We start from the raw sequence: 72,089 nt of genomic DNA, 5'->3' as shown, positions 1-72,089 counted from the left end.
TATAACAATTCCTCTTATATATATACGCATTATTATATGTTCATATATATTTATATATATATATATTTTTTATATTTTTTACATTTTTAATACACTTTTTATTTTTATTTTTACATATAGAGGTGTATATATATATATATATATATATATATATATATATATATATATATATATATATATATTTTTTTGTACATACTGTCCGTAATCCTTGCCAAAGTTCGTATGTATGTGTACATGCATATATATGTGTGTGTGCATACATACATGTACACTTATCTGTTTCATATAATTTTTTTCAAACATGATCTCTCCCTTTTTTAATATATACAAGTTTTTGTACTTGTTTGTTTTTTCTACATATTTTTCATAATTTAATTTATTTATATGCATATTATATTTGATATTTATTAACATTAAGCAAAAGTAAAAATTAAGTACAGCGCTGCGTTTAAGCCAAAGAAAGGTAAAATAGCAGCCAACACACCTATAGACTAAGGCGAAAAATAACATAAAAAAAAGTAAAAGTGTAGCGCTATATTACACATCCACAAACGTGTGTATCACATTACATAAGTGCATATATAAAGTGAATGCTAACAAAACATATATGACCAAAAATGTGGATAATACCAAATAATTAAACAGTGTTGACCACAAGGAGGATTAGATAAAACGATAAATATACTTTGTGATCAAATATACCAGTGAATAGTAATAAGATCCCTGTGCTGGTTCTATGAACCAAACACCTCAAAAAATAAAAAAACATAAAGCATAACAGTCCATATTATGTAAGTAAAAATTATGTGAAAAAAAATTTTTTTGTAGTGGAGAAAACGTCACAAAAAGTCTATGGGGGTAATAAATGGCCAAAGATGGAAAAAACTCCCAAATTCACAGATGGATGGATGGTTTCACCAAATCTGGCGAGTAGGTAGAAAGTAAGAAGACCACAAGTGTGCAGAGATTTTACATCAGTGCCGGGGCCATCACCAGGAGTAGAGGAGGCTTACCGGAACTACATGACCTGAAATGGCGTACGACAAACAAGTCAGAAAGGCTTAATAACCCACAGTTATGAGGGGTGTGTCTTGTCAGATGTCATCAGCATGTAGTGGAGACAAAGGTAACAGCACGGCTTCCTCACCCATGGACAATCCAGCATGAGCCAAATGTATATTTCATATGTGAGGAGCAAAGAAAACTCACATAGCGTAATAACGTTTTTTAAAAACACTAATTTATTAAAATAATAAAAAACAGACTCACATTTTGTAGATCAAGAAAAAGCTCAAATATCATATAGCGGCGATCGTGAGGGGTCCACCCGACATGTTTCAGCTAAGGAGCCGTCATCTGGGGTATGGACCACCCTCACCTCACCGCTCTATAAACAAGGAATGACCCCACTGGGAGTGTCTCCATACCAAAAGTGCAAAGAATGAGAATCACTTCCGGTTTTAAGGGTCATGAGGTAAATAGTTTACTATCCATTGTGAGAACAAATTGAAAAGCAGGGATCTTTGTACCACATGCTTCAGAGATTAAACTGAGAAGTTAAAAGCAGGGAGTGTTATAAACTGAATAAGCTGTGCTCTGGATCGGTCTGTCTAACCAGAAACGACCAGAGCACAAACCAAGCCTCATTTTCAGTAACCAGGAGGCACTTCCTGTATGGGCACAACGGTAAACGCCATGTCCGGAGACCGTCGTGACGTCATTCCGCACTTCATGGCGGCGTCAATGCTCTCCAGCCTGCTGTCCAAGCCTCACTCCCATATTAACAGCGCTTCCCATCTCATAAAGAGGGGAAGGTGCCGCTGCGCTCCACAGGGTGGAACCAAGCCTCAATCCGAGGCAGGCCACAACCTCCAGAGTGTCAGCAGAGAAGAACTGTGGCTGAATAGACCAAAAAGGGGCGCTTATAATAAAATGTAAAAAATATAAAGAAATATAAAAACGATACAAAAGGCTGGTGCCCAAACTACCATTGCCTTTAAAAAAGATAAAAATACAGGGGCATCTTCTTAGCTTCAATTGGTATTTAATATTAAACTCATACACCGGAATACTGGAATGACACTGCTAATGGGGGGCATCAGTTACATTCATATCCAAAAATGTGTAATACACATTGAGTTAAGAAATGATCACCCTTGACTCCATATCATATATCAAATTGACCAATAATAAACCAAGATAGTAAAAATATAACATACCCTGCGGAAAGTGGGACCCCAACTCATATATCCAATATGTCTCTAAACGCGAGACACCCCTAAGGGTCGACCCACCCCGCCAGGGGGGCACGTACCTATCAATAATGAGAAACTGGGTCCCCGCAGGATTCCGATCGTGAACTTCCCTATAGTGCCTAGGGACAGTGTGTTTAGTACTGCCCGCTTTAATGAGATTGATATGTTCCGAAACACGTATAGTGAAAGATCTGATGGTCCGGCCGACATATTGCTTGCCACAAGGGCAAGTCAAGAGGTAAACTATTCCTGTGGTAGCACACGTACAGAATTGTTTAATCCTATATGTACGGCCGGTTATAGTAGACGAAAAACTATGACTGGCCTTTCTGCTGCAGGTATTAAACTTGCAGACCAAGCACTTTTTTCAAGGATAAAATCCAATTAAGTCATGAAAAAAGGACGGTCTCCCTGGTGGGTTAATGACATTAGGTGCCAGCCTATTACGAAGGGATGGAACACCTTTAAAAACCACCTTAGGGGTCTTGGGCAACAAAGGTCCCAGGATTTTATCAGTTTTTAAAACTGAACTTAATGCCTGCATCGTTGAAATAAGTAAACCAAGAGTTCTACTTCCCCTTGCTGGGGATGAACTTCCCATCTGAGACTCCGTGGGATCATACCTTCTGTTACATATTGCTCCAGGAAGGCTAAATCCCATTGCACTCTACCTTCAGTGGGTTTAAAGACCTTATGTGATAACAAAAATTTGGTCATTCGCCCTGACCGACAAAGGCGGGGGGATTGTTTTATTGAATAAATCTGACTATATGGATGACATGCAACGCATTTTGGGAGATCGAGAAACCTACATAGAATTACCAAAAAATTCTACACATGAGTACAAAAAGGAACTAAAGAATTTAGTAGCTAAAGGTTTTGACTTCTATATTTTGAATAAAAAAGAGAGATCTTTTCTAGTCCCCCTTGCCCCACGTATCCCGGTTATATATTACCTGCCCAAAGTCCACAAGGACCCTCTCCACCCCCCAGGTCGACCCATAATTATTGGTATCGACTCAGTCACCTCTAAAATTGGGAAATACATTGATTTCTTTATACAGCCATCCGTACTCAAGATGCCGTCCTATTTAAAAGATACCAAGGATGTGATTAAATTGTTATCGAATGTTTCCCATTCTGGTGACCTCATCATGGCCACTGCGGACGTTGCGTCCCTTTATACCTGCATTCCACACCGGAAAGGTGTGGATGTGGTTCACTATTTTCTAAATAGGGATGCCTCCCTTGCTTCACCCCAGATAGACTTTATTGTTGATTTAATTGAGTTTGCAACGCAACACAATTATTTCTGGTTCTATGGTAGATTCTATCGCCAACATAAAGGGGTGACTATGGGAGCAAAATTTGCTCCCAGCCTGGCCAACCTGTTCATGGCCAAGTGGGAGGACGATGTCGTCTATGCCATGGAGAACCCACACCTTCTTTTGTGGGCCCGGTACATAGACGACATCCTCCTCCTGTGGACAGGTAGCCATGATGGTTTGGTTGATTTCTTTACAACCTTGAATAACAATGATAGGGGTATTGCCTTATCCTTTGAGACTAGTACCATCTCAATTCATTTTTTAGATCTTGTTATTGAAAGAAGGGAGCATACATTTACATTCAGTACCTATTTTAAATCTACTGACAGGAACGGGTATATATCGACCGATAGTTGCCATCGCAGTTCCTGGATTCGATCTGTTCCTAGGAGTCAGTTTTTACGACTACGTAGGAACTGTACTGACCTTGACACTTTCAGGGTTCAGGCCACAACATTGAAAGATAGGTTCCTGGAGAAGGGCTATAACTCTGTGGACCTGGATAAAGAGATTAAAAATGCTTGTGCAATGGACCGTCAGACACTATTTGAGGATAGACCTCGACAATCAAATGACAAATTCAAATGGTCTTTTCTGACATCTTTCTCCATGCAGCACAAGCATGTTAATAAAATCTTTGAAAGCCACTGGGATGTTTTAAAAACTGATAAAATCCTGGGACCTTTGTTGCCCAAGACACCTAAGGTGGTTTTTAAAGGTGTTCCATCCCTTCGTAATAGGCTGGCACCTAATGTCATTAACCCACCAGGGAGACCATCCTTTTTTCATGACTTAATTGGATTTTATCCTTGTAAAAAGTGCTTGGTCTGCAAGTTTAATACCTGCGGCAGAAAGGCCAGTCATAGTTTTTCGTCTACTATAACCGGCCGTACATATAGGATTAAACAATTCTGTACGTGTGCTACCACAGGAATAGTTTACCTCCTGACTTGCCCTTGTGGCAAGCAATATGTCGGCCGGACCATCAGATCTTTCACTATACGTGTTTCGGAACATATCAATCTCAATAAAGTGGGCAGTACTAAACACACTGTCCCTAGGCACTATAGGTAAGTTCACGATCGGAATCCTGCGGGGACCCAGTTTCTCATTATTGATAGGAACGTGCCCCCCTGGCGGGGTGGGTCGACCCTTAAGGGTGTCTCGCGTTTAGAGACATATTGGATATATGAGTTGGGGTCCTACTTTCCACAGGGTATCAGCATGGAGTGGGACATCAGCTCTTTAATCAATCAAGCTTAAGTAGAATTATGATCTCTTCTTTATAATCTAACTATTAGATGGCATTGTTATATTTTTACTATCTTGGTTTTTTATTGGTCGATTTGGTATATGATATGGAGTCAAGGGTGATCATTTCTTAACTCAATGTGTATTATACATTTTTGGATATGAATGTAATTGATGCCCCCCATTGGCAGTGTCATTCCAGTATTCCGGTGTATGAGTTTAATATTAAATACCAATTGAAGCTAAGAAGATGCCCCTGTATTTTTATCTTTTTTAAAGGCAATGGTAGTTTGGGCACCAGCCTTTTGTATCGTTTTTATATTTCTTTATATGTTTTACATTTTATTATAAGCGCCCCTTTTTGGTCTATTCAGCCACAGTTCTTCTCTGCTGACACTCTGGAGGTTGTGGCCTGCCTCGGATTGAGGCTTGGTTCCACCCTGTGGAGCGCAGCGGCGCCTTCCCCTCTTTATGAGATGGGAAGCGCTGTTAATATGGGAGTGAGGCTTGGACAGCAGGCTGGAGAGCATTGACGCCGCCATGAAGTGACGTCACGACGGTCTCCAGACATGACGTTTACCGTTGTGCCCATACAGGAAGTGCCTCCTGGTTACTGAAAATGAGGCTTGGCTTGTGCTCTGGTCGTTTCCAGTTAGACGGACCGATCCAGAGCACAGCTTATTCAGTTTATAACACTCCCTGCTTTTAACTTCTCAGTTTAATCTCTGAAGCATGTGGTACAAAGATCCCTGCTTTTCAATTTGTTCTCACAATGGATAGTAAACTATTTACCTCATGACCCTTAAAACCGGAAGTGATTCTCATTCTTTGCACTTCCGGTATGGAGACACTCCCAGTGGAGGTCATTTTTTGTTTATAGAGCGGTGAGGTGAGGGTGGTCCATACCCCAGATGACGGCTCCTTAGCTGAAACATGTTGGGTGGACCCCTCACGATCGCCGCTATATGATATTTGAGCTTTTTCTTGATCTACAAAATGTGAGTCTGTTTTTTATTATTTTTATAAATTAGTGTTTTTAAAAAACGTTATTACGCTATGTGAGTTTTCTTTGCTCCTCACATATGAAATATACATTTGGCTCATGCTGGATTGTCCATGGGTGAGGAAGCCATGCTGTTACTTTTATCTCCACTACATGCTGATGACATCTGACAAGACGCACCCCTCATAACCGTGGGTTTTTAAGCCATTCTGACTTGTTTGGCGTATGCCATTTCAGGTCATGTAGTTCCGGTAAGCCTCCTCTACTCCTGGTGATGGCCCCGGCACTGATGTAAAATCTCTGCACACTTGTGGTCTTCTTACTTTCTACCTACTCGCCAGATCTGGTGAAACCATCCATCTGTGAATTTGGGAGTTTTTTCCATCTTTGGCCATTTATTACTCCCATGTTTTCTCCACTACAAAAATGTTTTTTTCACATAATTTTTACTTACATAATATGGACTGTTATGCTTTATGTTTTTTTATTTTTTGAGGTGTTTGGTTCATAGAACCAGCACAGGGATCTTATTACTAGTCACTGGTATATTTGATCACAAAGTATATTTATCGTTTTATCTAATCCTCCTTGTGGTCAACACTGTTTAATTATTTGGTATTATCCACATTTTTGGTCATATATGTTTTGTTAGCATTCACTTTATATATGCACTTATGTAATGTGATACACACGTTTGTGGATGTGTAATATAGCGCTACACTTTTACTTTTTTTGATATTTATTAACATTCCCTCAGCCACTATGTGCCCCCTCCCCAGATGTCATTCTCTTTGTGTTCCCTCTTTTACTCCAGTGCGGTCTCTTGCAAACTTTACTCCATACCCCCTCCCCCGTTGAGTCTACCGCACTGCACCGCTCCTTAACAGTATTGTGCTATAAGCCGGCGCTGAGCCTTGTTGTCCCACAGCGCTGGCTTATAAATAGCACAGCACAGACACACTGCCCCCTCAGGCCTATTGAAGGAGCAGCCGATCCGAGCGCGTAGCCTACCCAGTGCTCTCCCACTGCCTGAATCCTCCCTCGATGTGAGCCCTCCCGCTGGAGTGTACTCGGAAGCCGCTGAACGATCGTGACGTCACGCACACCCTCTGTGCGCTCCACGCCGGCCCCAGCTTTCCCCTGATGGCCACAGGACGAACCACCTGCTGAACAGCTTCCCCTGCAGCCTTACACCGCTGACACACAATCCAGACTGGAGCCCGAGGAACTCAACAAGATTACCTATCTACAGATGAGCCTTTTTAATTATGTCTCTTGTAAGTGTTTTTTTTACAAGTACCTACCAATGCTGGACTCAGGTGGCGCTTCCTTTCTTCACTCTCACTTGTAAGCTCCCTGAGAGCAGGGACTGATGTGCATGTACAATATACAGTATATGTGTAAATTGACATTGCTATATAAGTACCTGTAATAAAAAAATAAAATAAAATAAATGGATCATTCCATGGTCCACATGTGCATGCTGGGTTACTCATAGATAAAGCTTCCTATTGCTGAGGCTTCCTATCTAAGAGAGAAATATCTTTGTAGTTAGCCAGAATGTAGAGGGCTTAATGTGCAGAAAAGTGGGTTGCATTTCTTTCTGAGCCAGTAGTCAGTCCAACGTTTACAGTAATCAGTTAAGGTTTAGTTACACCTCTGCCCCCCTAGCTCTAGCAATATTGAATAACTCTTCATTAATACTTCCATTAATCACCCTGAATGTGCCCTTTTTTTATGGTTGTTTAGCAAGTACAATGTCTGATGTGCATACCTTCCAACTTTCTGAAATCGGAAACAGGGATATCTGCTATCAAAAAGTATGAAGGCAAAGGACACACCTCTGTTACCTTGAGACTTAATACACAAAAAATTAATTATTAATTTTATTATACAGGATATTTATAGAGCCAACAGTTTGCACAACAATTTACAACATTCGGGCAAACAGTACAGTTACAATACCATTAAATACAAGAGGAATCAGATGGCCCTTACTTGATTAAACTCACAAGTGCTGTTTTTAACAACTACCGTATATACTCGAGTATAAGCCGTTCTGAATATAAGCCGAGCTACCTAATTTACCACAAAAAACTGGGAAAACTTATTGACTAGAGTGTAAGCCGAGGGTGAGAAATGCAGCAGCTACTGTAAGTGGAAAAAGAGGGTCAACAACGCCCATCTACAGCTGCATACCTCACTGTGTCCATTGCATACCTCCCTGTGTCCATTACATGCCTTCCCTGTGTCCATTGCAGCCTCCCTATGTCCTTTGCATGCCTCCCTGTGTCCATTGCATACCTCCCTGTGTCCATTTCATGCCTTCCCTGTGTCCATTGCATGCCTTCCCTGTGTCCATTGGAGCCTCCCTGTGTCCATTTCAGCCTCCCTGTGCCGATCTGCCTACCTGATCAGCCCGTCTCATGCAGTCAGATGGCGGCCATCCAGTGTACAAAAGCCGCGCCTCCTCCTCTTCCTCGTCCGTGATAGGTAGAACACTCAGTTTCCCAGCAGTCAGTGTTCCGCCTATCAAGGACATCCTCTCGTCCTTGTCCGTGATAGGCGGAACACTGAATACTGACTCACTGCTGGGAAGCTGAGTGTTCCCCTATCACGGACGAGGATGAGGCACAGCTTTTTCACACTGGTCGGCTGCCGTCTGAGCATGACTCGGGCTGATCAGGTATGCAGAGATGGCAGTGACTTGAGTATAAGCTGAGGGGGGCACTTTCAGCACAAAAAAATGTGCTGAAAAACTCTTGGCTTTTGAAATTTACAAATGTCACAATTTAGAAACTCAATGAAAGGTTTGGCACTGTAAAACACTTTTTATAGTTAGGATAACGTATGGGGTGATTGTATGGTCAGGTATGTAGCTGCTGCCTCCACTCTGACTGTCTACCGAAGTAGGGTCAAAAGTGAATATAGTGTTTGAAAAGTGGATGTGGCGCTGCTTAGAGTAATACGTGCCTTATAACAAAACAATACAAAAAACATAATCAAATAAATATGATTTGTGCATTAAATAAATGGTGACTCCAAAAGGAGCGAAAGGTTCAAATGGCTAATAAAGTGACTGGTGCTCCAATGTTTTGAAATTCTTATGTGATTAAAATACATATAAAGTGACAATGGTTAAAAAGTCCTTAGTACTCCACAAATCAATCAGGAAAAACGTGTCCATGAATTAAATCCTTATTAAAGTGCTGCTGTGAAAACACGGTTCCTGGTGTTGCAACAGGAAGAAATCCCACAAAAACCACGTGACGTGCCCGGTGTCTCCACTCGTGCTCCCCTCTTATTGCTTCACTCACTAGAAATCTCTCTCCTCAAGGGGGTAACTAGCTTTCACAGCACCACCTGGCTGTATGCGGATGTCCTGGATCAGCCCAAACGTGTTTATCCTTATCCTTGCTTCCACTGCCCCAGCAATCTCATGCATACTGTATATGGAAATATCAAAGAACAATCTCCATAGTGTAATTCCGTATTCCAGAGTTTATTAAAAAAGATCGTAATGCACTTACATTTACTTAGAAGTCAAACAGCATATAAAGCAAGATGTCCGGGAAGCGATGCGCTCCACGCACCTGAAGCCGGAAGTGTCGCAATGACGCTGTAGCTCTGCCCTATGAGTTTCATCACAACAATGTCATCAGGAGCGGCCGCTCTTTTATATAAGCTCTGTCCTTCATGTTCTATGATTATTCTAGTACCAACTTGTTCAAGAATGTACTAGTGGTGTCAACTAACATGAAGGGAGTGATGACTTCGGACTCCTTTTACCATCCACTGCTGCACCACCTTTCTACTAAAGATCATTTTATGTTCAGAGTTGGCTGGAAGATTATCATAGTTTGTACATTTTTGTTTTGCCCCCCCCCCCCCCCCTCTTATTTTGCTGCCCCAGGAACCTGTCCTCAAGTGCCATTATGATAAATACAGTCCTACTGAGTTACAGATTGAGATGAATGAGAGTATAGAATAAAAACATGTCAAATGCAAGCCCTATTAAGGATTACAATAATATCTGCACTCATTAAAAATAAACTCTTGTTTGTCTTTTACTGAACAGACTAAAATGCCCAAATGCACCATCATATATATATATATATATATATATATATATAGTGTATATATATATATATATATGTATATAATTTGTTTGTTTTTCCTGACACAGTTTCTTGTTGTTTTTTCATCTAATTTGCCAAAAGATTGTTGTATGTTACAAGTTAGTGACTGTTAAGGACCGATTGACCATTCCCCTGTTAAAATAATTGGAATTACACAATAACATTTTCAAAACGTGCTTTTTGACAATGTTTTCTTTTTTTTTTTTTGCTGTCTGTGGCAGTTTTTCCTGGTGGTAACTGTTATTTTAAATTTGTACCCCGCATCCTAGGAACAGGAAGTGAACAAAAAACACTCCAATCAGGTAACAGAAAAAAAAAGAATGACAGAAATGTTAACTCTTTCTCACTCTTTTCAAAATAAAAAAATATAAACAAGTAAATGGTAAAAAATTACTAAGTAAATCTATCAGGTTTAAAAACACAAACTGGGAATAGTGGTTTAAGGCTTGGTTCACATATGAGCTGCATGCGGCTCACAGCAGAGGTCCAGTGCATGCTGGTTCACCGTTTCAGATCTGATTTCAGCCTGAATTTTGGTCTGAATTCGCACCTGAAACAGACCAAAAGATGCACTGGACCTGCATCTATGAACTGGTTCCAAATCTCCTACTGTTGTGAATTGCTCTGCATCCAATTTGCAATGGTGTGAACCCAGCCTGAGGCTCCATTCACACTAGCGCGTTTTTTGATGCATTTTGCATTTTGCAGAAATGCATGGGAATTTTTTAACATGGGTTCCTATGGAACATGTTCACATCAATGCTTTTTTGTATCTCTGCGTTTTTGGAAAGGGTCGGGGACTTTTTTTCATGCAAAAAGCAGCGTTTTGCATGTAATGGATTTCAATGGACAAGCATCAAAAACGCAAGTGCACCGTTTTTGCAGCGTTTTTGCAGCGTTTTTGGTGCGTTTTTGGTGCGTTTTTGCCGTTTTTTTTTTTTTTTTGTAATTTTTTTTAAAGACTGTAAAAAAAATGAAAAAAAAAAAAAAAAAAAAACGCAAAACGCAAATCGCGGCAAAAACGCGGCAAAAACGCCGCAAAAACGCTACAAAAACGCTGCTCAAAAACGTGGCAAGCATGAAAAAAAAACCTCCAAAAACGCTCAAAAGCAACATGCATAGGTGTGAATTGAGCCTAATGCTGGCCATACACTATACAGAAAATCGGCCGAACCCATTTTCGAAAAACGAACGTTCGACCATGACCGCAAACGATCGTGCCATCATATAATGTCCGATAATCTGTTCAGTGGACATGAATAAATAATTTTGTGTTCGTTTTTTTACATATACCTAGTGCAGGCAGTTCGGACGGGAAACACATTAACCTTGCAATTTATCGTACGTTCGGCAGAAATTTTCCAAACATGCCGTTCGTTTTTTTTCCACAAAAACGTCACAAACGATTATCGATTTGTACCCACTAACTTGCCGAAAAACGAACGAAGTGTCCATACGAACGATTTTTCGGCCGATTTTTCGTATAGTGTATGGCCAGCATAAGGCTCGATTCACACCTATGCATGTTGCTTTTGAGCTTTTTGGAGGTTTTTTTTTCATGCTTGCCACGTTTTTGTGCAGCGTTTTTGCCGCGATTTTGCCGCGATTTTGCCGCGATTTGCGTTTTGCGTTTTTTTTTTTTTACAGTTTTTTTTTACAGTCTTAAAAAAAATTAAAAAAAAAAAATTAAAAAAAAACAAACAAAAAAAAAAAACGGCAAAAACGCATCAAAAACGCATCAAAAACGCTGCAAAAACGGTGCACTTGCGTTTTTGATGCTTGTCCATTGAATTCTATTACATGCAAAACGCTGCATTTTGCATGAAAAAAAGTCCCTGACCCTTTCCAAAAATGCAGAGAAACAAAAAGGCATTGATGTGAACATGTTCCATAGGAACCCATGTTAAAAAATTCCCGTGCATTTCTGCAAAATGCAAAATGCATCAAAAAACGCGCTAGTGTGAATGGAGCCTAAAGCAGGTAACAGTAAGGACTCGTTCACACCATATGCCCATGGGAACTGATGGGAAAACCGACATCAGTTTTACATCAGTTTCCATCAGTTTTACATCAGTTTCCATCAGTTTTTCATGCGCGTCAGTTATGTGCCCTATTCACACCAGTGTGAATAGGGCACATGTCATGCCAGTTTTTTTTCCCATGCAGAAAAAATCTGCATGTGATACCAGTGTTGTGGTGTAAACAGGCCACATAGCGAACAATGTTTTTTTTGTGTCCTTGCAGAACTCGTGCAGAAAAACTGACGTCTCTGCACCATGTTGTGAACAAGGCCTAGAGGACTGTGTCAACGGGCTTTGGGCTTGTCTCAATAACATCAGTTTGATATACTTCTGAGGTCACTGAGAATTCATTAACAGGTGCATTTGACATACAGTTTTCAAAGAAAAAAGGGAATATTTGAGACTTTAAATGAGACGCAACGGGGAATATTGCGCCTCCATCCCTGGTTGCTTTTGCAAAAAAGAAGGGGGGAGGGTGGAACTTTAGATGAGGTGCGTGGGGTAGAGCCAGACAAAACCATATACATATGTAAAAAATGATATTCTTTATTAGACCAAAGATAGGGCATGGATCAACCCATATAAACGCATAATAGCACATTGGCATATAAAATACAAAAGTATCAACCTACATATTGAGAATAGTCACCAACATGGCAAAGAAAGTAAATATTATACATCACAGTCCCCCAAATGGAGTAGGCATAACATTATATCAGTGTGGTAGAGCAATAAAAAACATCTAAAATCATAAATATGAGATGGATTCATCAAAATAAGCTTGATGACATTTTGTGGAGTTCTATCCACTCATCAGGAGCAAGTGCATCCCTTCAGGCAGGCGTGTGCTATTTCAGCTAGGCTGACACATGGTGAGTAGGTCCGGCTGCTGCCGTGCTGTCTCTCCCTTGTTGTCATGCCAGTGTGACACTGGATGGGACCCTGGCCGCTGGGCTCACCCTGCAGTTCCCCTTCAGTGACCTTTTCTCAGCAGTCCCACACTGCACCGCATTTTTGGTTCATATCCCATTAGGAACTACATGGGTAAATACATAGCAAGCTCTTGATTTATTCTTAAATTCCTCTATAACAAGCATTACTAATATTTCTTTACTCTAGTTTTCATTAATTTCTCCTGATTTCAGGAATCTCATCTCCTCTTCCCTATTCTTACTATATGGACACACTATTTTTTCATTCTGTTCACCTTGTTGATATGCTCTACAATATACTTCTATACTGTGTTGATGGGTCTACTCTATATGACATTTCTTTTTATATATACCAATATGGTAACAAACCACTTACTTTATTGTATACAATACAGAAACCCCATCCACAGTTACATCAAGATTTTTCCATACACACTTTTTGGGGGACTGTGTGTGTGTGCTCCTGATCCATGCTTGGGTCCTTTCCTCAGCTCCCGTTCTGGACATATTTATCTGACTGACCTTCGGCAGGTGGTATCGCATGGTCTAGTATCAGCTCTTATGTAAGTACTTTTAGTTATGGTCGTTTATTTGTTCATCATCATCCTTAATCCCTCTACCCCTCCAGTCTGTGGTTATATCAAACTATAATGGTGATTTTTTTTTATCCCCTTTTTAGTATATGGATGCAATTGCTCCTGATGAGTGGAAAGAAGTCCACGAAACGTCGTCAAGCTTATTTTGATGCATCCATCTCATATTTATGATTCTAGATGGTTTTTATTGCTTCACCACCCTGATATAATGTTATGCCTACTCCATTTGGGGGACTGTGATGTATAATATTTACTTTCTGTGCCATGTTGGTGACTATCCTTAATATGTATGTTGATACTTTGTATTTTATATGCCAATGTGCTATTATGCGTTTATATGGTTAATCCATGCCCTATCTTTGGTCTAATAAAGAATATAATTTTTTACATATGTATATGGTTTTGTCTGGCTCTACCCCACGCACCTCATTTAAAGTTCCACCCTCCCCCCTTCTTTTTTGCAAAAGACATACAGTTTTCCTCCTGACCTGCATTAAGCCGGTTTTTCATTAGAATAGCCTTGTATAGGAATGAAAAACCTGATTTGAACAAAAGCTTATTCAAACAGTCGCTAAAGTCCTGATAGAAATGGGGATAGTTCTGGCGCAAACTCAAAAGATGCCAGAAACCTTAGTCTGTGGTATTGATGTGGGTGTTGGGAAGGGAAAGACACAAGCCGGGTGAATAGGAAGATGATATTCAGTAATAGAGATGAAACAGTCCACAACTCATGGCTGGCCTCTTCAGGGTAGCAGAAGCACGCTCCAAAACATATAGATTGAAGTAAAGAGAGAGGTGCCTTCTAAGTATGAACTGTAAAGACTTTATAATACAAAAATTAAAAACACTCACATGGAGGTTACAGGAAATCAGCATGGGGGAAATGTCCTGCAGCGGTGTGTCTCCTGACTGACGTCACCGGAAGTAGCAACGTTGTTTCTGAGCCTGCACACTGTCGATGGTAAGGACAGGTGCGCTCCTTTGTCAAACTTTTTGTCAGCCCTCCTCTTTGCTTTACCAACATCCACAGAGCACACAAATACAGTGGACGGCTCCCAAAGGGCTTATGAGTTACGCAGCTTAATGGACCAGCGAGTCAGGAGACGTACCACTGCAGGACATTTCCCCCATGCTGATTTCCTGTAACCTCCATGTGAGCGTTTTTAATTTTTGAATGATAAAGTCTTTACAGTTCATACTTAGAAGGTGCTTCTCTCTTTACTTCTAACTAAAATCCTGATACCCAACCTGTACCCATTTGGAACACATTGTGGCAGCCCGGCTGTAGACAAGGGTCTGTGTTTTCCTTAAATATTTTCTTCTGAAAAATAGACTGAGACCTAGGAGTTAATGGGCTTGCTTTATTTCTTTCACACAATGTTACTTTTATATGTATTGTGTATTCTTTTCACTTTTTTCTCTGATCTTTTAAATGGATTAAATAGAAAAGTTAAATGTGGCTGTAGGGTGCACAAATGTGGAAGCACTAACTTATAACTTATAAGTCTTGCTTTTTGTTTGCTGGGTTGCATTTTTGGGGCTTTTCCTTTTAGCTTTTCAATCACCTTTTTTCTGTCACTTTTTAAATAGCTTTTTTTTTTCTTTGGTTCCTTCAGACCACCAATTAAGGGGAGTGGTTAATTGCTCACAGGTGCTTAAGGCCTATATAACTTTGTGTAGGACTCATACTGAGCCTGCTCATTGTGAGGCTGTTGGAACTCAGTCCAAGTGGAACTGGTCTAAGTGGTGAATAAAAACCAGAGTTTAAAACAGGAGGTTATAACAGGGGTCATAGTACCTGTGTAGTGCGAGTACCTGAGTGTTGTCTGAGTACTGTGTGTGGATCGTTAGTACTTGTGTATTGTGTACTGTATACTTGTGTATTGCGAGTCTACGTAGGTCTGTGAGTACCTGTGTATTGTCTTGTGTACCTGTGTATTGTCTTGTGTACCTGTGTATTGTCTTGAGTATTTGTGCCAGGAAGCTAGCTGTTAGGTAATTTGGACAGGGTTTAATCCCCAATCCTCACTAAATTTAATAGGTACGATGTCCATCGGGTGTGGAGAGGCGACTCTTTGTACATCTTGCTGCATGTATGCGTTCCTCGATCATCCGATCGAGGGCAAATACTGCTGTGCAAAATGTAAGCACATTGTTTCCCTGAAAGCCCAGGTTCTGAATCGGGGGAAGTAACTGTCAGCACTGAGCATCCCAATAAGTACGCTCCATTGAGTGACATTGGTGAAACCAGTCAGGGACCAGCACTGCTGGAGCTGAGGGACTCTCCTAGCTGCTGGGGGAAGAACTCCTCCAGTGAGAGTGGGGGGGGGGGGCAGCGAAGGGAAAGGAAAGACAGATTCTGGTGGTAGGGGACTCAATTCTTAGAAGGACAGAGAGGGCAATCTGTAACTAAGACCTGAAGCGCCGAACAGTATGTTGTCTACCGGGCGCTCGGGTTCAACACATTACGGATCTTGTGGACAGATTACTGGGAGGGGCTGGGGAAGACCCAGCTGTCATGGTGCACGTTGGCACCAATGACAAAGTCAGAGGCAGATGGAGTGTCCTAAAGAACGATTTTAGGCACTTAGGAGCTAAATTGAGGAAAACGACCTCCAAGGTAGTATTCTCAGGAATACTACCGGTACATCAAGCCACACCAGAAAGGCAGAGGGAGATTAGGGAAGTAAATAAGTGGCTGAAGAGCTGGTGTAGTAAGGAGGGGTTTGGGTACCTGGAGGACTGGGCCGACTTCTCAGTCGATAACTCGTACTTTAGAAGGGACGGACTGCACCTAAATGAGGAGGGTGCAGATCTGCTGGGAATGAAGATGGCCAAAAAGTTAGAGGGGTTTTTAAACTAGGCGATGGGGGGAGGGTCCAGAGGTAGAGATAGTCAGCACGGAAGATATTCCAGAGGGTAGTATTGGGGGCATTAGTGGTAGGTTAACCAAAGCACAAAAACACAAGGTAAGTATAGCAGCAAGTCCTAGTTGCAATCTCGAAACACCCAATACAAGGACAATATGCGACCGGTCTAAACTATGTGGCATGCTCACCAATGCCAAGAGCATGGCGGACAAGATGGGTGAACTAGAGATACTGTTGTACGAGGAGGATTTGGATTTTGTGGTAAATTCAGAGACCTGGTTCAACAGCTCTCATGATTGGCTAGCAAGCATTCAAGGGTATACCCTTTACCGCAAGGATAGAGAGGGTAAAAAAGGGGGAGGGGTATGCCTATATATCAAGAATAATGTACAAGTGAATGTGAGAGATGACATCACTGAGGGAGCTAGGGAGGAGGTGGAATCCTTATGGGTAGAGCTCCAAAGGGATGAAGCTAAGGGGAAAATAATACTGGGAGTATGCTATAGGCCCCCTAACCTGAGGGAGGAAGTGGAGACAGATCTCCTATCACAATTTGGATTAGCAGCAAGGATGGGAAGTGTTATCATAATGGGGGATTTTAATTATCCAGACATAGACTGGGTGGAGGGAACCGCACATTCATTTAAGGCTTGCCAGTTCCTTAATTTCTTGCAGGACAATTTTATGGGTCAGATGGTAGACGCACCAACTAGAAATAAAACATTACTGGATCTACTGATTACCAACAATACAGACCTGATCATGGAAATACGGGGCAATTTAGGTAACAGCGATCACAGGTCAATTAGTTTCAGTATAAATCACACAAATAGGAAACATAAAGGGAACACAAAGACACTGAATTTCAAAAGAGCCAACTTCCCTAAACTACAAACCTTGCTAAAAGGCATAAATTGGGATAAAATATCAGGAACAAAGAATACGGAGGAGAGATGGGTTTGCTTTGAGAGCATATTAAATAAGGGCATTAGCTAATGTATCCCATTGGGTAATAAATTTAAAAGAGCGAACAAAAGCCCTGGATGGCTTAACTCCAATGTAAAAATGCATATAAATGCAAAGGAGAAGGCCTTAAAAAAAAACAAGGTTGAGGGATCATCATCAGCATTCAGACTTTATAAAGAATGCAACAAGAAATGTAAGGGTGCAATTAGGACGGCTAAGATAGAACATGAAAGACACATAGCGGAGGAGAGCAAAAAAAATCCCAAGAAATTCTTTAAGTATGTAAACAGTAAAAAAGGGAGGACGGACCATATTGGCCCCATAAAGAATGAGGAAGGACATCTGGTTACAAAGGATGGGAAGACGGCAAAGGTATTGAATTTATTCTTCTCCTCAGTCTTCATCGGGGGGCTTCAGTAACCAAAACTGCAGTGTTTATCCTCATGACACAACACAGGAAGCACCTCCATAGTTAACAGAGGACAGAATTAAAATTAGACTTGAGAAACTTAACATTAATAAATCACCGGGACCAGATGGCTTGCATCCGAGGGTACTTAGGGAACTCAGTCAAGTGATTGCCAGACCGTTGTTCCTAATTTTTACAGACAGTCTACTGACTGGAATGGTACCAGCTGATTGGAGAAAAGCCAATGTAGCACCAATATTTAAAAAGGGCCCAAAATACATCCCTGGGAATTACAGACCAGTTAGCCTAACATCAATAGAATGTAAACTCTTGGAGGGGATGATAAGGGACTATATACAAGATTTTAGTAATAAGAACTGTTTTATTAGCAGTAATCAGCATGGATTCATGAAGAATCATTCTTGCCAAACCAATCTACTAGCCTTCTATGAGAAGGTGAGTTGCCATCTAGATAAAGGAAGGCCCGTAGATGTGGTGTATCTGGATTCTGCAAAAGCATTTGACACAGTTCCCCATAAACGTTTACTGTACAAAATAAGGTCTGTTGGCATGGACCATAGGGTGAGTACATGGATTGAAAACTGGCTACAAGGGCGAGTTCAGAGGTTGGTGATAAATGGGGAGTACTCGGAATGGTCAGGGGTGGGTAGTGGGGTTCCCCAGGGTTCTGTGCTGGGATCAATCCTATTTAATTTGTTCATAAACGACCTGGAGGATGGGATAAACAATTCAATCTCTGTATTTGCAGATAATGCTAAGCTAAGCAGGGCAATAACTTCTCCGCAGGATGTGGAAACCTTGCAAAAAGATCTGAACAAATTAATGGGGTGGGCAACTACATGGCAAAAGAGGTTCAATGTAGAAAAATGTAAAATAATGCATTTGGGTGGCAAAAATATGAATGCAATCTATACACTGGGGGGAGAACCTCTGGGGGAATCTAGGATGGAAAAGGACCTGGGGGTCCTAGTAGATGATAGGCTCAGCAATGGCATGCAATGCCAAGCTGCTGCTAACAAAGCAAACAGAATATTGGCATGCATTAAAAAGGGGATCAACTCCAGAGATAAAACGATAATTCTCCCACTCTACAAGACTCTTGTCCGGCCGCACCTGGAGTATGCTGTCCAGTTCTGGGCACCAGTCCTCAGGAAGGATGTACTGGAAATGGAGCAAGTACAAAGAAGGGCAACAAAGCTAATAAAGGGTCTGGATGATCTTAGTTATGAGGAAAGGTTGCAAGCACTGAACTTATTCTCTCTGGAGAAGTGACGCTTGAGAGGGGATATGATTTCGATATACAAATACTGTACTGGTGACCCTACAATAGAAATAAAACTTTTTCGCAGAAGAGAGTTTAACAAGACTCGCGGCCACTCATTAAAATTAGAAGAAAAGAGGTTTAACCTTAAACTACGTAGAGGGTTCTTTACTGTAAGAGCAGCAAGGATGTGGAATTCCCTTCCACAGGTGGTGGTCTCAGCGGGGAGCATCGATAGCTTCAAGAAACTATTAGATAAGCACCTGAATGACCGCAACATACAGGGATATATAATGTAATACTGGCACATAATCACACACATAGGTTGGACTTGATGGACTTGTGTCTTTTTTCAACCTCACCTACTATGTAACTATGTAACTATAAATGGGCCATAGCAGTCTCATGTAATGTGTCAGAGAACGGTTCTTAGAAGGACTGGCACACGAAATTCGCCAATGACACATAGACATTCGCCAATGCGAATGCACATGCGTGCACAGGCACGAATGGCTGTGAGGATCCATGTGCCAGTGCGCCAAAGCACACGCAATGCATGACAGATTTTTGCACCCAGTGAACTATTTAAAACCAGCAGCATGAGCCATTAGTTGCTGGATGATTTTCAGCTCCCCCTGTGTGCTCCTGTGTTCCTGTTCTTGTTAATATTGGATTTTCTGTTACCCACCTTGCCTTTGACCTGTCTCGTCTCCATCCCTGGCTTTGACCCTTGGCTTGTTCCAGTGACCCTCCCTGCTGATCCGTGCTTGAACCCTGGCTTGCTCTTCCAACTCCGCTACTGCCTGATTACCAGTGAATGACCCCGGCTAACTCCTGACCCTGATTGCTGCTTTACTCCTGCCTTACCTTCTGTGCATGACTTCTGGCATCTCTTCATCACCTCAGTCTGTCGCAGCTGGCAACCCCTGCTTCTCTGAGCAAAGCACTCCCTGTTACCACCTTCAGGGACACTCTGCACTTAGCCGCAAGGGAAGCCCTCTCAGAACCTGCTGCATGTCTGGAGTCTCTGACAGCTTTCTGTAGCATTACATTCACTAAATATTTTGTGTGACCTTTTTGTAATGTTTGGGGCTGCACTTGAGGCCCCCTATATCAAGAACGTTGACACCACTGCCCTAAAGTGCCTCTACAAAGCTGCATGTACCATATGCTCCCATCTGGTGCTCCAGGGACCTGAAAATCCTTTGGAAATAGAAATACTAGTGTTTCTTAAAGGCTTGCCACTCTAGCCTGCATCAGCTCAAAATGAAGCTGTGTGAAATTGTATAAATGTATTAAATCTAAGTGGATGGCACATCTGAGGATTAGCATACCAGCCTAATCCTGCAAAGGGTTAGGAGAACATTTTTTGAACTAAATTAAGATAGGAAACAGCATTTGAGGCATCTTTCAACTTGAGCTAAATTCACATCTGTGCATTGCAGTAACATGCACTTTTCTCCTTGCATTACTGTAATGCAGGAAATGGGCAGCATTATGTTGCAGTGCCATTTATTTTGAATAGCATCCCAATGCACCTTTCCAGTACACCTCAAAGCAAATGCCTTTTGGCGCATCATGTGTATGTGTGTTAAGTCTTTTACAGTGAAATGATGGCACAAAATGAATGGGTCAGCTTACCACAATACACATTATTGAGTGGAATAATGCACACCAAGGTGTGTGTAGTAATGCACTTCAATGGTATTAATCAGGCCTTAGAGGGCTTTATGTGACTCTAAAAAAACACTGTTTCTAAAGAAATCAGTAAGCTGAGCTCTTGTTTGTACTTTAGTGTCCTGATTAAGTTCAAAACTAAAAATGGAGCTTAATAAAAATAATGAAATAATGGAAATATAACATGAAAAAAAATCACATTGTGTTTATATATATATATATATACATATAGATATACATATAGTGCAAAACCATGAAACATCAAATCTTCTATCAAGAAAAGTATGAGGCAGTGCAGTCATATTGGACCTTATAGATTCTTCCCCTCTTCATCCAGATCTGTCAGGCAGCAGTTGCAGAGGATTTGCATGTATTTTGTGACTGATGCTGAAAAACATGAAAATAGAATTTCACTAGTTGTCTTAATTAAAGTGCACCTATCATATATGCACTAAAGGCAAACCTAGTCCACAGGGGTACACACTATGAGAAAATTGGAAGAAAAATTCCGTACGAGGCACGATCATTCTGTTTTCGTATAGTGTATGCCCAACTTTCGACATCCGATTCCAACTTTGCAAATTTCCGAAGGGACAAATTGCAAAATTTTTCTTGTACATGAACAGAACAAACGATTTACCTTTAATATGTACCATTTTCGTACAGTTTTCATACGAGAAATACAGTATCAGATATGAAAGACTGCGCATTATCAGAAACAACAAATAACAAAAAAAATAAGAGCCTTTGTTGTACAAGAATTTCCGTACATTATTTTTATCCTCGGTTCTAACTTGCTGTGAAACATCGAGGAAAACCGATCACTCGTTTGCCTGAATTTGGTATAGTGTATACCCACCTTTACTTACTTAGAAGACACACTTAGGTTTCCTGGCATAAGAAAAATGATAACAGAGGTTATGGTTGCAACCAGGCCCCCTGCTCCTGGGGATCCCATAAAGCTCAAAGGAGAAGTCCAGCCAAAGCTCGTGTGGCTGGGCTTCGCTATGGGAAACAGGAGTGCAATTCATTTTGCCAGCCTGTGACCCATTTTCAGCAGAGAGCGGTCTGAAGTCCGCTCTCTGCTGACATCAAGGATATCAGTCCAGGCACCGCGTCGTTGCGACAATAAAGTCTGGATCCGCGAGGTGCCTGGACTAACACCCATCTCAGGCTCTCAGCGAGCTGCTGAGAGCCTGGGACAGCCATTTCTCAACCCTCCACAGCTCAGCGCTCCAGTGAGCGTGGAAAAGCAGAGCGGAAAGCTGCTGATTGACGGTTAGCAGCTCTCTGCTCGGGGGGCGATGAGAACCGAGCTATCGGCAATGTTTGATCGCTCGGTTCTCAGTGCAAACGCAGCATCAGTCCGATGCTGCATCCACCTAGGTAAGTATAATGGAGGAAAAAACCCCAAACCCATACTTCTCTTCTCTTTTAACTACCCATATCCAAACACAGCAGGAACTCCCTGTACACTTCCCATGACTAGAGGTGGTAAAGCCCTGGAGGAGAGGAGACATACCATACAAGTTGAAGGGAAGAGAGAAGTACAAGGGGCTGCTATTGCTAAACTTCTTTCAAAAATGCTGACGGCCTAACTTTGTCTGTCTTTGATAATTTAGTGTTGATGACTGAGAACAAGCATGCTTTAACCACTTGAAACCACTTGGCCTTTTTCTGACACTTTTTGTTTGCAAAAAGTAAAGTAAATATCAATATTTTTTGAAAACCAATTACTTTGAACCCCAAAATATTATATATATTTTTAGCAGAGTCCCTAGAAAATGTTTTTTTATGTCACACGGTATTTGCGCAGTTTTTTTCGAACGCTAATTGTTTGGATAAAAAATACACTTTATTGAATTTTAATGTCCATAAACATAATATAATACCCTGTTTTTGTAAAATATAAAAGCTGGTGTTATGTCGAGCAAATAGATATCTATGCATGTCATGGTTTAAAATTGCAATTGCATTGGAATAGAGAAAAACTACGGTATTTAAAAATCTCTGTAGGTGACCCTTTAAAAACCTTTATAGGTTACCAGTTTAGAGTTACAGAGGAGGTCTGTAGAGTTACAGAGGAGGTCTGCTTGAAGTATTATTCTCGCTCTGGTGTTTGCGGCAATACCCCACATGTGTGGTGCGATTGCCATTTAAATATATGTGTGGGACCAATGCGGGAGTTCACCTTTGTGCGGGAGCACATTGGGACAGGAGTGCTTTTAAAAAAATGTATTTTATTATTTATTTTTTGTAGTTTTCTTTAACTTTTTTCCTGATCATTTTATTGCTGTTACAAGGAATGTAAATATCCCTTGTGACAGCAATAGGCAGTGACAGGTACACTTTATGGAGAGATCTGGGGTCTATTGAACCCCAGTTGTCTCCTCTGCCCTTAAAAGCATCTAATCACGCCAAGATCGGTGTGATCGGATGCTTTTACAATTTAAAAAAGGTGCTGATTACATCTGGGGAAATTGAAACTGACAATAATACTCGTCGCTTCTGGTTTTCTATACCATAGAGCTCATCAGGGACCTTCTGGTCCTCGACAAGCTCTATGGTAAGCCAGGGGAACCGCCAGCTTCATTCCTGGGCTCGCCAGTGGGACGGTAAAGCCCGGAGAGGCACTGGCGAGATGGGGGGGGGGGGGGCACGACCCCTCCCGCTGCCTGTAAAAGCCATTCAGTGGCTAATTAAAAGTTGATTGCCTCCTGAAAAAAACAATACTGGAATGATGCCTGTAGCTGCAGGCATCATCCCAGTATAACCACTTGGAATCGATCACATCCATGTACGTGATTTGGCAGCAAGTGGTTAAATGAGTGCTTGATCTTGGCCACTGACTCTGAAAGCATTGAAAGTAAGCATGAGCAGGATAGCAAGAGAACCAGCATTCTCTAAGGGAAAGCTCAGCAATGGCAGCATTTATGTTCTCTCATGATAGGTGTATTTAATGTATGTCTGGGCAACACGAACATTCAGCACATCTATCCAATACATGAAGAATTTCTAAAATATTTCTAAAATATATTTTTTGTACTTATTGTAAAATCGTACCAAAATCCATTTTTTTTTCGTCTATTGAGGGACACGGGAAGATAGTAATTCTTGTCCAGTTTGGATGTCCACAAGCAGTCCAATTTTTGGGGGGCAAAAGCCACTGAGAAATCCAAGAGATGTAAAAATCTTCTTATAGGAATATCAAAGCAATTAATGTCAAACAAGGCTGGGCAAGAGATAGGTGGGGGGGATCAAATATGGAAAAAGCCACTAACAAGGGAAGGCACCAAAAAAAGCTGGTGTTTCAGAGCAGGGCAGGTAGCACTATTAAGGAGAGACTGCTATTCTGTAAAAAATGATTGACATCCACAATAATGTGGAGAGCAACAAATCAACAAATCAATCACCTGAAGAAAAATACAGGTGGAAGAAATCTTTGACAGCACAAGTGGTCAACAGAACTTGAAGTTTTTGTCAGGTGAAGCCCTAACCCCTGATCTCAGGGAAAATGAATATTAAAAAAACAAAGATCCTGATCAAGGACCAACCACTGAACAGCTGGAGTTCAAAGTTGAATAACCACAAGGCTTAATTTCAGGGAATAGAGGTCCATAATATATCAGCCCTCTCAATACTAAGGGAAAGAGGGAAGCAAACGTTTGATGTGAAACAAAGAAGTGTAGAGTTCCAAGTCCCTTTTAAGGAAGAGGTGAAAGGTCCACACGCCTATGTAAAAGGGAAGGCTAAGGATAGATTGTAATGCAATAGAAGTATTGGGACCTTAGGATGAAAAGGATGAGAGGACACCTTTACAGAGGTGTGATAGACACAATACAATATTTGATCATATATATATATATATATATATATATATATATATATATATATATATATATATATATATATATAAAAACTCGGATAACAGGGTACTCTGTCAGTGGATCTTCCAGGAAAGTACAAAAACCAGCAAGAGGGATATTAATGTGCAAAGAAGGAAAAGAAGTTGCATTCATGAACAAAACCCACATTGCATAAAAAGGAAACAAAAAAATAAAGTTCTGTATGAAAACAGGATGTGTGCAGAGTGGAGATACAGACATCAGTAGCAACTATGAAATAATCGATTTCCTTGAGAAAAAAATGATGTCTCATTCAGGGGCTTACATACATACACTGGGAGACATCGAAGACTGGGTTACTGCTCCAGAGCTATATAGTGCTCTGCAGTTGAGTTGACACAGCACACACAGGTCTGGAAAGCACCAGAATAAGTTCTTAGTAATCAAATGCCATATAGCAAGCTATTTTTCCACTTTTAGAGGCATACTTTCCCAGGGAGTCATCAGATACTGGTATACAACAGATGCTGTACAACTGCTCTAAAACTGAAGAGCGGCTGACAAAGTATGCATGGGTATGTAAAGCACCCAAAATGCAGAGCCCAGTACCCAAAAGCTACATCCCACTTAATCTTTGCACCGTCAATGGTTCTACTCACAGATTAAGTCTTCAGAAGTTGGTTCACTCCCAGAGGATGCGCCATGGGTCTGAATCTAGAGACTGCCTGCCAGCTAACACAGTAGGCTATGGTCTGGAAAGCCCCTCTGTTAGAGCCCAGTGTCAGAAGGTCACATGGGTACACATGGATCTGTAAAACACCAAATGCAGGGCCCAGTACCCAAAAGCCACATTCCACTTTATCTTTGCCCTGTCCATGGGCCAACTCACAGAGTAAGTCTTCTGAGATTGGCTCACCCCAGAGGCTGCGCCAGAGGTCTGGATCTGGAGATTGCCTTCCAGCTAACACAGTAGGCTAAGGTATGGAAAGCACCACTGGCAAAGCCCAGTGTCTGAAGGTCACGTTTTAGACAGGCCCTGCAAACTTCAGTCCAGCGGGGTCCAGCTGCAGCCTTCAAGACATCACAGAGGAAACATTGATACAAATAGCTGCTGTGTAGAGACCAGCTCAAGTAATGTAATAGACTTCTTGATTCACGAGGAAAAAACAACCAAGAAGTACCAAGAATGTTGATAGAAGAGAAAAACATCTTCAGCAGATACAATTAGGGCAGAATTATGTGGGATTGGCCTTCTGTTTGTTTGTTTTTTCCATTTAACCCAATTGTCTCAGTATTACTATTACTACTACTGGATATGGCATTAAAGCTCAGGGCCCTGGCTTATACTATATCAAAGCGTAGCAGTGAATACTGAGGGGAAAAGGGTTCACTGCTTGGAACAAAAAGCACAGTCCTGCCCATTGAACAAGGTGATCAATAAGCCTCTCCCTGTAAATATTCAAAACAGTAAAAAGAAAAAAACTGTGATACTCACCACAAAGAAGGGAAAGGAATCTTGGTCTCTTTTCAACTTGTAAATAAACCCCTAAAAAGTAAGCAGGAATTCCAGAGAGTGCTATTCCAACACCAATGAGTGAGTTAATGGTATCACAGTAGAGTGGCACGATAACCAGGAAAAGGCTGCAGAGGCAATATACCACAGGAAAGAACAGACTGACCTGCAATGAAGGACAAAAGTGATATCAAATCCTATCATTTATTGAAGACTTTGTCCTATTATATTTCTCTGGACTCACATGTAGCCACTGAAAATCATTCCTAATTTTTTTTACATACATTTCAGACCCATACTCCATACTTGGTAGATTTGGAATCATGTTGTACCCAGAGCAGGAAAATGTGAACCCATTACAAATAACAGGACTAAAGTTATGTAGTCTGCTCACTTATATTTTCATGTATTTTTGACACAAATAAAGAAGTTTTAAACTGTTGGGAGAAGATTGCAGATTGCCCAATCCTTTTATCCCGTAGAACTGTTTGGGTTCCTTCAAACCACCACTTTTTCCTCATATGCTTTCCTAGTTCAAGACCTAAGGTAAAGGGCACCACCCCAATTAGGGTGAGTCTGTATCCCCCCTCCCAGTGTTGGGCACTACATTCACCCAACACTACGATCCTATAAGTTGATCTGGTACTTTCTCTTCTTTTTGCTAATGTAGATCCATATTACAGGCTATCTCTACCTCCCACCAAAGCTTATCTGGACGTTTTCAGCACAATATTTTGCACCACCTCATTTTATAGCTGATAGCTCATGGATTGTAAAGAGCAACTTATAAAACCTCCTGGTGACTTTCATTTAAAAAACACCCAATAATGGAAACTGCAATAGTCTTATATCCTTACAGGCCCCCTTAAGCCTTTGAAATTTGGAAACAAGTCAGTCTTTAAGAGGTTTAAAAGTATCTGCTTAAATATTCTTAAATATTTTTTTTACGATAGCTAATGGCAGAACTTAAATATAAAGTACTTGTGCGCTGCTATGGACCTCACAACCAACCAAAACTAATACACAAAATAAATACCAAAGAATAATATATCACCCTAAAAATACACATGAAAAAGCTGCAACCATTAGCAAGTGACCTCAACACTCTAAAGCAAAAAATGATAATAAAAAAATGGTGAGCTAATTTAAGGAGCTACAGTATGCAGCAAAAAAAGGAACAAAAATGCAGTAATATGCGATAATGTGCGATAGTATTGTGAAACAATGAAAAAAGTGGGCTAATTCAAGAAGCTATGTAGCAAAAATAAATAAATATGCATGAATAACTATCCCTAATATATATTAAAAAAAATTTCAGAACTTACCTTTACAGGACGTGACCTTTCAGGTTGAGTAACTCGCAGCACTATTAATCCAGCAACAGAAAGACCAACAAATAACCAATAACTGAAGCTGTAGTAGTTTATGAGTTGAAAGATGTCTTCCACAAGCAGGTAGACAATTGCCATTAACCCCTTGGAAATAATAAAAAAAAAAAACATTTGTAGTCTACCACAGGCAGTACAGTGGCTTAGTGGATAGCACTTCTGCCATGCAGCACTGGGGCCCTCAGCTTGTATCCTGATCAGGACACCATCTGCACAAAGTTTGCATGTTTTCCTTGTTCTTGTGTGGGTTGCCTCTCAATATTCCAGTTCCCCCCACACTACAAATACTCATAGATTAATTGTCTTATGTCTAAATTAGCTCTGGTATTTGTGTATGTGTGTGTATATATACACAGTATATACACACACACACACACACACACATATATATATATATATATATATATATATATATATATATATATATATATATATATATATATATATATATATATATATACACACTATATTACCAAAAGTATTGGGATGCCTGCCTTTACACGCACGTAAACTTTAATGGCATCCCAGTCTTAGTCTGTAGGGTTCAATATTGGGTTGGCTCACCCTTTGCAGCTATAACAGCTTTAACTCTTCTGGGAAGGCTGTCCACAAGGTTTAGGAGTGTGTCTGTGGGAATGTTTGACCATTCTTCTAGAATCGCATTTGTGAGGTCAGGCTCTGATGTGGACGAGAAGGCCTGGCTCACAGTCTCCGCTCTAATTCATTCCAATGGTGTTCTATCAGCTTGAGGTCAGGACTCTGTGCAGGCCAGTCAAGTTCCTCCACCACAAACTCGCTCATCCATGTCTTTATGGACTTTGCTTTGTGCACTGGTCCAAATCATTTGGTGAAGGGGGGATTATGGTCTGGGGTTGGTTTTCAGGGTTTCAGCTTGGCGCATTAGTTCCAGCATACCAAGACATTTTGGACAATTTCATGCTCCCAACTTTGTGGGAACAGTTTGGGGATGGCCCCTTCCTGTTCCAACATGACTGTGTACCAGTGCACAAAGCAAGGTCCATAAAGACATGGATGAGCGAGTTTTGGGGTGGAAGAACTTGACTGGCCTGCACAGTCCTGAGTCCTGACCTCAACCCAATAGAACACCTTTGGAATGGAACAGAGCGGAGACTGTGAGACAGGACTTCTCATCCACATCAGTGCCTGACCTCACAAATTCACTTCTGGAAGAGTTGAAGCTGTTATAGCTGCAAAGGGTGGGCCAACTCAGTATTGAACCCTACAGACTAAGACTGGGATGCCATTAAAGTTCTTGTGCATGTAAAGCAGGGGCGGATCCGGGGGGGGCAACGGGGCAATTGCCCCTTCCGAGAAATTAGTGATGGACAGGCCAGTCAGGGCCCAGGGACGAGTGCGCGAGCTGGCCAGTCAGCCGGAGTTGGCAGGTGAGTGAGCTCCTGAGCAGTGGCGTAGAGTGGGGGGTGCGGTGGCCCCGAGTGCGACATTTAGAGGGGCTCCAGTATGTGTCACTGGCTGCATCCTCCTAATTTTAACTTCCTGTGTCCCCGGACTCTGGCCGCCATGTTCAGTGTCCGGCGCGCTGTGATTGGGCGTATGGGGGTCACGTGAGGCATAGAGCTGGCCTGTCCACGATTGCTCCTGAAGTCCTGCCTCCGCACATGACCCCCATATGCCCAATCACAGTGCGCTGCACCGGACACTGAACATTGCAGCTACAGCGCTGGGGAGAGGAGCAAAAATGTGAGCCGCCGCTGTCTTCTCCTCCTCCGGACTGATGCAGGCCAGCCAGACACAAAGGTGAGTGAGACTCCCTCATGACAGTCGTGTTACTGGGCCCGAGGGGGGGGGAGAGAAAGTCAGTTAGTGTAGTATGGTGGTCAGTTAGTGTAGTATGGTGGTCAGTGTAGTGGACAGTATAGTGTAGTGGTCAGTGTAGTGGACAGTATAGTGTAGTGGTCAGTGTAGTGGACAGTATAATATAGTGGTCAGTGTAGTAGACAGTATAATATAGTGGTCAGTGTAGTGGACAGTATAGTATAGTGGACAGTATAGTATAGTGGTCAGTGTAGTGGACAGTATAATATAGTGGTCAGTGTAGTGGATAGTAAAGTATAGTGTACAGTATATGTAGTGGACAGTATAATATAGTGGTCAGTGTAATGGACAGTATAGTATAGTGGTCAGTGTAGTGGACAGTATAATATAGCGGTCAGTGTAGTGGACAGTAAAGTATAGTGTACAGTATATGTAGTGGACAGTATAATATAGTGGTCAGTGTAGTGGACAGTATAGTATAGTGGTCAGTGTAGTGGACAGTATAGTATAGTGGTCAGTGTAGTGGACAGTATAGTATAGTGGTCAGTGTAGTGGACGGTATAATATAGTGGTCAGTGTAGTGGACAGTATAGTATAGTGGACAGTGTAGTGTAGTGGTCAGTGTAGTGGACAGTATAGTATAGTGGTCAGTGTAGTGGACAGTATAATATAGTGGTCAGTGTAGTGGACAGTATAGTATAGTGGTCAGTGTAGTGGACAGTATAATATAGTGGACAGTATAGTGTAGTGGTCAGTGTAGTGTGTAATGGTCAGTAAAGGAATCAGGTTGGTCAGTGTTGAAATCAAGTAGGTTAGTGTAGTGGTCAGTATAGGAATCAGGTAGGTTAGTACTATTGTATTTGAAGGGACTCAGGGAGTGGTAAAAGTCCGCAGGTTAGGGGGCTCAAATTACTTGCCTTGCCCCAGGTGCTGACAAGCCACGCTACGTCACTGCTCCTGAGCAGGCAGGTCAGCAGATGAGTGAGGGGAGGTCAGCAGGTGAGTGTGCGGGTGGACCAGTTGGCAGGTGAGCAGAGGTGCTGGCCAGTCAGCGGGGTTGGCAGGTGAGTGAGCGCCTGAGCGGGCACTGCAGGTCGGCAGATGAGTAAGGGGGGGTTAGTAGGTGAGTGTGCAGACGGGCTGGGCAATCATCGAGTAAGTGGGCAGGCCGGTTGGCATGAGAGCGGAGGTGCTGGCCAGTCAGAGAGCCAGCGTGCGGGGAGCAGAGAGATGGCATCATCTCTCACTGCCCGCCCTGCATCACTGCAGTTCCGCCCTCACTGTGCAGCCGCGGGCAGCAGAGAGATTACATAATCTATCTGCTGCCTGCCTTCCCTCTGGCAAGTGACAATCTGCATCTTAGCAGGCCAATGACAACATGTGGCAGGTGACGTGGCAAGTGACAATCCGCAACGTGTGGCAAGTGACAATCCGCAACGTGTGGCAAGTGACAATCCGCAACGTGTGGCAGGTGATGTGGCAAGTGACAATCAGCATCCGGTGGCAGGGACGTGGCAAGTGACACGCTCAGGGCTCCCACTGATTCTGCATTATGGTGAGTTGAACCATTTCATTTTATATTACAATGTAATAGTAGAAATAATGCGCTTCAATCATCCTGACACAATAACAACCATGGTGCCGTGATGATGAAAGCGCTAACACCAGCCACTGCCCCGATAACTTTCCCGCATAAAAAAATATTTTCTGCCAGTGCCCCTCCCGAGACTAGGCTCTGGATCCGCCCCCGATGTAAAGGCAGAAGTCCCAATAATTTTGGTAATATAGTGTGTATATACTGTAAATATATATATAAAGAAAAATAACTTCACAGGTGTCGTTCTTTGGAACGACATGAAACGTATGCAATTTATTACATGTGGAATTAATACATTTTAAGTGCAGCAATCCCTGGACTTTTTCTTTATATATGGCCTTTGGGAAGGCTTGATTGCTGGCACTATGACGTATACTGTGTGCTGTCTACCACACCTGTGAAGTTATTTTTATATATATATATATATATATATATATATATATATATATATATATATTACATGTGGCATGATGTGATTGTACAGTATGTTAAGTCAGCCTTTATCAACCAGGGTGTCTTCAGGAGTGCCTTGGTAAAATGCCTAGAAACTGCCCAAAAATTGTATACAATCCAGCAGGTGGATCAAGACTGTCTATTAGTTACATAAAGCCACAGGTTTTCATTGTGCACCATTACAACCTTCTAGCCGCCAGTGTCCTAACAACCAATGACATCATCATAAGGAGGATGATGGGCACCTGCACAGCACCCTTGTTTGCCCCTTTCCATCATCAGCACAGGGGTTACATTAGCTGAGTGAGGGAGAGAAACTGAGGGAGAAGAGAAATATTGGAATACTAGTCAGTACCAGCGTGCAAAGTTGTTTTTGTTGGAAGAAATAATCACCGCTAATGTTGGGTGTCCTACGCATATGGGTGTTGCTGCATTATGTAAAACTATTCATTTCGATTTCTACATTTTAGAATTTGATGCCTCAAATTGTAAAGGGTGCCTTGACTGAAAAAAGGTTGAGAAACACTGTGTTAGGTGTTTAATAAATCGCTGATGCTGTATACAGAAATACCTGTAATAAATAAATACAATACCATGTCTGGAGGCAAAGCACTATTATCTGATTTAAAGTTGGTTCTAAAGACAGAACCTTTTTTACCTTAATGTATCCTATGCATTAAGGTAAAAGACCATCTGCATGCAGCACCCCCACCACCCCTTATACTTACCTGAACCCTATCTCGATCCAGTGCTGTGCCCGAGAGCAGCAGCTCTCGCCATTCTCTCTCAACTCATTGGTCATGGAGGCAGCAGCAGGAGCCATTGGCTGTCAATCACAACCTGCGAGGAGAGAGCAGGGGCGTCAATGGACACACAGAGCACAGTTTGGGATCAAGCCCACACATGTGCCTCCACAGCGAGTGGCTTTCTATGGGAGCACTCGGCAGGGGAGAGGACCCAAGAAGAGGAGGATCAGGACTCTGTGCAAAATCATTGCACAGAGCAGGTAAGTATACCATGTTTATTTAAGTGTAGTGTGGTTTCCTCCCACACTACAAAGCCATGCTGGTAGGTTAATTTGCCCTAGTATGTGTATGTACAGTATGTGAATTCGGGACTGTAAGCTTCTTGAGGGCAGGGAGTGATGTAAATGTACAAAATATATGTAAAGCACTGTGTAAATTCATGCCACTATCTACAGTGGGGACAGAAAGTATTCAGACCAACCTTAAATTTTTCACTCTTTGTTATATTACAGCCATTTGCTAAAATCATTTAAGTTCATTTTTTTCCTCATTAATGTACACACAGCACCCCATATTGACAGAAGAACACAGAATTGTTGACATTTTTGCCGATTTATTAAAAAAGAAAAACTGAAATATCACATGGTCCTAAGTATTCAGACCCTTTGCTGTGACACTCATATATTTAACTCAGGTGCTGTCCATTTCTTCTGATCATCCTTGAGATGGTTCTACACCTTCATTTGAGTCCAGCTGTGTTTGATTATACTGATTGGACTCGATTAGGAAAGCCACACACCTGTCTATATAAGACCTTACAGCTCACAGTGCATGTCAGAGCAAATGAGAATCATGAGGTCAAAGGAACTGCCTGAAGAGCTCAGAGACAGGATTGTGGCAAGGCACAGCTCTGGCCAAGGTTACAAAAAAAATTCTGCTGCACTTAAGGTTCCTAAGAGCACAGTGGCCTCCATAATCCTTAAATGGAAAAAGTTTGGGACGACCAGAACCCTTCCCAGAGCTGGCCGTCCGGCCAAACTGAGCTATCGGGGGAGAAGAGCCTTGGTGAGAAAGGTAAAGAAGAACCCAAAGATCACTGTGGCTGAGCTCCAGAGATGCAGTCGGGAGATGGGAGAAAGTTGTTGAAAGTCAACCATCACTGCAGCCCTCCACCAGTCGGGGCTTTATGGCAGAGTGGCCCGACGGAAGCCTCTCCTCAGTGCAAGACACATGAAAACCCGCATGGAGTTTTCTAAAAAAACACCTGAAGGAATCCAAGATGGTGAGAAATAAGATTCTCTGGTCTGATGAGACCGAGATCGAACTTTTTGGCCTTAATTCTAAGCGGTATGTGTGGAGAAAACCAGGCACTGCTCATTACCTGTCCAATACAGTCCCAACAGTGAAGCAAGGTGGTGGCAGCATCATGCTGTGGGGGTGTTTTTCAGCTGCAGGGACAGGACGACTGGTTGCAATCGAGGGAAAGATGAATGCGGCCAAGTGCAGGGATATCCTGGACGAAAACCTTCTCCAGAGTGCTCAGGACCTCAGACTGGGCCGAAGGTTTACCTTCCAACAAGACAATGACCCTAAGCACACAGCTAAAATAACGAAGGAGTGGCTTCACAACAACTCTGTGACTGTTCTTGAATGGCCCAGAAAGAGCCCTGACTTAAACCCAAATGAGCATCTCTGGAGAGACCTAAAAATGGCTGTCCACCAACGTTTACCATCAAACCTGACAGAACTGGAGAGGATCTGCAAGGAGGAATGGCAGAGGATCCCCAAATCCAGGTGTGAAAAACTTGTTGCATCTTTCCCAAAAAGACTCATGGCTGTATTAGATCAAAAGGGTGCTTCTACTAAATACTGAGCAAAGGGTCTGAATACTTAGGACCATGTGATATTTCAGTTTTTCTTTTTTAATAAATCTGCAAAAATGTCAACAATTCTGTGTTTTTCTGTCAATATGGGGTGCTGTGTGTACATTAATGAGGAAAAAAAATGAACTTAAATGATTTTAGCAAATGGCTGCAATATAACAAGGAGTGAAAAATTTAAGTGGGTCTGAATACTTTCCGTCCCCACTGTAAGTACCTGTAACAATAATAATATGGGTAATAACAATATACAGTGCCTTGAAAAAGTATTCATACCCCTTGAAATGTCCCATGTTTTGTCATGCTACAACCTAACACGTAAATGTATTTTATTGGAATTGTATGTGATAGACCAACACAAAGTGGCACATCATTGTGAAGTGGAAGGAAAATTATAAATGGTTACAATTTTTTTTTTTTAAATAAATATGTGAAAAGTGTGGCATGTATTTGTATTCAGCCCCCCTGAGTCAAAACTTTGTAGAACCACCTTTTACTGCAATTACAGCTCAAAGTCTTTTTGGGGATGTCTCTACCAGCTTTGCACATCTAGAGAGTGAACATTTTTCCCATTCTTCTTTGCAAAATAGCTCAAGCTCTGTCAGATTGGATGGAGAGTGTCTGTGAACAGCAATTTCCAAGTCTTGCCACAGATTCTCAAATGGATTTAGGTCTGACCTTTGACTGGGCCATTCTAACACATGAATATGCTTTGATCTAAACCATTCCATTGTAGCTCTGGCTGTATGTTCAGGGTCGTTATCCTGCTGGAAGGTGAACCTCTGCCCCAGTCTCAAGTCTTTTGCAGACTCTAACAGGATTTCTTCTAAGATTGCCCTGTATTTGGCTCCATCCATCTTCCCATTAACTCTGACCAGCTTTCCCGTCCCTGCTGAAATAACAACATGATGCTGCCACCACCATGTTTCATGGCGGGGATGGTGTTTTCAGGGTGATGTGCAGTGTTAGTTTTCCGTCACACATAGCCTTTTGCTTTTAGACCAAAATGTTCAATTTTGGTCTCATCTGACCAGAGCACCTTCTTCCACATATTTGCTGTGTCCCCCACATGGCTTCTCACAATCTGCAAATGGGACTTCTTATGGCTTTTTTTTAACAATGGTTTTCTTCTTGCCACTCTTCCAAAAAGGCCAGATTTGTGAAGTGCACGACTAATAGTCCTGTGGACAGATTCTTCCACCTGAGCTGTGGATCTCTGCAGCTCCTCCAGAGGTATCATGGGCCTCTTGGCTACTTCTCTGATTAATGCTCTCCTTGCCCGGCCTGTCAGTTTAGGTGGACCGCCATATCTTGGTAGATTTGCATTTGTGCCATACTCTGCATTTTCGGATGATGGATTGAACAGTGCTCTGTGAGATGTTCAAAACTTGGGATATTTTTTTTTAAACCTAACCCTGTTTTAAACTTCTCCACAACTTTATCCCTGACCTGTCTGGTGTGCTCTTTGGCCTTCATGATGCTGTTTGTTCAATAAGGTTCTCTAACAAACCTCTGAGGGCTTCACAGAACAGCTTTATTTATACTGAGATTAAATTACACACATTTTGACTCTATTTACTAATCAGGTGACATCTGAAGGCAATTGGTACCACTAGATTTTAGTTAGGGGTATCACAGTAAAGGCGACTGAATACAAATGCAAGCCACACATTTTGGATATTTACTAAATTTACTTAAAAAAATGTTGAAAACCATTTAATCATTTTCCTTCCACTTAACAATTATGTGCCACTTTGTGTTGGTCTATCACACAAAATCCCAATAAAATACATTTTTGGTTGTAACATGACAAAATGCAGAAAATGGCAAGGGGTGTGAATACTTTTTCAAGGCACTGTAAATCATCTTGGCATCACTCAGCTAAATGGGCAATGAATTACTCAAACTAGTTTGTATCTTAATATTTGTAATGTGTGTACAAATGCCCAGTGAAAGTTAGTATGATCATTAGTATTAGTACACTTACATTAAAGAGAAGAGCAGGGACAGGGGTGAAGTTCTGCAGATGAATCAGACTTAGACTTGTAGGTAAGTGACCTTCCCTTGCTCCAACATAAAACAGCCTAGAGAAACAGAAATGTTCTCTTTATGATATAGACAAGGCCATTATAAACTGTGACTTCAGTACTTCTGACACTTTATTGGCCAACCGGGGCATAGATCAGTGTTAACATAACATGAGTATGATCACAGCAGGTAAATAACTACACCCTCTGTAATTTTTGGGGACATATACTGTACAGGTGCAACAGGCTCACCTGAAGCACGCTGATCTTTATTTAAAAATCAGGATATTGTAAAATGAGTTTGAAATGAATAAATTAGCAATTTAACAACTGATTGGGGATTTAGCAATACATCTACAATCCTGGGAAGTCCTAATGCACCAAATATGAGCTGGCATTCTCTATAAGAACCTACATATTAATCAGTTTGCTAAACAGGAAAATGGCAGGAAAATCTGTGCTATGTAATGTGTACCAGCACTTGCAAAGCTTTGCAGGTGACTTAAGGTTACATTTTGTGAATTTTTATTAAGAAAATATTTAAGGCATATATAAAAAAAAAACAAGAAAACACCATAACCTATGAATATATTAACACAGTTTTTAATGTAGGTTTAAGTTGTAACTGAAATAAGTACTTAAAAAGTCATATCTGCTTCCCATACCTACACAGCACAGACAATTGATACATACTATCAGGATGAGTGCGAAGCGTGAGGGCTCACGGTGGCATACTTTTTATATCACTGTGTTCCACTATACAACTTAATTATTTTCAATAGTAATCAGGAAATGTAAAAAACTAATAATGACAATAAAAGAAACACAGACACTGCCTTGGTGGTCCATATGCAAAATAACACCTTAATAGCCCTTTCACATTGAGCCGCGCTGGGTGTCGGCGCTTAAATGGCGTTAATTTTTAGCAGTGCATTACTGTCGTTTTTGCAGGCGCTATTTGGCCGCTAGCGGGGCGCTTTTAACCCCCGCTAGCAGCCGAAAAAGGGTTAAAACCGCCCGCAAAGCGCTGCTACAGCGGCACTTTGCCTGCGGTTTGGCGGCGCTGCCCATTGATCTCAATGGGCAGGGGCGCTTTAGGAGCGGTGAGTTCACTGCTCCTAATACGCTCCAAAGAAGCTGCTGGCAGGACTTTTTCTGACGCCCTGCCAGAGCATCGCACCAGTGAAGCCCTCAGGCTTTCACACTGTAGTGACTGGAGCCGCTGTTTCAGGGCACTTTGCAGGCGCTATTTTTAACGCCTGCAAAGCGCCTCAGTGTGAAAGGGGTCTTAGGCCCCTTTCACACTGGGGTGGTGGGTACGTCAACTTCGCAGCGCTATTTATGGGGACAAGGGCCTCATCCCCACAACCCTTGCCCGGTGGTTGTGGGGGTCTGCGGGTGGAGGGCTTATCTGGAAGCCCTCTTTAATAAGGGGGCCCCCAGATCCCGGCCCCCCCTTATGTGAATGGGTATCGAGTACATTGTACCCCTATCCATTCACCAAAAAAGTGTCAAAAAAGTAAAAACTACCCGCCCCCTCTGACATCACATGATGTCGCATGATGTCAGAAGGGGTGGGGTCAGCTGGTTACGTCACCGGGTGGCCCCGCCCTTGCCTATATAACAGCTGTCACAGCCAAGAGACAGCAGTCGGCGGAGCGTTTTTTCTTCTATTTTTTGGGTTTATCGGCGACGTGATTGAAGATGGATGGACATTGCGGAACACTCTGCCTTTGGACAAGTATGGCTCTCGCAGCAGAGCACGCTGTGATTGGTCAAAGCATGCAGGTCAGGTGCATGTTTGGCCAATCATCATCATCATCACCTTGCAGTGCATTATGGGGCGTTCCGTGGCGCTTGAATTTCCCGCGAATGCCCAATATGTTTCGTTTGTTTTACAACAAATGAACGCCCGATGTTCGAGACGAACTTACGTTTGACTCGAACCACGGGCTCATCCCTACTCAGGAATAGACATTGGGAACAGGATATGAATGCACAGAGGAATAGTCTTACAGTCCCGTATAACGTTTTCCTGTCTGTCAGGCCTGACCTGTCAGTTACTCACCTTGACGCTGCAATTATAGAGGAGTTCAAACCGCCATAACAAGACATAGCAACAGCTATTGGAATCAGCCATTTAGCATGGCCAAGAACTTCATTTCCAAAGGTCTAGAAAACACAAAATAGTATTAGCATTTGTTGCTTATGATCAAAATACATTTTTCATTGACCTTTCCTAAAATACCTACAGTTTCTGCAGAATACAAATGATATCAGAACTTAAATAGATAATTACACAACTACAGAAAACTCACCACAGCAACTGCATCACTGGTCAAGACAGATACCATGTCTAGAACCACATAGTATGCCACGTTGGTAAGAAGGTATATAATAGTCACAATAGGCATTGAAATAGCAATAGCAAGAGGAAGGTTCCTGTGAATACATGAAACGAACATCAGTAGAAGTAAAGTAGTAACAGCATTGGTAATGTTCTGGGACTAAAGGGAAATCTCTAAAATGTGATATTTTTGTGCACTGTGACAGCTAGGGCCTACCTACTGTATGTAGTGGGGTGTAAGTCTGCTTTCACACTGCTCCTTGCAAAAACGCTGTTAAAAAAAACTTATGCTGCATTTTTGCCGGGTTCCAGTGCATTTTCTGGTTGCTTCAGCCTGCACCTCTGAAAAAAGGACACGTAACTCAAAAAACGCACCAAAGATGCAACCTCGGGTACATTTTTTTATGCGTTTTCAATGCATTTTAATGGGGAAGTGTGTTTTTGGTGCGGTTTTAAACACGTGCCAAACACCCACCAAAAATGCAGCATGCCAGATTTTTAAAAACTCAACTGATTTTTGTGAAGTGTTCCAATGCATTTTTCTTCTGCTTTCTGTAATGCAAAAACAGAAGAAAAGCTGATCAATGTGAAAGCAGTGGGCAATAACTCTATGGCTCATAAAGTCCAACCAGCAATATCTACTCCTACCCACTGTTTACCAATTGGTGCTTATTTAGTAGAGCACATACGGTAGTAATGTTTTTCTGTCCTTTACAGTAGTTAGTAGTTTACAAAAATTAGACAACATTGTTTTTACTGTCTTTTCAGTTCACAAAAAAATGACAAGGACACTGTACTTCTGGCAAGATCATCAGGCATGTTCTGTACTTAGCCTGAAAAATGTAAAACTAATGCAGCCAACACATCTAAGGACTTGTAAACTGAAATATATAACATTTTTGGTTTTGGGTTTGCATACACTATAACCAGTTAAAAGGATGGGAGCCCCAAAATGATGTTGCTATGTATGCAAGACATTAATAGATGCACCCCTGATTGCATTGCATCGGTAAAATGTATAATGGCCAGCCTAACTGGCCGTCATCATCAGTAAATAAACACCAGTAAATACAATTTTTAAAATACAAATCTGGTGCTAGTGAGTGTATAATGTCGAGTATGAGAAACTTGTACATCCAATTTTTCTTGAGGTCCCCCTATGTAGTAACATGGAGATGGTCATGCAGGATCATGCAGGAACGCCTTAACAGATGGCCACCAATGCGACATTCCTGGTTGGGACAGATGTCCCTATTTAAGATAGATATCATCCATCGATTTCTTTAAATATTTCAAACAATTCTCATCCGGGGCCCCCACTCATTTTTTTAATGGGAGTGGTCGATATTACTTAAATTTATCTGGCCTAGATCCTCGGTTAGGCTAAAGTATGATATTTTGGTGAAGAGGCGAGACGCCCGTGGTGCAGGCCTGCCCCATTTGGAATTATATCATGCTGCAGTACTAATTAGTAGGGTGCTGGATTGGTTCCACCATGGTTCCCTCAAGCAGTGGGTTACCCTCGAGTTGGACTTATCGCCTATACCATTGACCTCCCTTCCATGGTTGCTCCCCACTGATCGCCTGCCTCTAACACTGTTATTGTTTCTGTTTTCTTCATTTATATGTTTGGGACAAGGTCAATACAACATACTGTATAATGTATCTTCGCGCCTGGGGCCAGCTTGCCAGACAAAGGCTTTCTCTGCTGGCAACCACCATGCCCATCGCCTATTTGGCACACGCTCACCTCTAAGGGTCTGAAATCCTTGAGAGAACTCAGCTCCCTTTCTCGCTCCTATAGAGGAGAGTGGCTTTAACATTTTCAACTACGTCACTTTTATGTTGGGTTGGGTAAGGAGCAGCTTTGTGGGGACTTGACTCGGTTTGAGGAGTTGTGTCTTTCTGATTCAAAAGGTCCACATGCTCTCTAAAATATATGGCACCCTACATTCTTAACATTCCCCGATCACCTTTTTATATTCGAGACTGGGAGTGAGAATTAGGCAAGAACTTGGCTCCTAAGGACTAGGATAAAGCCTTCTCTCTCACATTTAAATCAACCTTAGCTTCCCAATTGCAGGAACAAAATTATAAAATTGTAAGCAGATGGTACCGCTTCCCGACTCTATTAAATAAGATCAACCCGGCTATACCAGATCAATGTTGGAGATGTGGTGAGCCAAGAGGCACATATCTACACATGTGATGGTCCTGCTCAGCCATTTGATTACAGACAAGAAATGGCCGGAGACCCCAGAAGTCACTCTTCTTTCCATGCTTCAATGATCAATTAAATCTATTAAAAAGGGAATATTTTGATTCTTGATAGTGGCAGGCACTGTTAATTTTGGCAGCAAATTTCAATTTAGTTTTAGTCTTTTGACTAAAATGCCATTTTAGTTTTAGTCCCATTTTAGTCATTTACAATTGTCTTAGTCATATTTAGTGGAATAAGATCTCCAATACATTTTAGTCGACTAAAATGTTCTACATTTTAGTCGACTAAAACTCATTTTAGTCATCTAAAATAGAATGGGTTTAGTTAAATTGTAATGCATTATTTAATGCATTAATTTCCAAAACTCATTATATACTCCTGGAGTGAAAAATCTAATATGTTATTATGGTATTAAGGTTTTAACATGCACTATAGACACAGATTTACTCGTTATATAACATCTTTATTTAAGCAAAACCAAGTTTTGTTACAAGAATATTGCTTTTTTGACAGAAGAGTAACGTTAAAATAAAAAATAAAAAATAACCCCAAAAACTCTTTGAGTGATGATGCCACTCATCATGCAGTGCACATTTACATTTGTTCAGTTTCAAAAGCTTTTAAAAGCCAAAAAGTTTCAACAGATACTGTAGATTGTAAAGATGCTAAGACTAATTTATTTATTACAGCTACACTGTCAATTCATGTAGCACTTTACATATATATTTAGTATATTCACATCACTCCCTATCCTTAAGGAGCTTACAATCTAAGGTCCCTAACTTACATTCATATATACACACACTAGGGCCAATTTAGACAGGAGCCAATTAACCTACCAGTAGACATGTGCATTCGTTTTCGTCCGAATGCATTTTCGTCCGAATTTCAGGTATTTTCGTTATCGTTTTAACAAACGATAACGAAAGTGCAGAATCCGAAAAACGAAAGGTCCGACATAAACAAATGCTTTATTTTTGTTTTTGTTGCTACAACAGTTCGATATAGATAGGAGATTCGACATGATGATGACAATAACAATCTGTGTCCATCAAACCTGTGGTCGAATGTGCCTAACCTTAACTCTATTAGTCCAAGATTATTCTACATAGAGAGAAAAGATTCGACATAGAGAGAAAAGATTCGACATAGAGAGAAAAGATTTGACGTAGGGGAGAAAAGATTCGACGAGGGGAAGAAAAGATTCGATGTAGGGGAGAAAAGACAAATAAAAATAATGATGATGATGAATGTTATTGGCTGATTGTAACCAAAGAGGAGGAGCAGTAAAATAGCTAGAACTAAGTACACACGTACTTTGGCTTATGGTGTCTGTTGAAAGTTCTAAGAAGATTCGACGGAGCAGGTAAACTATACGGCGTCGTACAGTTTAGCTGCTCCGTTGAATCTTTTTTGAACATTCGACAGACACCATAAGCCTTCAATGACAGATTCGACCTTAATTTGGATTTTCGGACTAATGCAATTTTTAACGAAAAACGAATGATTGAATAAAAACGAATTTCGGGAGTAACTAAATAAATTTATTTTTCGGACGAAAACGAAATTCCGAAACGAAATATTTCAGTGTGCACATGTCTACCTACCAGCATGTCTTTGGAGTGTGGGAGGAAACCGAAGCACGAAGCAGGTACAGTGCACACTCCATGCAGGTAGTACCATGGTTGGGATTCAAACTGATGGCCCTAGTACTTCTAGGTGGAAGTGCCAACTACTTAGCTCATATGCTGCCCACCACCTGAATGCACAAAGTTACAGGCCAAGTTTATTGATTTATGATTTATCATAAATCAAAACTAACACACAGACTGACAGTGAGTGGCACATTCAAGAACACAAAACTGACAACTTGACCCTCTTCTTGCTGTGTCCCTGAGCATATTTTAAACAACAGTATTTTACAGTTATGGCACATGTGGCAAACACAAGGCCAGCGGGCCAAATCCGGCCCGCCAGGCCTTGACATGTGGTCGGCAGTGGCCCCCGGCCACCACCTCCTGCTCTTCCTGCTGGGCAGCAGAAGTGAACTCACTGTTACTGGAGCAGCATGCCAAATACACAGATCCACCTAAACAGGTACTAGAGCCCAATACACAGGGAGGGAGTTGCCTAGTAGAGATGCGAGGAAGCTTTGGGGGGGGGTGTTAGGGGAGGGGGGATGAGGGCTGTGGTGGTGTTCAGGCAGATGTGTGCAGAGGTGGAAGAATGGGGAGGAGTGGGGGGTGCAGAGGTGGTCAGAGGAGGGGAGGAAATGAGATATTGCACACTGTGCATAGCGCACCCTTGATTTCTGTATGTAAAGCACCCCTACAACCTGCACTCTGTAGTTGGCACACCCCTGAACTCTGCACTCTGTAAGTAGCATACCTCTAAATCTTGCATTCTGTACACAGCACCCCCCTGAAACCTGCATTTTGTACATAAAGTTCAGCTGTTCTAGTAGGTCTTTCCTGACATTTTCTTAGTCGCATCCTACTGCAAAAGCCATGGTCCTCGCCTTCACCTCCAAACTTCTTGAAAGACTGGTCTACAACCGACTGAGCGACCATCTGACCATGAACAAACTTCTTGATCCCCTTCAGTCCACATTTCGTCATCAACACTCTCCGGAAACTGCTTTCCTTAAACTCACAAATGACCTACTAACGGCTAAAACCAACAGACACTATTCTGTACTACTCCTGGACCTCTCTGCTGCCTTTGACACAGTTGACTACCCCTCCTCCTTAAAAACTCCACTCCTTTGGTCTCTGTTACTGTTCTCATCCTACCTATCCCACCGCTCCTTCAGTGTCACTTACGACTCTACTTGCTCCTCTCCTCTTCCTTTCTCCATCGGGGTCCCCCAAGGTTCTGTTCTTGGACCCCTCCTTTTCTCAATCTACACCACCTCCCTGGGTCAGTTGACTGCCTCCCATGGCTTTCAATATCATCTCTATGCTGATAACACCCAAATCTATCTCCCCACCCCCCCAACTCTCTCCATCTGTCCCCTCACGCATCACCAACTTACTAGCAGACATATCAGTCTGGATGTCACATCACTTCCTCAAACTCAACCTATCCAAAACCGAGCTCAGGAAGTGCCACTTCCCCTGATTTCTCTGTCAATATCAACGGCTCAACTATCAACTTGTCCCCCCATGCCAAGGTCCTAGGTGTAATCCTGGACTCCGAACTAACTTTCGGCCCTACATCCTATTGCTATTCAATATTTGCCGCCTCGACCGCCGCAACATCTCCAAGATATGCCCCTTCCTAACCAATGTCACCACAAAGCTTCTAATCCACTCCCTGGTCATCTCTCACCTCGACTACTCTGGCCCAACATCTCCACGATACGCCCCTTCCTAACCAATGTCACCACAAAGCTTCTAATCCACTCCCTGGTCATCTCTCGCCTTGACTACTCTGGCCCAACATCTCCAAGATACGCCCCTTCCTAACCAATGTCACCACAAAGCTTCTAATCCACTCCCTGGTCATCTCTCGCCTTGACTACTGCAAGTCCCTCCTCATTGGCTTGCCTTTAAATAGGCTATCCCCACTTCATTCCATCATGAACACTGCTGCCAGGCTCATCCACCTCACAAACCGCTCAGCATCTGCTATACCCCTCTGCCAATCACTCCATTGGTTGCCACTCAACCAACAAATTTAATTCAAGATACTAACAATAACTTACAAAGCCATCCACAACCTGGCCCCCAGTTACATCACTAACCTAGTCCCAAAATACCAACCTAATCGTTCTCTTTGCTCCTCCCAAGACCTTCTGCTCTCTAACTCCCTTGTCACCTCATCTAAAGCTTGTCTTCAGGACTTCTCCAGAGCTCTCCCATCCTCTGGAATACCGTACCCCAATCTGTCCGACTTTCTTCTACTTTGTACTTTCCACTTTCAGACGATTCCTGAAAACTCATCTCTTCAAAGAAGCCTATCTGGCCCCCACCTAACAACTGTACTTTTCTCCATTATCACATCCACCACAGTTATTACCTCTTGTATCTCTTGACCTTCCATCTTAGATTGTAAGCTCTAAGGAGCAGGGCCCTCTGATTCCTACTGCATTAAAGTGTGTTGTATTTGTACTGTCTACCTTCAAGTTGTTAAGCGCTGCTTAAACTGTTGGCGCTATATAAATCCTGTATAGTAATAATAATAATGGTCTGCAGAGAGTTTCCAAAGCATCATAGGGATCTCATTGTTAAAAGGTATCAGACAGGAGAAGGGTACAAAAGAATTTCCAAGGCATTATATATGCTATGGAACACAGTGAAGACGGTCATCATCAAGTGGAGAAAATATGGCACAACAGTAACATTACCAAGAACTGGACAAAAACTTATGAAAAGGCAAGAATAAAACTGGTCAGGGAGGCTGCCAATAGGCCTACAACAACATTAAAGGAGCTGCAGGAATATCTATGTCTGGGCTATGGGGTAAAATTGCAAGACGGAAGCCTTTTCTTACGAAGAAAAACATCCAAGCTCGGAGAAATTTTGCAAAAACACATCTGAAGTCTACCAAACGTATGTGGGAAAATGTGTTATGGTCTGATGAAACCAAGGTTGAACTTTTTGGCCATTGTTCCAAAAGATATGTTTGGCGCAAAAACACCACTGCACATCACCAAAAGAACACCATACCCACCGTGAAGTATGATGGTGGCAGCATCATGCTTTGGGGCTGTTTTTCTTCAGCTGGAACAGGGGCCTTAGTCAAGGTAGAAGGAATAATGAACACTTTCAAATACCAGTCAGTATTGGCACAAAACCTTCAGGCTTCCGCTAGAAAGCTGAACATGAAGAGGAACTTCATCTTTCAGCATGGCAACGACCCAAAGCATACATCCAAATCAACAAAGGAATGGCTTCACCAGAAGAAGATTAGAGTTTTGGAATGGCCCAGACCTGAATCGGATTGAAAATCTGTCGGGTGATCTGAAGAAGGCTGTGCACAGGAGATGCCCTCACAATCTGACAGATTTGGAATGTTTTTGCAAAGAAGAGTGGGCAAATGTTGCCAAGTCAAGATGTGCCATACTGATAGACTCATACCCAAAAAGACCGAGTGCTGTAATAAAATCAAAAGGTGCTTCAACAAAGTATTAGTTTAAGGGTGTACACACTTATGCAACCATATTATTTTAGTTTTTTAATTTAATTTCCCTCCACCTAAAAGATTTCAGTTTGTTGTTCAACTGAGTTGTACGGTTTATAGGTCACATTAAATATGGAAAAAGTTCTGAAATGATTTATCTTTGTCTCATTTTTTTACATCACAGAAACCTGACATTTTAACAGGAGTGTATATACTTTTTATACCCATTGTATATAATAGGATGTACCATAGGCACGCACAGTGAGGACAGTTACATTTTAAGGGATTCTGACCTTTTGGGATTCTTCATTTCCTCTGTGACAAAGTTCAGTGTGTCCCATCCAGAGTAGGAATAAAGTGCAGAGTAGAGGGCTAGAGCCATCGATCCCACATTAATTGTTGACCCTTCAAAAGGATTTTGGAGATTTTCTGTCTCGCCTAAGAAAAAAAGAGAGAAAAACTAGTCAGGTTATGTTGAAATGGGCTAAAAAGGAACAAAATTCCTGCACTAAAATATTGTTGAACAGATTTCACCATAAGTGTTGCTAGATCTGAGAACCTGGGGCATGTTTCTAAGGTATTCTACCCCCGGACTAGCCAGACGTTAAACAAAGTGGGTCAATCTGAATATCAGAGTACATCAATACCAGGTGGAGTAATATCCAGCCCAATCATGCCTTTGTTGTACTGGTCCAATGTCACAGACCCAGGAACTGGAAAGAAGATGTGTGGGTCTTCTGCAGTGTTTCTCAGGTGCTCCCACTGATCCCCGACAAAAGGAAGACAGAGACTACTGGCTACCAATTGTGGCATAGGCTACTGAATACCAAAGATACCACTGAACACAAATGTAATGCAAACACACCACCAGAATTTAAAAGGGTAATCACCACAGACAGATAAGGTGAGCAGACAGGAACTACTGACTACCAGTGGGGGCACAGACCACTGAAAATCAATTTTATGGCGGCAAACATACCAGTGATCATCAATCCTATAGGGAGACACTCAATATTTGAAGGTGCACTTACTGTTGAACACTGCACTCTGTAAGATGTGCTGTGCATTACATAGTCCTGTCCCAGCACTCTGAGTGCTGCTCTGTATACACTATAATTTACATTGACTGTTTTTATTCACTACAAAGTTTCCAATACTGCACTCTATATGTTATGATAGAGTGCATTACAAAGTCCTTACTGCTTTACTCTATATGCTCCATGGTCCTGGCAGGTGCACTGTATATGCTATGTTGTGGGTTACATAGTCCTGAACCATTCATTTTATACATTATGTTGTATTTGTTTTATATTCCTGACTGCTGTACTCTGAATGCTATGTACATTAACCACTTGCCGACTGACCGCAGTACATATGCTGTGGCAGGTCGTCTGTTTCGTGCAAAATGACGTACCTGTAGGTCATTTCATGCAAAAGCTGCCGGGGGCGCACGCACTGATTGGCCACAGGGGGAACTAATCAGTGGGTCCGGCGGACGCAATGTCTGCCGGCCATCTGCGATCGCTCTCCAGAGAGGCAGGACGCCGGTCTGCCAATGTAATGAGGCAGATCGCTGTCCTGTTAAGTATGAACAGAGAAATCTGTGTTCCTGCTATGCAGGAACACAGATCTCTCTGTTCATACAGTGAGTCTATCAATCACACAGTAAGAAAGCACCTTCTGGGGACACACTTAACCCTTTGATCGCCCCTGGTGTTAACCCCTTTCCTGCCAGTGTCATTAGTACAGTAATGCCGCGTACACACGGTCGGATTTTCCGACAGGAAATGTTTGATGGGAGCTTGTTGTCGGAAATTCCGACCGTGTGTAGGCTCCATCAGACATTTTCCGTCGGAATTTCTGACAAACAAAATTTGAGATCTGGATCTCAAATTTTCCGACAACAAAATCCGTTGTCGTAAATTTCGATTGTGTGTACACAATTCCGACGCACAAAGTTCCACGCATGCTCGGAATCAAGCAGAAGAGCCGCACTGGCTATTGAACTTAACTTTTCTCGGCTCATCGTACGCGTTGTACGTCACCGGGTTCTTGGCGTTCGGAATTTCCGACAAGATTTGTGTGACCATGTGTATGCAAGACAAGTTTGAGCTAACATCCATTGGAAAAAAAACATGGATTTTGTTGTTGGAATGTGCGATCGTGTGTACACGGCATAACAGTGCATATTTTTAGCACTGATTACTGTAATGTCACTGGTTCCCAAAAAAGTGTTAAAATTGTCAGCTAGGTGCCTGATCTGTCCACTACAATGTTGCAGTCCAGCTAAAAATCGCTGTTCGCTACCATTAATAGTAAATACCACCAAAAGAAAGCTCTATTTGTGGGGAAAAAAAGGACATCAATCTTATTTGGATACAGTGTCGCACGACTGCGTAGTTGTCAGTTAAAGTAATCAGTGTCATATCGCAAAAAATGGACTGGTCAATAAGGGGATAAAACCTTCCGAGGCTGACTGTTTTAATGGCAACAAGGCATCCTTACATTGAAATAACAAGACATTGAAAGCCTGTAATTTTGGTGCACCCTGATATTATGGGTGCAATTTTCCAAAATAGTTCAATTGACCTTTAATTTTATTTAATTTTTTATTTTGTAAATTTTTATTTTGATTCTAATATTGTACACTTGATTTATATGCTTTCTTGTAGATCATTATCTGACCTAAAATACTCCTGAAGAAGGGGGTCACCCCGAAACATGTAGAGTGTACAACTGGAAGAACAAATCTCTGCGTGTAATGGCGCTGGATCATCTCTATATATATCTAAGTTCTTCCAATTTGTGTCAGACAAGTGGATACTCCATGATTAGTAACATCCAATGCAATTTATCTACTATTGAAGGCTTTTTATTATGTGTGTGTTTGTTCATAATAAATTGATATATTTTTGTAAACTGACTGTTGTAAGTTTATACTGTACCACGAGAGTCCATGTTGCCTCCACAACTGTCCAAATTTCTATTTCTGTATGTAAAGCCAAAACTTTTTTTGTGGTTTGGATAGAGCAGAGAATGGTTATGACCCCTGGCTTTTTTTATATTTGGTCTGTGTTCTATCATGAAGATTTGTTGTCTAAAAGACACAGCAGAAAGTAAGCAGAGATCTCTCCAAAGTGAGGGGATTTCCCCTCTGGGGGAACAACTGGAATAGGTGTCCCCATTAGGAGATTTTCTCTTAACTTTTTCCTTACTTTCTATTTCTGAGACAACTCAAAACTTTTGCACTTCCCATCATTTTCTCTACCAGAGACAATGGTCACTAGGACCAATAGTGAACAATAATCTAATTTAGTAGGAATACAGACAACAATAAAAAAAAACAAAAAAAAAAAAAAATAAATAACACATTAGATGTTCTAATCCCTCTAAATGTAGCACCCTTATTGTTGCTTGACAAGCCAGGTCCTATGCTAGAGGGACACACATATTAGGATGGTATTGTGTCGATCAGCTCCGTACTTCCAGGCCAGAGACCTACCAGGGGCTAACATGAACTCACACTCCAGAGGAGTCACATATGGTGACAGTTCGTTGATATCTGATCAGGTCCCTTGAGAACCATGCCACATACCCAGCCCAAAATCTGCAGGGATACAGGTCTATAAGTACGTGTGTCTGTTACAGGACCTGACAACACCACCTGGCAGGCCGATCCTTCTTCTCCCAAAAGCTTCTATTTCCCCCTACTGGGGCAAGTCCTTCCTTACTCTTTTCATGAGCCATAGGCCACACACTGACCAGCAGTAAAGAAGAATAGTCCATCTTCCTCCTTTTTCACTTGCTTTACTGGAACACAAATGATAACCTAACTGTCCAAATTTCAAATGAGAATTACCATTTCAGAGCAGCAATTTCCATCTTTTGCTCACTAAATGAGGTATGCTAAAAATGTTATGCTCCCTAAGTGTAGCCTACTTTGGGGAAAGGTTTCCACAGTGTTTTCCATCAGGGAAAGTCCAGTATACAGAGCTCTTGCATCTTGACACAGAAGGCCCTCATTTTTCCATAAGGGCAGGAACACTGTGCTACCTCTTTGCAGTAAACCACTCACTTCACCAACCAATCCTCTAATCACCTGCCAGCTCTATATGTGCCCTCACTCCAGAGTGAGGGGCTGACAATTCCCATTCCCCTACTCAAGCCCTTCTACACACATTTTATCCAAAATTCTAAAAAAAAATTTACTTTACATTTATTTTTCAACTTTTTTATACAAAGGGAGCTGACAAAATCTCTGGAATGACAGTATGCAAAAGTAATGACAGCACTGCTTTATGGAGACATCTAGGGTATAAAAAGACCATTATGTCTCATGAAGATTGAAAACAAATTGTCACCAGATTCCTTCTCCCCTAGCACCCAACCCAATCCAAAAGTGACCTTAATTCATAGCCAAAAAGAGATGCCTAGTACACAGTACTTTTAGTCCGATCGTCCAATATTCTGATCATTAGTACACAGCTTTTGAGAGCTGATCATGACAGTTCATGTGAAAATATCTGAAGGGACCAGCACAAAAATAATTCTTGTACGATTACATAACGTAAGATTTTTCTATAATCAGTACAGGATTCATCCTTAAAAAAACGGAAGACCAAGACCACGCATGCTCGGAAATGAAAGAATACATTACAATACAATACAATACATTACATCACTTCCAAAATTATATTCTGCCATATGAGAATTTTCGTAACTTTAGTAACCTATTGGTTTTCGATATAAAACAATCAATCTTGGGATATTCTTAGCGTGTGTACAAGGCTTGAGACTCATTCAGAGATCTCCCCACTAATTGTTCTGAATGTAAACATGAGAGATAAGATCAGCAAGAAAAGAGCCTTTGTAATTTTAATTTCTAGAAGGGAATGGTTGCTTTGTACAAATAAGGGAGAGATAGCCATTGTAGAAGAAGGTGCAGTCATGTAGGTAAGATGTCCTTGGAAGTCAAAGGTTTATACGGAAATGATGATCTTACCGTAACTGATCTTCACAAGACCCACAGAAATTATCATCAGGAGGGCCATAATCTTTGCATATGTGAAGATGTCTTGAACTCTTGTTCCCCATTTCACATTGACACAATTAATGAATGTTAAGGTGCCTAAAGAGAAAAGAAAAAGTTGTATAATTAAAAAAAAAACTGTGTCTACACCCTGACATCTATAAGTGGTCTTCTTGAATTTTAATAGAGCACTTCTAGGTTTGGTTTGCAAAGCCAAAGTGATGCAGTAATTATGTAAATTATACTACATTCAAATTATATTTTACACACTAAAAGAAACTCCTTAAAAATGACTAAATATACAGTTACAATACACACGTAGATACGTACTTTTTAAAAAAAATTGTTATTATTATGACTGTCCTTTGTGTTTCCAAAGATACCATAATGCAATGCAAGCTTTCAATTCTTTCACTAGTGAACTGACAAGGGGTAGTGCTTAGTCTTAGTGGAGAGCCCTAGGTTTCCACTATGGCTGCCAGGTGCTGGAGCACATCTAGACTGATACCAGTCTAGGAGTTGGCTGCTATAGTAGAGCTGTACAGTAATGAATGAATCTAGTGTCACAAGAATCCTGTATCTTGTGTCCAGGTGTGTTGAAGCCCTGGATTAAGGTGGTACTATCACTCATCATTATGTAGTAGTTGAGAAGGAGAGATTGAAGTACAGCCGAATGAGGCAAAATATGGTGCAGTAAGAATAAGAACTTTGCTTTTCAAATATCCTATCATGTGTAATGATGTTTAAAAATTAGGAATACTCTTTGATCCTTTAAGCAGATGTTAGTTAACCTCAATTCATTGCTTGCAACTGAAAACCCAAAATTCCAAGGGTTTTAAATTGGAAAAAGGCTTCACTGTGGAAAAAAGCAACATGTGGACAATCATATTATTGATATATCGAGGGCAGCTACCCACATGTAGAAAAGAATGGTTTAAATAACCAGTAAATCTATTATGCAGGGCTAACACTACAAACATAGCAGGACATGAGGCCACTATGGGGACCAGAAACATGGGAGGGATCCAGAGGATGGAAAAAAAGGATTGTAAAATTATAGGCTCAGGGGTTGAAAAGAACAACTTACTGTGAATTCAACAACAAGAATAAAGTGAATTTGGCACCAGGAGGAAACCTACACAAAATTAGACTGAATATGTCAGAGTTGTAGCTGAATGTGACATCCCTCTCTTTTGGTATGCTGTACAGTCTCAGCACAGGAGTGATTCATAAAGAGCATAATTCCCTACAATAACATAAGACAGCTACAGATAAACAGATGTGAAGATTTACAAAAATTAAACTTTATCTTTTCTGCTTTCCTCTGGTATCCAGCTTAAATTTTTCTCTTAATTTCCTCTTATGTTGCTTATGATTTTCATTTATGTTTTTAAAAATGTATGTAGACCTTAACAATTAAACTTTTTTCTCTCTTTTGATTTGTTAAAGGATGCGTTGCGTCCGCCCATGTGGCAGAGGCAAACAATATGGTGACTCAGTTGGAGCAGGCCAATTTTGCAGGCTATCACAGGCTGCCAATCCACCCTCAGTAACAAGATCGATACCCTGCAGCTGGAGATCTGTCTTATTAGGAAAGAGTTTGACAAGGTCCGTCATTGCCTCACGGAGGCTGAGCACCAGCTGGGGGATACAGAAGATATGGTAAGAGACCACTCAGCACACCTGAAAACCCTCCAGGTGAAAGTGAAGCACCTAAAATCCAGGACAGAGGATGCAGAGAACCGCAATCGGCGGAACAATCTCCGGATTATAGGACTGCCTGAGGGATCAGATACACAGAGTGGCTGCTCCACACGCTCTTCTGCCAGACATCTTTCTCATCCTTTTTTGCTGTGGAAAGGGCCCACAGGGTGCTGTCTGCCCGAGGCCCTCCTGGGGCACCGCCTCGCACTTTTATTTTTTGGCTATTAAACTTTCGTGACCGGGACATGGTCCTAAGAGAGGCCGGCAAGCTTGATGTCATCCGCCACGAGGCTGCAAGGCTTATGTTCTCTCCAGACGTCCCGGTGGGTACTCAGAAGCTCAGAAAATCCTTTGATCTGGTGAAGCAGTCCCTAGGTACCAGAGGTATGAAATACAGTTTGCTGTTCTCAACGCGCCTTCAAGTACAAGATGGTGAAATGATTCGCTTTTTCACACTGCAGGCAGTGGATTAACACTTTACCTAACTTTATCTCCTGTTGCTTTATCTCGCCTTGTGAAGGGACTTTGCCTATGCTAAATGCACAATATTGATGCCACAGATGCTTGCCACCCCCGCTTCAGAATTTTTTTATTACCAGCTCTTATTGGGGTGTAGGTGACAATACCTGTGAGTAATGCATGGCCTCCCTAAATGTTTGCACAGGCGCTACGGCTGCTGTACAGGATATACATGGACTGTGATTTTCCTCATGCCCTGAATGCACCTGCTCCTCCTATAACTGTACTGGACACAAACCCCCTTGTCTTATGCTCTACTTTGAAGGAGAGGGAGAGGGGGTCACCCCTCCTCCAGCTTCCGCTAACCACGCTTATGCTATACAGTGGGGCAAAAAAGTATTTAGTCAGCCACCAATTGTGCAAGTTCTCCCACTTAAAAAGATGAGAGAGGCCTGTAATTTTCATCATAGGTATACCTCAACTATGAGAGACAAAATGTGGAAACAAATCCAGACAATCACATTGTCTGATTTTTGAAAGAATTTATTTCCAAATTATGGTGGAAATTAAGTATTTGGTCAATATCAAAAGTTCATCTCAATACTGTCAGGAGGCACAGGCCGCCTCCGTCCGACGGGCTCCAGGACGCATGCGCAGAGGACTCACGCTACGCCGTACACCCGTTCGCGGCCCGATGGTGCGGCGTGCGCGGGTGCACGGCGGTCCCCGTGTGCGCGCCGTGGCCGTGCGGGTGCCCGGCAGCACGTCACGCTGACGCGCTCGCCGGAGGGCTACATCTGATGGCTCCAGCACCCAGTCGGGTTGCTGATTTGTCGTCAGCTGTACCCTGTTCCCTGTACCTGCTACTATTCCCTGTATAACCAAGTGACTGTGTGCTGAACCCTCTGCCTGATTAACGGATTACTCTCTCTGCTTGCCTGATACCCCTGACCTCTGCCTGATTACCGGATACTCTGCCTGCCTGATACCCCTGACCTCTGCTTCATTAAACGGACTCTGCTCTGCCTGATACCCCGGTACTGACCACTGCCTGAATTTCGGACTTTTGCTCTGCTTGATACCCCGGTTCTGACCTCTGCCTAAACTACGGACTTGCGCTGCCTGATACCCCGGTTCGGATCTAACCACTTGTCTTTGCAGTTCCTCAGTACCCAACGGCTACCCGGACCTCCCTCCGGCCCTTCGGGAATCCCACCACTACCGGAAGTCCGTGCCTCCGCGTGCCCCCAACTCCTGTATCACTTCCAGGGGTCGGGTGCGAGTGGTCATAAGGGCGAGCCGCTCTCGGCATCTTGGCCTCGGTGAGTATAAGTCTTGACAGTACAAACCAGCCAGATGTCCGAGGCCGACAGAGCGCACTCTCCTTTGGAGATCCTGTGTCAGCAGGTTTCCACGCTGGCCGACTCAGTTCAGAAATTACAGGAGGGGTATACTCAGATTGACAACCGCCTCCAACAAATTACTGGGGTACTCCCTTCTGCCGCTGCAGCTCCCGTACCCAGCAATGAAGGTCCGCTTCCCCAGGCCACCACCAACCCTACAGTTGTCATGGCGCTTCCTGAACCTAGGGTCCCTACACCTGAACGGTTCTCAGGGGACCGTAAAAAATTCAGGGCGTTTAAAAACGCATGCTCTCTTTACTTGCCCTTCAGCCCCGGACGTTCGCATCGGAGATCGTCAAAGTAGGATTCGCAATCTCACTGCTGTCAGAAGAACCTCAGGCTTGGGCCCACGGCTTAATGGAACAAGGAAGTCCTGTGTTAAACTCCATAGATACCTTCTTCGAGAGTATGTCCAAACTCTATGACGACCCTCAGCGGAAGGCTACAGCTGAAGCCATCTTACATCACCTGTCCCAAGGGAGGAGACCAATTGAAGACTATACGGTAGAATTCCGTAAATGGGCAGCCGACACAGATTGGAACGAGTCGGCTCTGCGCTACCAGTACCGTCTAGGCTTGTCCGAACTCCTCAAAGATGAACTAGCCAGAATGGAGACTCCCGATTCCTTGGAAGAGTTAATTCAGGCAGCTACGAAATTGGACAGGCGCCTGCGGGAGCGTCGCTCAGAGCGGTTCCAGGGTCCACACCCTACGTGGACGCCATTCAGAGCCTCACCCATGCCGTCACCATCTCCTACAACACCTCCCGAAGCTGAACCCATGCAGCTAGGCCTGGTCCGGGCCCCACTAACTTCAGAAGAGAGGCAACGCAGACGGCAGTCCAATTTGTGTCTTTATTGCGGGGGAGCTGGACACTTCTTGCGCAGCTGTCCAATAAGGCCCAGTAAGTCTTTTCAGCCAAAATTGATGAATTACCAAGACAATAATGCTCCAAAGTCTTACGTGATGTTGTTTGTTTCCCTGCAGCTACCGGAAGGGGAGTCTCGCCTACCCGCCATCATTGATTCGGGAGCTTGTAGCTGCTTCATGGATGCAGCCCTGGCCCGCAGCCTGATTACCGGATACTCTGCCTGCCTGATACCCCTGACCTCTGCTTGATTAAACGGACTCTGCTCTGCCTGATACCCCGGTACTGACCACTGCCTGAATTTCGGACTTTTGCTCTGCTTGATACCCCAGTTCTGACCTCTGCCTGAATTACGGACTTGCGCTGCCTGATACCCCGGTTCGGATCTAACCACTTGTCTTTGCAGTTCCTCAGTACCCAACGGCTACCCGGACCTCCCTCCGGCCCTTCGGGAATCCCACCACTACCGGAAGTCCGTGCCTCCGCGTGCCCCCAACTCCTGTATCACTTCCAGGGGTCGGGTGCGCGTGGTCGTAAGGGCGAGCCGCTCTCGGCATCTTGGCCTCGGTGAGTATAAGTCTTGACAAATACTTTGTTATATATCCTTTGTTGGCAATGACAGAGGTCAAACGTTTTCTGTAAGTCTTCACAAGGTTGTCACACACTGTTGCTGGTATGTTGGCCCATTCCTCTATGCAGATCTCCTCTAGAGCAGGGATGTTTTGGGGCTGTCACTGGGCAACACGGACAACTCCCTCTAAAGGTTTTCTATGGGATTGGGATTGAGATCTGGAGACTGGCTAGGCCACTCCAGGACCTTGAAATGCTTCTTACGAAGCCACTCCTTCGTTGCCTGGGCGGTGTGTTTGGGATCATTGTCATGCTGAAAGACCCAGCCACGTTTCATCTTCAATGCCCTTGCTGATAAGAGGAGGTTTGCACTCAAAATCTCATGATACATGGCCCCATTCATTCTTTCATGTACACGGATCAGTCGTCCTGTTCCCTTTGCAGAGAAACAGCCCCAAAGCATGATGTTGCCACCCCCATGCTTCACAGTAGGTATAGTGATCTTTGGTAGCATTCTCTCTCCTCCAAACACGACGAGTTGTGTTTCTACCAAACGGTTCTACTTTGGTTTCATCTGACCATATGACATTCTCCCAATCCTCTTCTGGATCATCCAAATGCTCTCTAGTAAATCTCAGACGGGCCCAGACATGTACTGGCTTAAGCAGGGGGACACGTCTGGCACTGCAGGATCTGAGTCCCTGGCGATGTAGTGTGTTACTGATGGTAGCCTTTGTTACTTTGGTCCCAGTTCTCTGCAGGGCATTCACTAGGTCCCCCTGTGTGGTTCTGGGATTTTTGCTCACCGTTCTTGTGATCATTTTGACCCCATGGGGGAGATCTTGTGTGGAGCCCCAGATCGAGGGAGATTATCAGTGGTCTTGTATGCCTTCCATTTTCTAATTATTGCTCCCACAGTTGATTTCTTCACACCAAGCTGCTTGCCTTTTGCAGATTCAGTCTTCCCAGCCTGGTGCAGGTCTACAATTTTGTTTCTGGTGTCCTTTGACAGCTCTTTGGTCTTCACCATAGTGGAGTTTGGAGTGTGACAATTTGAGGTTGTGGACAGGTGTCTTTTATACTGATAACAAGTTCAAACAGGTGCCATTAATACAGGTAATGAGTGGAGGACAGAGGAGCCTCTTAAAGAAGAAGATACAGGTCTGTGAGAGCCAGAAATATTGCTTGTTTGTAGGTGACCAAATACTTATTTTCCACCATAATTTGCAAATAAATTCTTTCAAAAATAAAACAATGTGATTGTCTGGCTTTGTTTCCACATTTTGTCTCTCATAGTTGAGGTAGACCTGTGATGACAATTACAGGCCTCTCTCATCTTTTTAAGTGGGAGAGCTTGCACAATTGGTGGCTGACTAAATACTTTTTTGCCCCACTGTATGTGTGTGCTTTTGATGTCATTCTGATGCCCTGTACACACGATAGGATTTTCCAATGGAAAATGTGTAATAGGACCTTGTTGTCGGAAATTCCGACCGTGTGTAAGCTCCATCACACATTTTCCATAGGAATTTCCGACACACAAAGTTTGAGAGCTTGCTATAAAATTTTCCGACAACAAAATCCGTTCGTGTGTACACAAATCCGATGCCCAAAGTGCCACGCATGCTCAGAATAAATTAAGGAACGAAAGCTATTTGCTACTGCCCCGTTTATAGTCCCAACATACGTGTTTTACGTCACCACGTTCAGAATGATCGGATTCTCTGACAACTTTGTGTGACCGTGTGTATGCAAGACAAGTTTGAGCCAACATCTGTCTGAAAAAATCCATGGATTTCATTGTCGGAATGTCTGATCAATGTCCGACCGTGTGTACAGGGCATTACTCTGCTTTAGTCCTGTTGGACTCTTTTTGACTATTTTATACGTTTCTATGCAACACTCTACCCAAGTTTGTGCCCCCGGCTTAGGCTGGGTGATAAAACCTTCTACCCTGAGCTCGTTGGCAGCACCTCTTTTAGATTAGTATATCTGTGCCTTGATTTTTTTTTTTTTTTAATCAAATAATTTTTATTTTTTATTATTAACCGGTTCAATACAGGGCAATTTCACCCCCTTCCTTCCCAGGCCAATTTTTAGTTTTTAGCGCTGTCGCAATTTAAATGTCAATTGCGCGGTCGTGCGACGTTGTACCCTAAAAAAATTGACGCCCTTTTTTCACCACAAATAGAGCTTTCTTTTGGTGGTATTTGATTACCTCTGCGGTTTTTATTTTTTGCGCTATAAACAAAAGAAGAGCGACAATTTTGAAAAAAACACAATATTTTTTACTTTTTGCTATAATAAATATCCCAATTTTTTTTTTAAAAAACGAATTTTTTCCTCAGTTTCGGCCGATACGTATTCTTCTACATATTTTTGGTAAAAAAAAATCACAATAAGCGTATATTGATTGGTTTGTGCAAAAGTTATAGCGTCTACAAAATACGGGATAGATTTATGGCATTTAAAAAAAAAAAAAATGTATTTATTTTATTAGCGGCGATCGTGATTTTTTTCATGACTGCGACATTATGGCGGACACATCGGACACTTTTGACACATTTTTGGGGCCATTCACATTTATACAGCGATCAATGCTATAAAATTGCATTGATTACTGTGTAAATGTGACAGGCAGTGAAGGGGTTAACCACTAGGGGGCGGGGAGGGGTTAAGTATGTTTCCTAGGGATTGATTCTAACTGAAGGGGGAGGGGACGCTCAAGGGGAGGAGACCGATCAGTGTTCCTCCATTCTGGGAACACAGATCGCTCTCCTCAGAGCTGACAGGCTGTGGATCTGTGTGTTTGATGGAGATCCCATCTGTGGACGTCATATGTCTATAGCTGGGTAATGAAGTGGTTAAACCTTCATACAGATATGTCACATTAATCCATGAAGTATCAAAAATAGGAAAACACATAAAACAGATAAACCTTGCACCTCTCGGACTAAAGTAGCTTAGCATATAATAAGCAAAGCATTTTAGATACATAGATACATTTTACACAACAAGTTGTTCACCGCTAATTTCAAACTTTAAACTATGGCAGCTTCCTCTATAGAGCATCAAGTTATATTTCTATCAAGCACTAATTTTGTCTCTTCTACACCTCACTCCTCTACTTCTACTATTTGCCCCCATCTATCTCTTCTACCTCACTCCTCTCTACTAGGTAAACCATCATATAGCTGATTACTAGGATCTATCCAGCATGACCATATTTTACCAAACCTTTGGGGTGTACCTCAATGTTTGTATGTTATTTTTTCTCTTTTGAGTGTGTAATTAAGTTTCTCAACCCATTATTTAGGGGGTTGGAGGATCAGAAGATGACCATTTTTGTAAAATAACTTTACGTGCTAAATATAGGGATCTTAGCCACATAGTGTGCTTGTCTACTGGCAACGTTCCATCAGGAATTATTCCCAGTAGTGCAAGTTTAGGCATTCCTATTATCTCAGTGAAGCATAATAAATTTAAGGTTACAAATATTTTTTCCTAGTAACGATGAAGCTTTGGGCATCGCCAAAGCACGTGGATAAGACAGCCATTAAATAATGAGCATCGCGGGCATAATGGTGTTGTGTATTTTCCCAAAGCATAGAGTTTTTGTGGGGTATAATGAGCCCTATGTATAATAAAAAGCTGCGATAGCCTTTGGGAGGGTGAGAGAGATGTCATGGGAAGTGTTTCCAGGAAACATGTCCAGTCCTCCTCATCTAGATCCTCTGTGTCTCTTTGCCACCTTGCAAAACTATTTCCATGTTTTTCAGTGTTCTCTATTTGTAAATTAGAATAAGGATCACCTATTAATCCTCGTTTCGTGCAAGAAACCGAAGTTGCCTTTGATAATATTTTAGAGTATTTATACTGTAGTTGGATTTTCGAGTTCTGAATCTGTAAAACATGGCGTATTTGAAGATATTGGTAGAAGTTTTTGTTCGTTAACTGATAGCGGTCTTTTAATATATCAAAAGGAAGTAAAACGTCCCCTTCATATAACTGATATAGAAATATTATACCAGCTTTTTTCCAATCCGAAAATTCTGAAAGTTTATTCAGTTTGTAAAGGTAGTAGTTGTCCCATATAGGCATATGTTTTGTATAGCCCTTATGTTGAGCAATAGTTTGGACTGCTCCCCATACCCTATGAATCAAATAAAAAGTAGGGAATTTTCTTTTATTATAAAAGTGGTGAGCTACTATTAGTTGAACTAAAGGGTGTTTTTTAAATTGTGATATTATTATCTTCTGTGCAGGATCCTGCATGTCCACTACCTCCCAGCCATGACAGTGTTGTAATTGTGTTGCAATAAAATATAATCTTGGATTGGGTATCACAACTCCCCCCTTATCTATGGGCTGTTGTAATGTTTCTAATCTAATTCTAGGTTTTCCACCCCTCCACACAAAGTCCCTAAAAACTGAATCAATGGTCCTAAATAATCGCAACGTCAACCATATGGAAGAGTTGTGTAATACATATAGCATCTTGGGCATCCATACCATCTTCGCCAAGTTCGCCCTCCCTACCATGGACAACGGGAATTTACTCCATGTTTTACTCAGTTGACTAAATTTGACAATAAGAGGGAGAACATTCCTGTCTGTGTATTCTGTGATATCTGCAGGGCCGTCTTTAAGGCAGAACAAAAGGGGCAGCTACCCTGGGCCCTGTCATTGTTGTGGGGCCCAAGCAGCTGCCTCATACTTGACAACTATCCCAGTTTAAATTCCCTCGTCCCTTGAGGTTTTAGTCTCGTGCTGTGTCCTGATATCTCAGTGTGAAGTTCTGTTACTAATGCTGCCCAGCTCTGCCCTATTGTGTACAGATGACTCACCTTCAGACCCTGTGTTTACATGTAAATACCGGCATTGTTATGTAAATAGCAGCGGCATTCATATGTAATTGGTGGCAGACCGGCAGCATTCATATGTAAATAGAGGCGGTATTCATATGTATATCATGCCCCCCTGAAGTCATATCCACCATCACCTATACTGAATGCTGCCCACTGGGGAGATAAAGGGGCATGCTTGAAAGTCCTGCCTACAACTGTGGTAATTAAGCCTACCTAGCCTGTTCTGCAAAAGTAAGCAAATTAGTGTGGGGAGGGTAGTGTGGGGTGTACAGAGGTAGGCAGAGATGTTATTACAGTTTGGAGTGCACAGATGAGCAAGGCGGGGATTTATAGAGGTAAGGAAGGTGGGCACAAAGATGAGCAGAGGAGGCAGGACTGACGAGCAGGATATCAACAACAGCTGAGTAACTGTGGAGAGAGATGGGAGCTGGAAATTAGCCGACAGCTGAGCGGCCAGCTCAGAGAAGGAAGGGCTGAGCCCAGCCCTGACGGGGGGACTGGTATGTACAAGTTTTCTTGGTTTATTGTTTGAAGGAATGTGATTTATACCTTATCTATGATGCTGCTTATTGCTCAAAGTTTGTACATCAATTTATTTTATGCCTATGGTTGTATTTGCCTGATGTGATTTCCCAGCGCCTAGATGTCTCTTCCTCACAGAGCTTAATATTTTACCCCCCTTTTCTATGGCTCCGTTGACTCTAATTTCCTGGAATGTCAGGGGCTTAAATTCTAGAAATAAATGCTCCTTAGTATTTAATTTGATTTTGAAAATGTATCAGCCAGATATTTGCATTTTTGAGGAAATACACCTCACTGGTAGCTGGGTCCTGAGCCTATAAATACTCAGGGTGGGCCATTATTATCATGCCACCTATTTTATCCAATGCTCTGGGAGTAAGTGTGCTTATATGCAAGAACCTCGCATTCATACTCCTGGACTTACATCTGGACCCCGAAGGGAAATTTGTGGGTATTCACGCTGTTATTGCAAATGTGCCCCCACTAGCCTCCCTTTCATTGTTAGCCAAGGTAACCCAGATTATAGCGACCTTATATCAAAATATAGTTTTGACTGGAGATTTTAACATGACACCTTGTCCTCATTTGGATAAGCTGACTCTGGATACAGCTGTAGACTCCCCACTCTCTAGATGGGCCTCTACATTTGGATTCACAGATATTTGGAGATTGAAATATCCCCTCCTGAGGAGTTATACGAATCGATCTTATTTATGTCAGCAGCCCTGTTCTAGCCAAAGTACTAAAGGTCTCTATACTACCAAGAGGGATATCTAATCATGTGCCTCTTTTGCTGTGCCTTATTGTGCTGCATGCCCCTACTGACTGCCTGTGGCGCCTGTCGCGCTACTGGGTCTCAGATGACCGTATTGTACCAATTGCAGGATCGGCTCTTTGAGCATATTGGGAGGTTAACTCGACCACGTCAGACCCAACTTCTAGTTGGGAGGCCTTTAAGGTCTACGTGCGAGGTCACTATCAATCAGCTATAGGTTTGGCTCGGTGGGACTCTAAGGCTGCTCTGACCCAAGCTGAGAAAAGGGCCACTGTACTGGAGACTCAATACTCTACCAATAAGGTGAGGCCAGGCATAGGGATCTGCAGGGTGCTCTCTGGGAGGTGATGCTTCTCCGGGTTGCAGTTGCTAAAAAAAGAGTTGCTACACCAATTGCAATAGATTTTTGAGCAGGGTAAGCTCAAAATATCTCAGGGAATTTCAAGCTATTACCTCTTTTGTCTGGACGGGCTTGACTCCCCACATAGCCAGGACTACACTACAGCTTTCATTATCGGAAGGGGGCCTAGCTTTGCCAAATTTTAAGAAATACTATTGGGTGGCGGTAATGGTCACTGTGGTGGTTTACCCAAGACCAATCTAACCAGTGAACTTGGAGGAAGCGCTCCTTGGGTCCTTTTCAGAACTCAGAAATTTGTTGTATAGAGGCCTGCGATACAGTACCCAGGTTACGACACCCAATTTACTGACGCTGTGGTTCTTGCTACACACTCAGTTGAAATTCTTTTCATAGCTAAGAATATAGACAGGACTCTATCATCTGTTTACCTCTGACTTACATGTAAAGACACCACAGAAATGACAACAGTGTTTCAAGCTTGGCCGTATGATATACCAGCCCTGACAGAAGAAGACTAAAGTGAAGGTCTTCAACAATACATTCCACTCATGATCTTGATCAAAGACCGCTTTGTGCAATAACGATTTCTGCACAGAGTGTATTATACGCCCCAAGGACTATCAGTCATCTATCCTAATGTAGACAATATTTGCCCCAAGTGCAGGCAGTCTATGGGGAATTTTATTCACATGATATGGGTATGTTCGCTCATACAGACCTATTGGCAGGCAGTGGTTGCTGACATCAGTGTGGTTAGTGGAGTTACACTGGAACAGATCCCTTAATGCTTCTTCTGGGCATTACTGATAACCTACCTACTAAAAAGCATACCAAAGGATTTGCATTCTATGCTGCTTACTATGCTAGGAAGATTATCCTATCCAAATGGAAATGCCAGATCCTTCCTTGATCTCAGCATGGAAATCTTAATAAAAATGCAACTCTGCCTTTGTACAAGTTGACTTATATGGGGTGTAACTGTCCGAAGAAGTTTAACAGAATATGGTCCGCCTGGGTACAGGTTAAACAACTCACAATATAAGATAACTAGTAAGCCACTCTTTTGTGATACAATGTATTTTAGGCATTTTATATTCCATTACTCCCTCTCATATTTTGTTATGCTTAATGTGTTTATCTGGCGCCGTCTATCCCTGCCCCCCCATTCCCCCCCCCCCCCCTTGTTTTCCCTCTTTCTGGATCTGGCCCTAGGAGCTATTATGCTGCTTTTTGCCCTATTCCCCCTCCCCCCTTTTCTTTTCCACCCTTCTGAGAGGGTATTATTATGTGAAGGGGATAGAGGAACAGAGGGAGCCCCCTTTATATACATGTTGCTGTTTTAATAAGAGTATTGATAAAGAACTTTCACCAAACTTACCTATATATGAAGGTATGAGATTGCCTGTTTTTGCTCTTTTCTACTTATGTAAATGTATGTTATGTCTTGTCACAATGTGCACTATATCTATGTTCCCATTTACACATGTAATCTGCTGTAACTTCAATAAACATTCCTTCTGTTAAAAAATAAAAAAAATATATAGGGTAGGTTTTCTGAATTCACTGATTACAGTGTATAAGGTATAGAACATAAAATGTGCAATAAAGGTAAATGGAAATAAAACGGTATAAATTAATACTTACATACACAAGCTGCAGCTATTAATCTAACAGCTGCATATGGAGGTTCACAGAATGGGAAGATTGGCTGAACAATATAATTGGCAAATGTAATGGCAATAATTGCTTGCGTCGTAGGCTCTATGATTAATAAAGATGACCACAATCTGATAAAGGCAGTAAATCCTCCAAATGCCTCCAGTATATAAGCATAGCTTGCACCAGACTTTATGACAGATGTCCCAAGCTCTGCATAACACAGTGCTCCAAACATAGAAAAGATGCCCCCTAGTGTCCAGACAATCAAGGACAGTCCAAAAGATTCACTGTACATCAGAACTCCCTTTGGAGATACAAAAATCCCAGATCCAATCATGTTCCCAACTATTAAGGAAACTCCATTGAACAGTGTGATCTCTTGTTTCATTTTCATTTTGTCCTTCTCATGAGTTTCTATGCTTTTTTTCGTTTTCTTGATTTCATTTTTTTCAACCTGCTGCTCACAGCAAAATAAAGTCCACGGCAGTGACATATTGATTTTTATCCAGGGTCAGCTTGAAATGAGAAAAGAAAAAGATAATAGTGATAATTAGGAGTGTCTTTAGGTATGAATAATGTAGAAAATATGTACTCTAATATGTAGCAGCATATAATCTAGCTGACTCCCACTAAAATATTTATTAATGGGACCTAGATTCACTAACCTTATCCTTCCTATATTGGTAGACAAGTAAATTATGAATGTTATAAGATTTACAGTAGGCATCCTGTAGGTGCACTTTAGCTCAAGCCTATTTTTTGCATCTATCACACAGTGTATCTTTGGAACAGTGCTTCCTGTTCCTAGAGCCTGCCCCTAGGGCGTCACCAATGTAGTGGGCAGTTTATGCTTATCAAAGCCCTGATAGTCTCTTGAAACTCCAGAATGGAGGGTGACTAAGCATTATCACATTTGTGGAAGCTGCCCAGCTTCCTATAATTGGAAATTATACACTAGCATTATATATAGAGTCTATTCAAATACTATGAAACAGGAAAGAATATTCTCCAATAAAAAAGGAAAAATGTGTTATTTCATGCCACTTCATTGGGGTCCTTTTGGTGACGCAGTAATGGCAATACTGGGTGGCTCCTAGATACTCCCAGTTCAAGAAAGTGGGTACTTGAGAAAGAACTCTGGTAGGAAAAAAGATCCATACAAACTGGCAGGGAAAATCCACTGCGGGGGGAGGTCGGGGGGTGTAATCATTGCTGGTATATGAACACCAGTCGCCATCTTATTCTGCCCAATGGGGAATTTTTCAAACCTAAACATTTTGCTAATTGCAAAACCAAAGGAGTAGTTTATCTACTCCTCTATGACTGTTCCTGTTTTTATGTTGGCAAGACGAAAATGGAGCTTTGGCAAAGGGCATACAGGCATGTTCTGAGTATGTGCACTTGCAATCCAGAACTTCCATTGGGGAGACATGAGTCTTCCATTCATGAGGGGGTTTTCCAAAAATCTCCTTTGTTGACCTGGATCGGGTTCACTCCGGAAAACGGGGAGGTGATTGGAACAAAACCCTCTTACAACATGAGCCACGCTGGATATTTAGGCTGAATGCCACATCTCCCCCAGGTTTGAACAAATCCATTTTGTTCAGACCATTTCTTGAGGGTTTTCAATCAGGGGCATTCGAAATTGCCATGTAAATCAATATTGGTCTACATATCATGCTCTATTTGATATCTGGTCTTTCTAGTTCCTTTTATCATAGGTTTCCATAATACATTTTCTTTTTAATATCTTTTGAGTTGTGATAGATTTCTATTACTATGGTTGCTGTGATCATTATATTCCATTGTTATTTTAATATATGGATATATTTTTGAGCATTGTATAAGCAATTTGATTTACATTTTTTCTGTGTCTTATTCCATCCAATTGCTGCTGTAGCGCTTTCCTTGTATTCGAGCACTAGGGGGAGTGCCCAGTCTTTCCCGTTCTCTCATCCATCCAGTGCACGGAGGCCGCCCTCTGCCGCTGACTGGCTGGCGGGTGATGGGCTTTTCTCTAGCCTATGACAACGGAACATAAAAGCACCTTTCATGCCTCTAAGTGCAGTGGTTAAAAGATTTAATGCAGGCACAGGCCGCGCATCTGAGGCTCAGGGGGGATGGTCCATGTCCCAGCCCCACACGCACAGACTGGTACCTGCATATTATCCATCAATCAGCTGGATAGTATGTAATTGAGATGCCTGTGGATCAGTGTCAGCATTGCTGCTCGGATGCCAGACAGGTCTCAGAATCTACCGGTAAAATGTCATCTCTTATTCTTCATTCCACCAATTTGTGTAAACCGTTTTAGGTGTACCCTAACTTTATGTTATACTCTGCTCCCTTAGACATGGTACTTGGAGTCCTGTAGGATACTTTTACCTTACCCCAGATATTTTGTGAAAATACCAGGACTGATCCCTCCATGTGCATTCACTCTTGGTGGTTGAGTCATTTAACTCCTCGCAGGCTGTTGAGTAAGTGCAATAAAGACAAACTTTTTACTAATGTATTACATCCATGTTCATATGGTTTGTATCTCCATTGCAATATCAATTTAACTTTTTTACTTTTAGATGATACATTTACACCTTGGTTAACTTTCGTGCCTCAATTCTGTGGACACTATTGTGTCTATATACATCTCTAGAAATCAAACTAAGCCGTTTTATTGATATGCTTGAGCCCATTATTTGCTTATATTAGTGGTTTCTAAACATATTAGTTACACGTATATTTAATATATATTTTCTAGACTAGACTGGGTCTATCATAAATGGACACTAAGTACCTCTGGCAGGGACTCCTACTCATACCTCTGTGGCTGGGGAAGCGGGTATTCTTGTGCTTCCCCCCTGGTTTTCCATCCAAAACACAAAGCAGCAATAGGATAAGCATTTTCTTTTAATTGTTGATACAGTTCCATGCTTAAATTCCTCTCACCCTAACGGGTTAGTGGTTATTTACATATTTTCAACCAAAACCTTTGTTGCATATATATTATGGTTCTAATATAATCTTTTGTATTATGGATACTTTTTGACATTTATGTGCCCCTGAAAAAGATTGAGTTACAATTTATGAATTCAAAACGCGTCGGTCCATTATTGTCTTCTTTCAAACTGTATGGTGACTGTTTGCCCAGTCATCAATCATGTAAACTGCATGTGATTTTTAACTGTGTTAAAGTTATTACTTTTTAACTTGTTTCAATAAAATATACCTTTTATGTACTTTGTTAGTTGTGGATGTCCTACAAAGTCCCATTCAGGGGGTCTCTTTTGTTTTTGAGCTCTGGCAGGAAAACTTGAATGAGGCTTAATAGTGATACAAAGGGAAGAAATAAGTGCAGGGAGGTGTTAAGTGGATCTGTGGCAAAAGATTATCCAGAACAGGTGATATGGCACTGCTCAGTAGTATGCTGCACATGTGCAGTAGTATCTAAGGAACAGGAGGGCAAAGTGTGTCAGCTAGAGTCTTGCTTTTTGTTGTGCAGTGTGTTTGGTTTGTAATCCTGCAATTCAGTTGTGGATATCGACGGTGAAGAGGCACCTCATGGATCAATGGCTTGAACTCAGGCAAACCCGCTCTGTGTGTCTGTAGATGCATGTAGATGCAGATGAAGACTGCCGAACCCGCTCTGTTGGGCTGGAGATGCTGCTGCTTAGGCCACACTGGAAAGCGAATGTGGGCTCAGCACACTCGCCACGTCCTTGCGCTTCCTTCCCTGGTCTGGTGCCAAGAGCCCTGAACTTCCTCGGGCAGCCTGCTTTTCCACTTGTCGCCCAAGGGGCACTTCTACGCCAACCATTAAAAATGGGAGACACCATTTTTTTTCCTGTCTTTGTTATTTTTCTGTTATTTTAATTTCAAAATAATTATTAAAAATAATTTTGTTGTATAGAACAAGGGGGTATAAATCTTAAAATGCATTGATTATGCTAATGTTCTTTGAGCTGTATGCATAATTATTTTTAGCTGGGTTTCCTCAATAATACAGAATACAAATCCTATAGTGGCTGAGTGAGTATGATCAGCATGCAATATAGCATTTATTGATAGATTTTACTGATGTGGGTTCAATGTCACTTTAATAAATGCACCCACATTAAGAAATCTTTCTATCTATCTATCTATTGATTCTATTTTCTGCTCTTCTTGGTAATAAGCATGGCTGGGATAGCTGCAATGTGATCCTGCAGGTATGACTGGTACTTGGCATGTAACTCTGATGTTGCTTCACGTGCTTGCTTAACTGGCCTTCATCTCCAACTGTAAACAAGTCTTCAGGTCTTTCAGGTTTTATTCCCACTGGAAGAATTTACAGTATGCCTTATTTCCAGAATATGTTTTTTTAGATTTTACTTGTCCAATTAGTATAATTGATGATATGACTGATTTCCAATTGCTGGTATCATATCATTATTATATGCTAGTGGCTCTTTTGTATATACTACAACAGGGGTAGGCAACCTTCTGAGCACAGGGTGTGAATGTTGAAATTATGTGGACGTGGTTATGCTTTGAACTCTTGGTGACCACAGTTTTTTCATTGTCAATATTAGGTTGAGGATGTATACCTTTGACTGTGAATGTAAAACTGTTCTCACATTTTATCGTACATTTTTTTTTTTTTTGTAAAACTGCTTTAATAAATATTTGATATATTTTTAGTAGATAATGCCTTTTCCTATATCAGGGGTACTTTTAAAATCCCATTTTCTACATATTTTTTGGTGTACAACAAAACAATGTGAAAGAAGAAGCAGCAGCACACAAAAGGTACAGGGCATACCATACACCTACAAACATATAAAGCATATGCCATGCTCATATAAACAAGTGTGAAATATTCATCAACTTAATAAAGTCCAACATTGAAAAGAGAAAAAAAAAAAAAGGGGGTTTGTTTAAAAGGAAATAGAGCACCAAAAGTGGTGCTTTAGTTTACAATTAGACATATCACAGAGTGCTAGACCGATTAACGGTCAATGTTTAGTTTTACCTGGTGCCGGCGTCCATGTTTAGCATGAGCTCCCTGACTGCTAGCAAGCATCTGAATATGTGGGGTTTAAATATCCCTCCCCATGGCACCAAAATGCTGTGCGTGTCATCACACTGCACCTGGAGCCAAGCGGACGTAAAAGGGAAGTTCCTGGTCCAAGGACTGATGACCCGGAACCGGAAACGACAGACCGGAAGTAAAACTACTTCCTGTGTGCCCAAAACAGCACTAAGACTCCCTTTGGAGACAGTGCTGAGCCAAGAAGGAAAACTTGGACAGTTGGAAAGATGGCTGTGGGATATGGTTATACCGGTATGCCAAGGACTATAAGGAGACCTCAAGGCGGGCGTATACCGGGTTGGCAACCCCCAGGAAAGAAAAGCCCAAGGGGGATGTGTGTCCAACCTAGTATACACCCTTGGGCGTCCATACGGGGATCAAATGGCACTGAACTGGGGGGGGGGGGGTTCAGTGCCATTTGATCCCCGTATGGACGCCCAAGGGTGTATACTAGGTTGGACACACATCCCCCTTGGGCTTTTCTTTCCTGGGGGTGCCACGTTTCTGTACAGTACAGTTACAGTACTGACACCTGTGCTGATTTTCTATAGTGGTGGAGTCAATTTAATATTGTATTTAACTAAAGAATTACTAATAAGTAATATTAAGATTGCACTACCAGTGTACATGGACAAACAAATATACAAAACAGACAAAAAACGATAGATAGATAGATAGATAGATAGATAGATAGATAGATAGATAGATAGATAGAATATTTCCAATGTTACAAATTATATTAAAGTATTACAATCTGCATTTCAGTTTAAAAAAAGAGAAGTGATTAAATACATATACTATTTAAAGACATACACCACCTTGTGTCTTGAGTGTTTATGATACATTTTTTAAATTTTACAATATATGTTAAAATATGACAATCTGCATTTCAATATATTTTATAGAGCCAAAATATCACATTGCAACTCCAATATAATGGAATAGATAGATCGATAGATAGATAGATTATATATATTCCATAGGAGTTTAATATAGATTTTAATATTACAACGTATGTTAAAATATTACAATCTGCATTTTAATACATTTTATAGAACCAAAATATCACATTACAACTCTAGTGTAGAATAGATAGATAGATAGACAGATAGATAGATAGATAGATAGACAGATAGATAGATAGATAGATAGATAGATAGATAGATAGATAGATAGATAGATAGATAGATAGATAGATAGATAGATAGATAGATAGATAGATAGATAGATAGATAGATAGATAGATAGATAGTTTAATATAATATTTCTAATGTTACAAATTATATTAAATATTACAATCTGCATTTCTATTTATGGGACCACAAATCTATTTACCAATCAATTATAATGAAGTGCATAGAAACATTTAAGAAGATGACATGGATTACATAAGTATTACATAGGTAAACTGACATACTGTATATTTTGACAAACATGTAAATAGATGAGATTTAGATAGATAATGAAGCGTATATGAAATAAGTAATATAATATTTTATTACATCAGCTTTGAATTTCAGTGGATTTTATAAAACCCAAATATTGTATCAAAAATCAATTACAGTGAAGTCTATTGCATTAATATAAATTCAAAATGAATATATGTAAGTGAGAAGAACCTACCTTTATCGTTACTTATTCACAAATATATTCTTCTTTTACCAAACAGTGGAAGCTTCCATTGGAGAGGTAGAGGAGCGAAAGTTTGGTTAGCACAGCTTTCAAGTAACAGATGATTTGTACAGCAACAAACAGCTGAGGGTCTGCCTGATAAATGATATACCATCACCTTGTCAAGAAGCCACAAGTCCTCTAGTTTATTTTAGTCTCACAGCATGTACTCTAAACTAACCACAACGACACAAGAGAAAGACACTGGCTTCCTATTCTTAGTACATCCGCTCAGATTGTTTCTAGCTAGAGGAAGTTTATACCTACTGTCAGACACACTGGGGCTGATTTAGTAAAGTCAAATTTCTATCACTTGGCATAGGGATTTTCACCTAGCTTGTTGCCTGTTCATTGACGGTCTGGACTCTTTAACCCGGGATTACGTGTGGCAGCTAGCTCCCAGTAAGTTATCCAGGAACAATTAGCGCAACCATCCTTACTTTTGCAGTCCTTTAATTTTAGGTACTGGTATTACTGTTTACCTGTTATCGCTTCCTTTCCTTATAGGTGCCCCGGGTTTCAGGTGGTTATCTTCTACTATGTTTCCACCCTTCGCCGGTAGTCCCTAGTGTTACTTTTGACAGCCACACTACGGCATCCGCCCTTCGAGTGGTACCTTTCCCGGGAACATTCAAAATTCTTATATCAGTATCAGGTATCATCGTGCCTCTTACTCACCCTATCTTTACACATGATCCCTTTCTCCCTCCTTCTTCCCCTTCCCCCCCCTCCTTCCCCCTTCTGTAGCCTCTTTCTTTTCCCCTTTCCCCCTTTTTCCCCCTTACCCCCCCCCCCTCCACTCGCTATCTTGCTCTTCCTTTCCCTTACCTCCCCCCCCCCTTCTTTCCTCCCCCCTCCACTCCTTCCTTCACTTCCATTGTTACCTAATTCCTCAATTTTTCACATATTTTATTATATATAGTATATAATTTACATCATATGATATTCTTTCAACTGTTTTTACAATTTTTTCACTTTTGTTCACATACTTTCTTACCCTTCTTTTCCAATGTGCACTTTGCACATCCCCATTATCTCACAATTCTCACTACAATATTCCTTCACTATTCCACTCCTCACACATCCACCTTGTTTTCAGTCTGGCAACTCCAGTATACTCAATCCCTTATTTTATTTACTCAGATCCTGATCCGTCATGTTTATAGCTCCCCCGGGTCACCGCGGGAGATCACTTCTTGGCGGCATGGCCCTGCGCCTGATGTCTGCTGGGACATGGGTAAGCAGATTCGCTCCCTCCCCCTTCTAATTTCTTATCAATACCTAGCTTAATTTTGATGCTTTATTACAAGGTTTTACTGCTCATGTCTTTCTGGCAATTACATTGTGTTCTGCTTGTCTCTTTTTTGATTAAACAGTTGAAACTTATCTACAGATTCCCTCCTGATGAAGTGGCTATGGTCCGTGAAACTAGTCGAGGATAATGAATTCTGTGATTAATCGCTAC

The 72,089-nt window shown here is 41.8% G+C and overlaps 1 protein-coding gene across 1 annotated transcript; it reads right to left on the bottom strand.

The window, feature by feature from the left end:
• Positions 1 to 20,979: 20,979 nt before the first annotated feature.
• LOC141146138 (Y+L amino acid transporter 2-like) lies at positions 20,980 to 70,743 on the bottom strand. The gene is made up of 10 exons (XM_073632894.1): positions 70,577 to 70,743; positions 63,871 to 64,400; positions 50,670 to 50,795; positions 45,961 to 46,105; positions 38,294 to 38,417; positions 38,044 to 38,147; positions 35,936 to 36,032; positions 27,413 to 27,562; positions 26,070 to 26,253; positions 20,980 to 21,116 (listed from the first exon to the last, which is right to left on the bottom strand). Exons 2-10 carry the CDS (start codon positions 64,376 to 64,378, stop codon positions 21,040 to 21,042), a joined length of 1,515 nt encoding a protein of 504 aa, XP_073488995.1. The 5' UTR covers positions 64,379 to 64,400; positions 70,577 to 70,743; the 3' UTR covers positions 20,980 to 21,039.
• Positions 70,744 to 72,089: the final 1,346 nt, after the last annotated feature.

Source organism: Aquarana catesbeiana, linkage group LG05, assembly GCF_042186555.1.
Source record: "Aquarana catesbeiana isolate 2022-GZ linkage group LG05, ASM4218655v1, whole genome shotgun sequence".
Classification (NCBI taxonomy): Eukaryota; Metazoa; Chordata; class Amphibia; order Anura; family Ranidae; genus Aquarana; species Aquarana catesbeiana.
This window is presented reverse-complemented; position numbering and strand designations above follow the sequence as displayed.

Bases quoted from the DNA above. Each gene is read 5' to 3' on its own strand.
- LOC141146138 (XM_073632894.1), bottom strand. From the start codon at position 64,378: ATGTCACTGCCGTGGACTTTATTTTGCTGTGAGCAGCAGGTTGAAAAA. The intron at 50,796-63,870 runs GTAAGTATTAAT...TTTTCTCTTTAG, and splicing joins AATAGCTGCAGCTTGTGTAT to GCACCTTAACATTCATTAAT. The intron at 38,148-38,293 runs GTGAGTTTTCTG...TGTGTTTTCTAG, and splicing joins CCAGTGATGCAGTTGCTGTG to ACCTTTGGAAATGAAGTTCT.